Source organism: Erigeron canadensis, chromosome 8, assembly GCF_010389155.1.
Source record: "Erigeron canadensis isolate Cc75 chromosome 8, C_canadensis_v1, whole genome shotgun sequence".
Taxonomy (NCBI): domain Eukaryota; kingdom Viridiplantae; phylum Streptophyta; class Magnoliopsida; order Asterales; family Asteraceae; genus Erigeron; species Erigeron canadensis.
The window spans coordinates 32,981,039-33,040,994 of NC_057768.1; the positions used below are offsets into that span (position 1 = coordinate 32,981,039).

The 59,956-nt window shown below is 34.5% G+C and overlaps 6 protein-coding genes and 1 pseudogene across 6 annotated transcripts; 6 read left to right on the forward strand and 1 right to left on the reverse strand.

The window, feature by feature from the left end:
- The first annotated feature begins 9,359 nt into the window (after positions 1 to 9,359).
- Positions 9,360 to 20,023, forward strand: LOC122609904 (annotated as a pseudogene).
- A 1,395-nt stretch (positions 20,024 to 21,418) lies between these two features.
- On the forward strand, positions 21,419 to 22,012 carry LOC122610659 (LOB domain-containing protein 27-like). The gene has a single exon (XM_043783629.1). The coding sequence runs from the start codon at positions 21,419 to 21,421 to the stop codon at positions 22,010 to 22,012; it is 594 nt and encodes a 197-aa protein (XP_043639564.1).
- A 1,698-nt stretch (positions 22,013 to 23,710) lies between these two features.
- LOC122610660 (HIPL1 protein-like) lies at positions 23,711 to 26,583 on the forward strand. Its single transcript, XM_043783630.1, has 6 exons — positions 23,711 to 23,801; positions 23,888 to 24,393; positions 24,537 to 24,753; positions 25,235 to 25,413; positions 25,725 to 25,966; positions 26,202 to 26,583. Exons 1-6 carry the CDS (start codon positions 23,711 to 23,713, stop codon positions 26,581 to 26,583), a joined length of 1,617 nt encoding a protein of 538 aa, XP_043639565.1.
- Positions 26,584 to 27,356: 773 nt separating this feature from the next.
- On the reverse strand, positions 27,357 to 28,994 carry LOC122610661 (NAC domain-containing protein 1-like). Its single transcript, XM_043783631.1, has 3 exons — positions 28,787 to 28,994; positions 28,311 to 28,564; positions 27,357 to 28,178 (listed from the first exon to the last, which is right to left on the reverse strand). Exons 1-3 carry the CDS (start codon positions 28,992 to 28,994, stop codon positions 27,357 to 27,359), a joined length of 1,284 nt encoding a protein of 427 aa, XP_043639566.1.
- Positions 28,995 to 34,653: 5,659 nt separating this feature from the next.
- On the forward strand, positions 34,654 to 42,562 carry LOC122579070 (DDT domain-containing protein DDR4). The gene is made up of 12 exons (XM_043751159.1): positions 34,654 to 35,358; positions 35,466 to 35,576; positions 37,101 to 37,187; positions 37,267 to 37,304; positions 37,678 to 37,759; positions 38,495 to 38,601; positions 38,952 to 39,102; positions 39,193 to 39,285; positions 39,542 to 39,662; positions 39,746 to 39,788; positions 40,498 to 40,689; positions 41,284 to 42,562. The coding sequence occupies exons 1-12, from the start codon at positions 35,026 to 35,028 to the stop codon at positions 42,128 to 42,130; spliced, it is 2,205 nt and encodes a 734-aa protein (XP_043607094.1). The 5' UTR covers positions 34,654 to 35,025; the 3' UTR covers positions 42,131 to 42,562.
- Positions 42,563 to 45,137: 2,575 nt separating this feature from the next.
- LOC122609781 (transcription factor MYB35-like) lies at positions 45,138 to 46,855 on the forward strand. Its single transcript, XM_043782723.1, has 3 exons — positions 45,138 to 45,273; positions 45,368 to 45,500; positions 46,123 to 46,855. The coding sequence occupies exons 1-3, from the start codon at positions 45,138 to 45,140 to the stop codon at positions 46,853 to 46,855; spliced, it is 1,002 nt and encodes a 333-aa protein (XP_043638658.1).
- Positions 46,856 to 51,021: 4,166 nt separating this feature from the next.
- Positions 51,022 to 52,610, forward strand: LOC122610662. Its single transcript, XM_043783632.1, has 4 exons — positions 51,022 to 51,249; positions 51,855 to 51,945; positions 52,040 to 52,278; positions 52,362 to 52,610. Exons 2-4 carry the CDS (start codon positions 51,861 to 51,863, stop codon positions 52,608 to 52,610), a joined length of 573 nt encoding a protein of 190 aa, XP_043639567.1. The 5' UTR covers positions 51,022 to 51,249; positions 51,855 to 51,860.
- Positions 52,611 to 59,956: the final 7,346 nt, after the last annotated feature.

The window sequence follows — 59,956 nt, forward strand, 5'->3', positions numbered from 1 at the left end:
TACAACATATGTTTTTACAACATTTCACATATGAATGACCAAAAAAACATGTGTTCCAATATTGAAACTACTCAACTCATTTTAAACCCAAAAGTATGAAAATGAAAAGAAAAGAAAACAATTAAGTTAAATTATACTTAGAAAAATATTGAAAATCTTCGCCAAAATCCAAATTACTCCAAATCAAGAAATGACAAATTAAATATTCTTAAAATGATGTAACAAGACTAGTAAAAAAGTTTCGGGACTCGAAAAAACCAAACGAAGACTCGAGAAAAAAGTGTGTCGAAGACAACAAACGGCGGATGCTAAGGCGGATGTCCATCTTAAACTGCGGATGCTTTGGCGGATGTTGTGCAAGCATCCGTATTATTCTGCACACAAAAGCTCCACCATTTCAAATACATTTAACCTCAAACACTTGAACCACAACACCAGAATTTGGAAGAAAACACATAACTCAATATAAGAAGACTTTTTTTTCATCAAACATTTCAATTTACAAACTAATGACCAAACGGGTTAATTTCTAGCGTTTGCCCAAATTGCCATAACAATACCATTTTACGCAAATAGCTAATATATCCAAAGCAACTTCAATCTTCAAGCACTTATCTTTGTTTCACTTCCTGGACAACCTATAAAAAGGGTAACAACTAAAAAGTAAGCAAAGCTTAGTGAATACTATTGCATACGCTTATACACACGAAGGAAGGCAAAACACACAAAGGACTATCACATGTAGCCAATGGCATCTTCATACCATCACTTGCATACTCACCTTTGCGCTAACAACACATACATGGATCCATATACGCTAAACAATAATCTCAAGAGGCCTTATCTCAATACAACTATGGGGTTCTTAGGCCCCGACCTCAAACTAGGCCCTGATGTGACTAAATATATACATATTTCCCACATGATTTTTAGGTCGTTTTATGCCTAATTGTTAGTCATTTGTATGTGCTTTCGATGCTTTATGGTGTGTATGAATGGTTTCAGGTTTATGGCATGCGAGACGGGTGAAAATGACCAAAAACTAAATAAGTATGAAGTGAAGTTCAAGGATCAACCGAGTGAAAGATGGTGGAAAAAAGATGTTAAAGTGAAGAAATCAAGATGGAAGAAGTGTAACTCCCGTTATAATGGTTAACCCCTGTTAAAAGGACCAATTATAACCATTTCAACACTTAACTCCCGTTAGGCCAGACCTTAACTGCCATTAAAAGGAAGGTGGAACTACAAGCTCACGCTAACTGGCGTTAAGGGTTTGATTAACGGCCGTTAGTAGCTGAAGGACTAATGTTGTAACAAAATCTTGACGGGCATTAAGAATAAGCTGACGGGCATTAGTCTGACAGACTAAAGTTGCAAATTTTGGATAGTTAGCCTGTGTAACGGTCATTACACCTCCCTAATGGCCGTTAGTTGCTGAATTCGTATATATACTCTTATTTATTCATTAAGGACGGCTGTTAATCACTTTTTTTTATCACTTTTTGACCTAGATAAACATAAAAACGACTTGGAGACTTTTGGAGGTCAATTTCTTATCATCATTTGTTCAAGAATATCAATTTTTGTTAAACGATTCATTATTGCTTTCGAGATTCATTCAAATCATTGGTACAATATGATATCTTTTAATATTATTTGTGTTTTCTTAGTTACTATGAGTGGCTAAATCTTAATTGTACCCGTTTGGATAGTGAACATGTCATAGGGTTGTCTGATGTTACTTACGATTGTTGAACAAGATTTTTATGTTTAATCAAAGATCCGCATTTAGTTGAGTTTAAATACTGTTTTTATCTTTTATATTTATTGATTGATAATTGTAATTAGAAGTTCGGAAGAAATATATATCATTGTCAATTGGTTTATGAAACGATTTATTGGTCTATAATTAACCTAAAGTCGTTGGAGTTCGGAAGAAACTAGCGATAAAGGTTTTAAACAATTAAATTCATTTTGAGTGTGCAAACACCTATGATAGAGGAATCTGATTAGGTGAATAAGCAGTTCGGAAGAAACCTTTAAAGCTTAAATCGTAAAGATCAACTTAGGTTCTTAATGCTTAATTGTTTTGAGTAGAAATTTAACGCGGAAGCGATAACTATATTTTGAGCAATTAAAGTTTTAAGTATAACGGAAGTTCATCTTGTCTACCTTTTAAGTCGTTCAACAATGCAAGTAATGTTTAGACCCAATGATTGACATGTAAGTTGATCCAAGTAGGTGTTCCTTTTAATTATTCTTGTCATAAAAATCATTTTTACTATCGTTTTAGGACGATCTTTGCCCCGGTCATACCGGATTTCTTTTCGATTAATCTATCGAGATTACTAATTATTTACTAACCTTTGCAACGTGGCAATTCGGCCACAAACCCCCCCCCCCCCTTTAATTTAGATAGCTTTATTGTTAACAATTACTTAATAAGTCCTTGTGTTCAACCTCGGATTTACCGGTTTACTATACTGCATACGAACGGGGTACACTGCCCGTAAGTGTGTTGTAGTCAGTTTTCTAGTAGTTCGTGTTTATAAATTTTATTATTCGATTTAACACATTAGGCCCTAACGCCAAATCTATTACCACACACGGAATCCACTATCATATGGTAATCGACCCAACGTACATATAACCGTATGCTAGAGTACTCACTTCCTTCGCGACAACCAAAATCACGATGACCATCTAACAATCATATTGCTTTCCACCTAGCAATAATTCACAATTTACACATATAAGGTCATCAAGCTCAATTACCTCATACACAAGGCTAACAAGTCATACATTACAATCTTTTCTAGCATCTCAATGCCCAACCCTATTTTTACATAATTCACATTCTCATCATTCTCTAAAGTTGGCTTCTTTCAAAATCTCATTTTACTTCTCAACATCATGGCCATAACTCATTTTTAATACGAAAATCACCATTTTATTATCTCATCACTATGACCATACACACATTACTCAAAAATCATTATTTCTATCTTCTTATAATCACTTCTATATGGTCATACTACATTATTACTCAAAACCATCATTTTTTTGCTTTGGCCATAAAAATCACTAAAACACTTTTATCAAAATATTCATTAATTCATGTATCAATATGCTCGATTACAAGTAAGAATTTTACGAAAAGCATTTCAACATAATCAACTCATTCAAAATTCCCCAATTTATCAATTTCCATGAACCCAAGCTTGAAGTTAAGCAAATACATTTTCAAGAAAAACTCCCAATTTAATTCATAATAAGAACCCTAAATTAATTAATAACAAAAGCTCTTAGACAAAATAACTATTTTTCCCCAAAACTCAATTTCAATTAGATGCATGAACCCTAATTTCTAAGGATATAATCAAACTAGGTTAAAGAAATCTTTACCTTGATAAAAATGGGTGGAATTAAGAGTTGGAGTCACAGAATTCTTCCTTTTTCTTCTAATTTTGGTCACCCACATACATACCCACAAAATCTCCCAACTTGATCACTAGACATAATGGAGATTATTATTATTATATAATTTAGTTATTATTTGAGAGATTAGTCTATTTTAGAGATACATGAGTTCTTGAATTTGAGATTTTTAAAGAATGGAATAAGAGAATGGGAGGAAGAAACTAGGTGAAGAAGGTTGAAATGAATCATCAGGAGGTTAATATCCTCCTGCCACGTTTTCTACAAATAAAAAGAGGTATTATACTCGCTATCCACTAAAGTTCCAATTAATTTGACACTGTAACTCAATTTTTATTAATAGATTATTATTTTAATGGCAAAACTCTAATATAAATTTGTTCATTTTACCTTTTTAAATTTTGGGGTGTTACAAGTATGAAATTTAAGAGTTCTCACGGTTCTTACAAAAAAATGGGTTCTCAAAATAAGGGTCCCTTATATATATAGGGTAACACTCCGCTGAGAACACACTTAAAATAAGAACGGTGAAAACACCTTAAAAACATCATTTTGATGCATTAAAAGTCCATATAACTAACATAGTGCATAACTAATTATCATTATTTAAGTGTTTAACAACACATTCATCCGTCAAAATCAAAATAGTCATGTTTTTTGTTTTGTGCATCCATCTTGGATGCATATTCATCAAAATGATGCATCCAACAGAAAATGTGATTTTTTTCAATTTTGATGAATCAATGTTTTGTTAAACATTTAAATAATGATAATTAATTATGCACTATGTTAGTTTTATAGACTTTTAATGCATCAAAATGATGATTTTAAGGTGTTTTCACCGTTCATATTTTAAAACTGTTCTTATTTGATTGTCCCCTATATATATGTATATATATATTTATATATATATAAAGAGAGAGAGAGATTTTTTAAACTAAATTTGTAAAAGTGCAATTTTGTACTTATATAATTAAGCATAATTATATAAATGATAAAAAACAAAAATAGCTCCATGATTTTCTCCATCAGTTAGCAAACTTCCCTCACTTCACTCACGCATGTATTCATATATTCATCCAATCTCATAGGCTCACAACTAAAAAACACAAAATGTTATATTCCATTCTCGAAACGTGATGAACGGCAGTAATAAAAAAGTAACTAAATGATACAGATTGTAGTTATATGTAAATCCTAGTTAGCATATTTACCCACATTCTAAATTAATAATTATAGGGGGCATCCAATTCTCTCGGTGAAAGTGAAATAGAGAATTACCACGAATCACCAAATGAGACTTCTTGTTGGATACCTGACCATGTATACGAAGAGTTTAAACCTGTGGAAGGTGCTTTGTGGGGTTCTATTGATAAAGCTTTTTCGATGTATGAAAGATGTGCCAAGAAAGCAGGTTTTTGTGTTCGCAAATCATCATCAAAGTATAGAATAGGGCAGGATATGTCTTATAAGTACATTTTGTACACCTTCCTGACTTCGTCGAAATTCAAATTACCAAGTAACGGATTGCAAGGCTTGAATTAGGTTGGCCAAGCTTAAAGGATCAAATTGTTTTCATCTATATGGCTTTGAGGAAAAGCATAACCATCCTCTTATTGACAAGTACAACAAGCATTTGTCTCGTTCACGACGGCAGTTGACATTTCAGGATCAACATTTTGAACAATGTGATCATATATGATCAAACCTATAACCACATATGAACAAACCATGATAACGTTTCAACAAGATAATCACATATGAACAAACTAATCAAATCTGAACGAAGTACCCCTATACGTACATTCTGATCACATTTGAACAACGTTCGCCACAAAGTAATCACATATGAACAATGTAATCAAATATGACAGTAACGTTCTAAGAATGTAGTCACATGCAAACAAAGTACCCCGACTCGGACAAACTATTCACGCATGAACATCTTAATCACATTATGAACAAGGTGATCATATATGATCAAACCTAACCACGTATGAACAAACGGCATTAATGTTCCAACAAGATATTATGAACAAACTAATCACATCTAAACGAAGTGCGCCTACTCGTACATCCTGATCATTTTTGAACAACGTTCATCACAAGGTAATCACATATGAACAAAGTAATCAAACACTTGACGGTAACATTGCAACAAGGTAATCACATATGAACACAGTGATCCAACAATAGAAGCTAATTTTGAAATTTTGAAAGTCTGTTGTTTGTGTGTTCACGAGTTTTAAGGCTCCTGGATTGATTTTGAAAACAATGGAAGCTAATTTTGAGGGATCATTAGATTTTAATTGATATTGTATTTTAATTGCTATATAGATTACGTGCAAATTGTCATCCATACCCTTACACATGTTGCAAACCATTACCTCCGTTGAATATTTTCTGATTAATTACAAGATTGCCATTGATGAATTTAGACCATAGATTTATTAAATCTAATGGCTTAAAATGGTTCTTAAAGTTCCTATAAAATTAAAAGTTCCTATTTTAAAGCCCCCTATAGATATATAATCAATTGTTATATATATATATATATTAATGTATGTATCACTTTTGTAATTCTTGCAAGTGGGTTTAGTAAGAAATATAGCTCTAAGGTATATTGTTTTTTTTTTTTTCTTATATAACTTATTAATTTGAACTTTAAAGATTGAGCATAATGTAAGCTCATCATATGGTTAAATAATTCAATCCTTAAACAAGTATTATATTAATGTCTCTTAATATGGAACATGGTATTATAACTATAGTACATTAACAATATATAAAATATCAACAATTACTTATTATTTATTAATATAAGAAAAAACCTTAATTATATTATATTATAACAATAATTATGATTTTGTCATCTATGAATAGTATCACATGAGAATATCATCCTTAAACTAAATGTTTTTTCTCCATTAATTAGAATGTAATGAAGAATGCAACAATAATATAATATTATTTAACTATGAAAAACATTTTCTTAAAATTTCTTAATAGTTAGTCTAAAACAATATCCTCCTAAAAATTTATATTATTTAGGGATTTATTATATTAAAAAAGAAAGACTGTGATGACAAAAGATTTTCAAAAATTGTATTACCACACATTCTTTTAATTTAATTATAACATCATCATACTTTTTAATTTAAAACTTAAAATTCTTTTTTTTAAAAATATTTATCATTAATATAGATTTCTATTAAATGTCCATATTATTATGTAATATTTTAATCATTTTATTTTTTCGTTATAATAGGTCGAATTGGTGTTTTTTATTCCAAATAACTTTTTTTACCAAGCGAATGTGTTTTAACGTGTGTCCACAACTACAAAACTTTTGTTTCTGTTTAATTTTGTTTATTACATAATAATTTACACAACTTTTTAACTTATTTAACGTTGTTATTATACATTTTAATATGACAACATATTTTAAAGCTACCGGGTATCATTCGGATTATTTGCAAAGCGTCTATCAGTTAACTCGCCGGGTTGAACCCGGATTGATTAGCTTATACGTTGATAATTTGAAAACTAAATTTGCTACATAATCTATCGTGTCAATATCAGGTAATCAAAATCAAGATAAGCTAGTTAATTTTATATCTTAAAACATCTTTTGCTAAATAAGTGTGTTGACGTGCTTTAAATGTTATTCTTACCTAATAATTAAAGTAGTCAAATTTTAATTGTATAGGGTGGTAATATAGGAACTTTTAACCATTTCAATATTTGAATAATCTCATGAATATATGCTATTAGTTTTTTCTTAATGGTAAAATTAGGCTTAGCAATATTAGTTTTTCATACAACAAACTTTGATTCCAGAGATTATCAATAGTTTTGAAAAAAAATCCATGTCTCCAGCCGCCACAACATTTGCTTATATCGAGATTTAAGCACGACATCTTAAAATTTCAAGTTATTGAATTGCCGATTTATTTATTAGTAGTTGGTCTTATAAATATGAACTCTATATAATAGTATTAGTTTACAGACTCATGATTTTATATTTTATATATTTTTTTAAGGTGAATTTTGCTTGAAACTTTGTGTCACGATTCGACAGCGAGAGGTTTAGCATACGTTGTCTTAACCGGGTATGCGTTAGAGAACTCTCTTGGAGTAGAAATGCCTATTTCCGTCCGAAGGCACGACGATTAATAGGGGTAAATCTTGCCTAGTCAAATTTGAACATGGGTATACCCAAGCCAATACCTCATAGAAAGACTGTCTATATCTCAAAGTTGGTTGTAATAAAGATTTGAACATGAGACCTATAGGTCAACATGAGAACTCCAAATCACTATACCAACTCATCATTGATTACAGACTCATGATTAATAAATTGGATCAGAGTCGAAGCTTTGGGGTTCTCCGGTGGTATTTTTTATATGCAAACATAATCAATTAATTATGGTATTTATATAAGGGTTAATCAAACTGTATATAACTAGTTATGTTTAATATTATACATATATATATATATATATTTAATAAGTGTATACATTTAATATTTCAAATAACATTTAATACAAAATAAATTAGTCAAAACATTAGGTTAGTATCTAACAATAATCGCCCAATGATATTCCAATACTTTCAATCAAGACTTGATCTGAGGAGACTTAAATTCAAACCTAAAAAAACAAAGATTTTTCCGTTAATTAGTTGTATTATTTGACAGACTATAAAAGGTTTTTCGTCCTAAAAATAAACCTATGAACCATTGCAAATGATCAACTCTCCCTTCAAATGTTCAAGAAAAATTAAGCTAGTATCTTAATGTGGAAAAGCTAATGGACATGAATTTAAGCTTAAAACACTAAAGACTATTTTTTTCTCCCAATTATCTTACCACTCTTTAAACACACTTAAATGGCATATCTATTAGTCATTTGTTTCCTATCTTTGTATAATTTTATCTCCAGTAATTATTGATCTTCGTGATTCATCCACTAAATAATTTTTTCAATATTTTAATCTTCTATCAAGAATAATTCACTTTTTATCTATTATAATCTCATCATTTGATTATACTATATGTTATTATTATATCATAAAGATGATTAATCATTTTTTTAAATATAATTTTTATTCATAATAATCTATATACTTGATGACTGTTTATCTCAACATTTATCATTTTAATCACAACCAATTATTTCATTTTGATCTTATAGATCATTTCAGACAAAGATGAATGAATTTAACTTTTTAAAAATGTTTTGCGAAATAAAACAATTTAAAACTATCCGTCGTTACCAACTATAAAGTGTGAATCCATTGCATTACACAGGTTTCATATCTATGTACACTAATCTAATATCTCGAACATTAAGGTCGTGTTTGGTTCACAAAATTTGATGGAATTTGATGGAAGAAATTGAATTCCATTCCTTAGTGTGTTTGGTTGGTTAAAGATAGAGGAATCACATTCCGTTGGAATGTTAACATTCCCTCATTTGATGGAATTTCCATTCCTTGGGGATGAGAGAAGGAATCTCATTCCGTCACTTGAATCTTCAAAAATTAAAAACATTCCGTCAAATTCCATTCCTTCAGATTCCAATTCCTATAAAAGATTTAATTCTTTCCAAAAACATTCCGCGAATCAAACGCGCCATAAGAAATGATCAAATGATCAATCGAGAACACTTGAAAAAGAGGCGTGAGGTAAAACGTGACAAAGGAAGGAAGGAAGGGTATATCCGAATCCCACAGATCATCATCGTCATCATCTATCAATAAATAAAGGGTCAATGTCGAAAACCCGAAAACCCACCCACCCCCATTCATCCATCCATTAATCCTAAAATAAAACAAATAATTAAATAAATTCACACAATAAATAAAAATTCCCCTTTTCATTTTTCACACACACAAAAACACCGATCGCTGCGGTGGGATGCCACCACCACCACCACTTACCAACACCAACTTTTTTTTCATTTCAATCACTAACTGACTATGTATTTTCACCTATACATACATACATCTATATCTATATAATTATCTATATATCATCACAATAAATTTTAATACCATTCATTCAATCAATCAACATTGCACATGACGATATACGATTAGCCAAATTTATATAGATACATACAAACACACATATATTTATATCTATATCTATATCTGTGTCTACATATAAATACTCACTTTCAACTTCACTCTCCATGGGCCGGAAAAAGCGAACCGTCGCTACTAGGTCCAGACCGGCGATACCTGCCGTCAATCCACCGGCGTTGCTCTTCGCGGCCGTAAACGGTGACGGTAACGTTGATGTTAACGGTAACGTTGACGATGAGGTTAGTTCATTCTCTACCGAGCTTAATTTGAGTAATATTAGTTTGAATATGAATTCAGAGAATGAGGAACGAGAGATAGAGCAACAATTAGAGATAGTAAATAATGAAGTGATGTTAGGTATGGAATCTGAGAGTTATTCTGCTGTTAAATTAGAGTGTGAGAAAGCTTTGAATGCGATTAGGCGTGGAAATCATACGAAAGCGATTAGGTTAATGAAGGATTTGTGTGTGAAACACGAGAATGATCGTGCTAGTCTAGCGTTGATATGTCGAGTGCAAGGGACTGTGTGTGTTAAGGTTGCTGGGATTATTGATGATCCGAATAGTAAACAGAGGTATTTGAAGAATGCGGTTGAGTCTTCGAAAAAGGCAGCGGTGTTATCGCCGTGTTCGGTTGAGTTTGCGCATTTTTATGCGAATTTGTTGTGTGAGACGGCGACTGAAGGGAAGGAGTATGAGGAGTCGGTGCGTGAGTGTGATCGTGCGTTAGCGATTAAGAATCCGATTGATCCAGGGAAGGAGAGTTTGCAGGAGGAGAGTCAGTTGAAGATTTCTGTACCCGAAGGGAGGATTGAGCATGTGCATAACGAGCTTAGGGCGTTACATCAGAGGGCTAATATTGGTACTATCTCTAGTTGGATGAGAAATTTGAATGGAGATGATAAGATTAGGATTTTTCCTATTAGCAGGCCTCCTGAGGACCCAATGGATGTAAGAACGGTTCAACCTAGAAGGCCGAATGATATTAAGAAAGCTAGCAAAACGGATGAAGAACGAAAGAAGGAGATTGAAGTTAAAGTGGCTGCAGCTAGGCTGTTGCAGCAGAAACAAGAAACACTGACAATAACCCAAGCTGAAGCAGAAAAAGTTCCAGAACCTTCTTCTGCACCTGCTCAGCGAGTAGGTGAAAGAAGGAAGAGTGGCAAGGTTAAGAAAAATGTGTGTGTTTCTGAAAGAAAAGACTCTCTTCTTCCTTATTGGAGGTCGATGGGTACGGATTTGAAGAATAGCTTGTTCAGGATAAGTGTATCAGATATTAAGGCTCATTTTAAATCACTAAAAGATGGGCTGGCATATGAAGTCATTACTGAAGCTTTGGATTTTGGTGTGGGTCATAATGGATGGAGGTACTGGATGTGCTGTCGGTGCAATGAGAAGTTTGCAGATCCTGAATTACACAAGCAGCACTTAGTACATGACCATATGGATAGCCTATCACCTAAGTTTCAGGCGGTGTTGCCTCCGAATGTTGACAGTGAGTGGACTGAAATGCTTATGACCTTTCCTTGGAGACCGTTGGACATCAATGCTGCAGTGAGGATGATTGAACTGCAATCAAATCCTCTGTCCAAAAATTTTAGAGTTAGCTAATGACTGTTTTGGTGACAGTTATTACTCTGAGGATGCGTGGGATTCATCATTTGGTGACAAGGAGTATGAGGATAGTTTCAACAGTATGAGTTTTGGGAGCTTACATCATTCTAAGACTCTTGGTTGTGTCCCAATGGAATGCGATCGGAGTGAAGGCTTCAAGGGATATTTCAATCCTGATAGCTGGCCTGTATCTGATGACATTGAGCGAACAAAGCTACTTGAGAAGATAAAAACTCTGTTTCAGTTGCTTATTAAACATAAATGTCTTGCAGCTAGTCATCTCACCAAGGTTATACAGTTTTGCAGTTGAGGAGTTGCATCCTCAGATTCTTAACTGCGGGGTGGAGCAATCACCCATTTGTATATGCTTTCTTGGCATAACAGAACTTAGGAAGGTGCTCATATTTCTGCAAGAACTTTCTCATTCCTGTGGAGTAGGCAGGCATGCAGAGAAAGGTGATGCCGTAGAAGAAGTGAACAGTGTCAAACACGTGAACGAAATGGCTGAAAAAATAGTTTTTGATGAAGATGGTTCAAGTCTCTTGTTGGATGAGCTTTCTATGCCAGTCAAGTCTAGTTTGACCACTTGCCTAGATAATCCTGCTGGTAATGCAATTGCAGTTGCCAATATTGATGATGATTCTCTATTGTCATGGATATTTTCTGGTCCCACAAGTCGAGAGGAGTTGACATGCTGGACTAAAGCTAGAGAAGAGAAGGTACATAAAGGGTTAGAGGTTCTAGAGATAATTGGTAAGGAATTTTCACATCTCCAGAGTTTATGCGACAGGAAATTGGAGCATATAAGCTATGAGGAAGCTTTGCAGTTAATTGAAGATCTCTGCCTAGAAGAAGGTAAGAGAAGAGAGCATGCTACAGAATTTGGGCGACAAAGCTACGAGTCTGTTTTGAGGAAGCGACGAGAAGAGATTACTCAACATGATAATGAGATAACATGTGTTAATAGATTTGAGGTGGAAGCTTTGACAAATGTTCTAAAAGAAGCAGAGTCTTTGAACGCAAACCAGTTCGGGTTTGAGGAGACTTATGGTGGTGTGAATTCAAGTTCTCATCTGTTGGACTTAGAATCCGGTGAAGATGATTGGAGGGTGAATGACTATCTCCATCAGTTGGATTCTTGCATAGAAGTTGGAATCCAGAAACAAAAAGAACAGTTGTCTGTTGAGGTTGGTTTGATTAACCCAGATATGTACAAAAACTTTATGCTCAGTCTCTATATTTTATCTCACTTTTTCAGAATGCAGGTTAGCAAAATTGATGCACGGATCATGCGGAATCTCTCTGGAATGCAGCAGTTGGAAGCCAAGTTAGGTCCTTTATGTGCTCATGATTTTGGACTCATAATTGTGCCTCTTGTAAAATCTTATTTACGGGTTAGTAGTCAACTTGCTATAAACTCCCTTAGAAGTGAAAATATACTTGCTTACATTCTCTTAATCATTTCGTTAGGCACACCTAGAGAACTTAGCAGAGAAAGATGCTACAGAGAAGTCAGATGCTGCCAGAGAAGCTTTCTTGGCAGAACTTGCCCTTGATTCTAAAAAGGGGACCGCTGATATGCCGAAACATCTGAATGATAAACTAAAGGATAAAAGAAAGAACAAGGATTATAGAAAGCCAAAGGATTCCAAGGTTTGTAATAAATTATACGTTGTAAATCTGTTCTTTTATTAGATTATAGATCGAGAATACAATATATTATGTCAATAATAGTTTTTACATGTGCAGGCTACAAGCACCAGTGACCTACATGTTTTATCCAATGAAAATATGGAAAAGGCATCTGTAATAGATGAACTGGAAGAAAGTGTTGCTGAATCTGGTGTTGCTTTTCATCAACAGGAAGATGAAGCCATGCGTAGAAAGATCGAACTTGAAGCTGAGGAAAGGAAGCTTGAAGAGACGTTGGAATATCAAAGAAGAATTGAGGATGAAGCTAAACAAAGGCATTTTGCAGAGCAACAGAGAAATTGCCCAAGAATGACCCCAATTAGTATGGTTCCGTTAGAAGTTCCCGATACCTATAAGAAACATAACCCCGGTGATCATGTTGATGATGAATGTAAACCTTCTAGGCTGGTGAGTGTCTTAAACTTTTTCCTTTTTTGCATGCAAGTATAAAGGTAGATCTATAGATCATTTTAGGACAACAACAAGAATACCCAATCCCATAGATATGTGGGGATATAGGAGAGGTAGGATGCAGACAATAATTTCCCTAACCATTGACTTATTCCAGAAACACCTTCCGGCTTAAAATAGGAGATTTAAGGTAAAGGAATGAATTTTTATGGCAATATTGAGTTGGCTTTTAACTTTATGTTCTAGGAACCTATGAAGCAAAACAGTGGGCTTTTGAGCCCACCAGAAGTTGGACTCCATGAAAGGACTGGTACATGCCTGTGATTTTTATTTTGCTTATTCATTATCATTATATAACCAAAAACAAACAGGGAAGCAGTACCATTAATCAGGTTACATAATTGCTTCTTTGTGTAGGCTTACTTGATGCAGGAGTGGTGGAGGATGGCACTTCGTTTTCTGAGCGCAGGGCAGGAAGAAGAGGTAGACGGCAAAAGAATGCAACAAAGCTAATTGATGGAAGACAGCAACCTGTGTCATCTGGAAAGGAGACCACTGAATATCCACAAAGTTCATACAGTGAACGGCTCCAAGGTGAATTTGGACAATATAGTTATGCATTCATGTATGTATGTATGTACGTGGTTGTGTCTGTCTCCGGTTTTCAATCTTTGTTGTTTTTCCTCCCCTCTTTAGTAAAAGGTCATGTGGGGATGCCTTAGGCATCTACAATGTTAGCACTGAAGATTTTCACTAAATTTAGTGTATAAAAGAATCTTTTAAAAAATATGCCTGCACTAAGAAATATTTGCACCAATGTGTACACTAAATCTTTACAGTAAATTTGTAGTTAATATTAAACATATAGTTATGTTAATATTATACATATATTTCAATAGTTTAAGTTAACATTATATTCAAGTTTTTATCTGAAATATTAGTTTTAAAAAATATTTTATCATTGATTTTTTTAGAACAGCAAACTCCCATACTCATAGGATGCGACCCAGGACTTACAAACCTCCCCCCCCCCCCCCCCCCCCCCCCCCCCCCCCAAAATATCCACCCACACAAATGCGAAGAGTGGGAATACCCCAAGGTCAAAGACCTTACCAATGGGCCTCCAACCCCATTGGCATTTTACATATCTCTATCATAGTATCATGTAATTTATATAAACCACGTTTTAGTTTATACAGTACAATTTTTTTTAGTTATATCTTAGTTAAAGTATGATAATTATACTAGCCTATTGTTCACGCTAAGCAGTGGGAAAAATAATTTTTGATATATTCATTAGCTTTTTTATGGTGTCTGACTATTTTTAATGATGACATGATGGTCTAACTAAGAAAAATACCTTGATGCACTAACTTATATTGTCATCTAATATATGTGGATTTTTAAGTTCAATTACTTCAAACATATGTTACATACTTACATGTAAATGCATTTTACATAAAGAAGATCAGTTTGTCAAATGATATTGTAAATAAGGTGGCTTGTATTGTAACTTGTTTGATTTTTAAAGTTTATTAGGAGATTGATAATTGTAGATTTGACAACTCGTTAAACAAAATTATATGTGTTTTTATGATTGTAAGTTTATTTGTTTATCATATTAAGAAATTTAACCAAATTGATCTGAATACGAGAGGCCAATTAGAATTATAAGGTCATTAGTATCAATTTTCTAACAGTTTGCCTAAAACAGTTATCAATTTCCTAATATACTTAAGAATTATTACACAATTGGCACCCAGAATCATTTTAATAAACTTTAAAATCAGTATACTAGTTTGTCACTATATAAGCTGGCTGGTATTGCAACTTGTTTGATTTTTGAATAAAGTTCCGGAGGATATTTTTTGTTGAACTGGGCCTAAAATACATGCACTTTGATCACATATACAAAGCGTAATAGGGACTATCTGTTTCCCTACTTTTGTACTTGGATTCTCCCCTCCCTCACCTTTCCCAAGTTTTATTCTCTTTTTTAAGGAGTAGGCGCCACTACAAAGTTAGTGTGTGGATGCCCTGACAGTCACTTCTTGTATAGACAAAGTAAGGATGGTAGAAAGGAGATATAAATGTGAATTTGTGATTCTTTTGTCTAATTTCTATCTTGTTTTTTGCCTAGAATGCATGCATGTTGATCACATATACAAAGCGTAATAGGGACTATCTGTTTCCATGCTTTTTTACTTGGATCCCCCTCCCTCCCTTTTCCCAAGTTTTTTTAATTTTTTTAAAGGATTAGGCACCACTATAAAGTTAGTGTTTGGATGCCCTAACAGTCATTTCTTGTATACATGAAGTGAGGATGGTAGAAAGGAGATATAAATGAAAATTTGTGATTCTTTTGTCTATTTTCTATCTCTTTTTTTGCTATTAAGATCTTAGCTGATGGATTGTGGTTTGGTTGACGCCAGATGTTTCTCCGTCTGGAGATAATGGAACAAGGATATTGATGTTGCAAGCAGAAGATGATGACGAAAAAAGGTTCCAAGCTGACCTATCAAAAGCTGTCCGCCAAAGCCTTGGTATTTATATGCTCACCTTTAATAGGCATTGTCATTATCTGATGATTTTGGATTTTTACAGTTCATAGTTTGACACTTCACTGATTAGATAGCTTTCAAGATGTCGTGACTCATCATCTAAGATTTTCAGCCAGTTTTTATTTGTGATGTCGACATGTCGTATCCGAAGCACTTAGAATGGTTTAAAGAAATGATGTTATAGGTTCTAAGCATATATTTGTTCATCGTGCATATGCCGACACATTTGGTCCATTTTTCTCTGGGGCTTCATGAATGCTGGAACATATACTTTTTATGTGCTTGTCAACACTATTCAGTTATGTTTGTGCAGTATTTACTGAATTTGTAATAACCCCGCTATATTTATTTTGAAATATTCAAGATGCCTTTCATTCACACAACAAAAATTCTTTGGCACCTGGATTGAAGATGCCTGAACATATGCTTATGGAAGAGGAAGACTCTTGCGTTACATCTATCGAAGTTGTTCCAGACAATGTAAAAGGGGCCGATGTATATGGGACTGGCTTGAAGAACGAAGTTGGTGAATACAACTGTTTCTTAAATGTTATCATACAGGTTATTTGTCAAATAATTAAAGTTCAGCTAATCCTTTTTTTTTTTTTGTCGTTTTAAATATAATTTTAGGGTTTTTTCCCCTGTAATCTGCAGTCTTTGTGGCATTTAAGACGGTTCCGGGAGGAATTTTTGAGCACGTCTACTTCAGCTCATCTACATGTTGGTGATCCATGTGTTACATGTGCTTTGTATGATATTTTTAGTGCTTTAAGCCTGGCTTCTACAGACTCGAGAGCTCAAGCTGTTGCCCCTACTTCTCTTCGGATTGCTCTTAGCAACTTGTATCCAGACAGTAATTTCTTTCAAGAGGTAAGTGTAATCACCCTGTCATTGCTCATATCTGTATATTCTGGTATTTTTGGTCAGCTCTTATTGTTCCACGAAGAAGAGTAAATTGCCTAGAATAGTAACAATCTTCATTCCTATTCCCACTTCTAGTAACAAACTGGAGTATTAATAAGGGGGGTTTGGGTAGCATGAGTGAGACGATGTTGAAACCCTGTGCATGATACAATCCAGTTATTAAAGAATGGACTGATCACTTGATCTCGTTCATTTTTTTTCTCTAACAGGCGAAACAAACAAATGGCTAAATTATAGCAATTAGGCGAATAGGCCAGTTTGGTCAAACTTCTGTATTCAAATTCTTATATTCTTATGAACTATGAAGTCATGTCTCATATTTGACAAATAAAATATTTATAAAGGCAATTAAAAAATTGAAGAAGCGACTGTTTGTGGATTTTTCCGTCAAAGCGATAAATCATTATTTTTCCATCAAGACGTGCTTGTTTTGTCACCCTTAGTACTTCCTTAAAGCATCTATTAGGTTGTTACTAAACATATGCTATATTTGACAGGCTCAAATGAACGATGCTTCCGAAGTATTGGGAGTAATATTTGATTGCCTACACCAGTCATTTACATCTGGTTTAAGCGTTTCTGCTACTGAACTAGTTGAAAACAATGCCATGGGTTATTGGGAGTGTCCAAATAAAGCTTGTACAGCACATTCGCTTTTCGGGATGGACATATTTGAACGCATGAACTGCCATAACTGTGGGTTGGAAACTCGGCGTCTTAAGTACACATCTTTCTTTCATCAGATTAATGCCAATGCTCTGCGGACCATGAGGGCACGTTACTTATTCCTATCCGTATGCTTAATTTGTTATGGGTAACATGAGGTGATATCCGTACCACAACTTTTGATTTATTTACCATAAACATATTTTACTGTCTTGTACAATATGCTTTAATAATTGTACTGTGTGGTAAATATATCAACTTTTGTGGTACGAATATCAATTCTCTTAAGTAATATATCCTGATTAGTTTTGCTGTTTACTCATCCAGGTCATGTGTCCAGAAAGTTCTTTTGATGAGCTACTTAACTTTGTCGAAATGAATCACCAATTAGCTTGTGATCCAGAGGATGGTGGCTGTGGGAAGCCCAACTACATTCATCACATTCTTTCTGCTCCACCTCATGTTTTCACTACAGGTTATCCCGGAAATCATGATACTCTATCTCTAGAGATGACGAAGGCGGGAAAAGAAAGAGGGGGGGGGGGGGTTGAGGTTTCATTTCTTGAAAATTTATCAGGACAACTTTTAACACTTTCACACCTACTCGTTTATGCTATTTCTGTAACCTATTTGACGCTTTAGAGATGAAACATAGACCGCAACGACCCATCCATACATGGGTCAAAGTTGCCACCTCTACCATCAATATCACACTGTGCTTGCATTTGCAATCCTTTAACAAGTAACATATATCTGTTCTGTCTGTAGTACTTGGTTGGCAAAACACCTGTGAAAGTGTTGAAGACATCAAGGCAACCTTGGCAGCCCTGTCTCCCGAAATTGATTTAAGTGTTCTTTATCGTGGACTTGATCCAAAGAACAGGCGGCGTCTGGTTTCTGTGGTATGTTTTGCACTTCTAGAACTGGCAATGTCTTAATTATTGATTGCTTATTTTGAAATGGATTTTTTTGGTACCACATGTGGTATTCATTGGACTCAAGAAGAAATTAATTAGAACTTCAAAAGCATTTTGTTATCCAAAGTATGCCACCTTATGTGTGCCTTTGACTTCTATTCCCTTTTTTGTTATCCCAAGAATAATATATTTATCTTGCTCAAAGCAACAAATGAATACTTCCAGTGATTTTTCTGAACCTTCTATAATTATTTGCATACAAGTAGAAGTTAATCTCAACTTGAAAACTACAAAGAGTTAAAAGACATGATATTTCTGCATACCTAAATGTTTAATTGTTCACATTGTTTCTCCTTACCTCTAATTCAAGGTATGCTATTATGGACAACATTATCATTGCTTTGCCTACAGCCATCATCATCAAAGGTGGGTGATGTATGATGATAAAACTGTGAAGGTAATACACACTGCTCTCGTTTCCTTTTTATGATGATTTTTCTAGAGGTGGCAATTTCAAGCAATTACTTGTGAATGGGTCAGCAGTCTGTGTGTCCTTGGCTAGGGGTATGACTGGTTAATGTGGTGGTTCTTATAAATGGGTCGATGTGGGTCTTTTTTAATGCAAGGGGATTAAATTAATAAATTAGCCAAGGAAAACTGTTTTGTGAGGAACCGGTGAAACGGCATGAAAGTGGCCCAAAGTCGAAATCTGGTGCATACAATCTCATGAATTCTTATATTAAAAAATTATTATTGTACGATTGATGCTTTTATTAGTGCGCTCATCATCTATAAGTTTTTGATAAAAAATATACAAAAATATCTGGTATTGCCAAACTTGCCTTGACCAGCTTTGACCACCAAAATTTTGTTTACAACCTGAACCTGCTTTGAACCGGTACCCAACCTGTAGCTGAACCGAGTCAACTGACCATCTCTTCACCTCAACTATATTCTATGGCAAATGGCAGACTGACATTATAATTTGTAGGTGATCGGGAGGTGGGAAGATGTAGTTTCAGTGTGTGAAAAGGGGCATTTGCAACCTCAGGTTCTCTTTTATGAAGCTGTACAGTAGCCCAATACATGGGTATTGCATTTTTAGTTCTCCAGTATGTGATATTAAATGGTGTAGTTCGGCTCAGAAGTTTATATTTGCGGAAGCTGTATTATAAGGAATTTTGTAGGAGAGTTGGTCTTCTGAGAAAGGATTCTACTGTTTTGAAGTTTTGACCCAAAAAAATTGAGTGGTTCAATCAGCAAAAGTCTAATATTGTCCTTGCCGCTTATTATCATCCCCTTTAGTGTTAGTAACTTTTGGAGTAAAAGTGTTTGGATTGAAATTTTAATATCACTTTGATCAAAATCATTTTCCGCAAAAAGCACCTGTTTCAGTTAGGAACATAATATTTGGGTTACATCTGCCCAAGAAAAGCTTATTTGGATTTTGCCGAGTAAATCAGAATCTGGAATATGGTTCTTGACTATCAAGAAAGGTATGTATAGATCAGTGGCTCACAAGTCACAAGATGGTGCACCTTGGTTGTCTACTTTCTACTTTCTGATGTTACAGTCTGCCGATGTGAATTGTCACTTGAACTGTATGGGTTGGTTGAGAAGCAAGTGAGAACAAGAGCCCATGGGCTCATTTTTGTACTGCTAGAAGTCTAGAACTTTGATAATTGAAATATGCTATAGTTTATCTTCGTTATGTTGATTGCTTCTTTAAAGGTGAAGATCTTTAACTGATATTGGATTAGCAACTTGATGCCATATTGAAACGTGCTATAGTTTCTCGTTGTTATGTTGTTTGCTTCTTTAAAGGTGCCAATATTTTTAACTGATAATGGATTAGCAAACTTGATGCTGTTTTGATGTTTTGGGGTGTTCCTAGTTTTCAGTCATATAATTACATGCTCAGTGATCAGTATATTAACAAATTCCTAGTTTTGGTTTTACAATGATGTTTCAGCCTTCAGTCTCAGCATGGGTACTGCTAGACAGCTTTATGCCCAAGTTTGCTCCTGTTTTTAGGGTATAAATGTGGCTAGCACTTTTAAACACGCATAAGTTAATATCTCAAAGTAGACAACAAATTATTTAAAAGATATCATTAAATCAAAAAGTTTTGTGTAGCGTAAGTCAGATTAATAAACCTAAGATTTATAATTCATTAACTACGAGAATGTTATAAAATACATTATTTGGTGAGAAATGAGACTCTTATGTATACTGTATTTATAGAAAATCAAAGAAGTTGATACTGATGTTCATCAAACCTAACATCTCGTTGATTTTTGTTCAATCCAATGTACTTGTACAAAATAAGACCGAACCTTGCTAAATCGGACTTCGAATCAGGGTGGTCAGTGGTCACCATTAACAGCATTTGTCATGGACTTACGGTTTTATTTTAGCTTGTCTTGAATATATTTTTCTCGTTCAAATTAACCATTCATATATGTTAAGTGCTTCAAATATGAATACAGGATTCAGGAATATATATTCTTTCTCTACTCCATTCGATATACACGATTACAGATAAATTAAAAATAATAACTACACAATAAGTTATATTGTCATAAATATATATATAAAAAAAACATCACTAGTCAAACAGTTGTAGATAACTTGTATTACAAAAGGGAAAGAATTAAAATAAGAGTGAACATGTTAGTTGTTACTTGGTATCTACTTTAAGCTTTCATCACATGAAAAGCATATATGGGTTTGAATCAAAATGAGAACAATTTATGATCATGTCATAGTATCACCTGGCATCTATTCGTTAGGTATGGATAAATATGAATTTGGATGATTGCAGGGGACTTCACTTCCTTTCTACTTGTATTATACACCCAAATATGTGGGTACATTTTCTCTAAGAATTAACAGTCTATAACTTTCTTATACTGGAAATTTAGTTATTACATTGTACAAATTCAGTTCAATAAATAATATCCCCCAACAAGATACAAAGATTGCTTTAAAGTTTATGTATGAATAATTGTCACTCTCCTTAATTTTTATTGTGTACATGGTCTTCTACTCTTCTTGTCTTTCAACCAAAATACACACATTTCTTTGTTTCTTTTAACCATACAAGATGACACTCAAGGGTGCTAACACTACCCAAGCTTGTGCCGCATGCAAGTATCAGCGTAAGCGGTGCACTCCCGATTGTGCATTTGCACCACACTTCCGCCCTGAACACCCCTTACTTTTCAAAAATGCACACAAGCTCTTTGGAGTAAGGAACATCTTAAGAATACTCGAAAAAATAAACCCATGCCATAAAACCGAGGCCATGCAGTCCATAATATTTGAGGCTAACATGCGTGACCAGTTCCCAGTTCATGGTTGCGTCACTGTAATCTATGATCTTAAAAGCCAAATAACGCAAGCTGAGGAGGAGCTGCGTAACGTCCTCACTCAGCTTGCTTTTTATAAACAACACCATGAGCGGCAACATTTAACCTCTATGTCACATGTAGTGTCTCGTGGTTCACTACAACTTGGCAAGGCTGCAGTGCAACCTGAAAACACACTACCCACCCCGCGACACCAGGGCTCTACTACATTGCCGATATCATCCTACAACAAAACTGATGTATGCGTTAATGCCTTTTGGCTTCAAGCATCGGCTATTCAACACGAACACAGTGAAATTTATTCCTTCTTTGAGAATATCCAAGAATGACAAACATAAATAAACTTTATATAAGAGAATTAACCAAGGTACGCATGTATCAAAAAACTTATAAAAGTTTTCGGTGCATGTTTTATGTTCATAAAGTTAAAAGTTATGTTTAGCAATGATATGATATCTCAACTGTATGTAGTTTTGCATTACCTAAAGGCATTTTGGCAATTGGTATTTTGGCCCTGTGGTTATAATTCAGTTTCCATTAAACCACTTTTATACCATCACAAATTCACGCTACAATTTTCTGTGTTGTTAGAAAAACTATAAAAATTGTGAATTTGTTTACACTTTAAATTATGTATAGTATTTAAACATCTATAGCATTGAAAAAAATAATAGTGATAACCATTATTATGTTTAAACATAAAGTACTTCCAAACATAGGTACATACGTACTAGCATCATGGGTGTGGCAAATCATCCCTATATAATAGTGGTTTTCCTAATCATCCATTGACTTTCCTGTATTTGTTTGCTCGAAATCTTATCAAGCCTTTTGTTCTTTTGATATGTCATTTAAGGTACTTGTGGAAGAATGGCAATTATAGAACACGAATAATCCTCGTGACAGTTATGGTTTAAAGCAACGCAGGTGATAATGTGTGCGGTGTAGGTGTTGTGAACTTGTGATTATATATTGATGCATCCTCTTGGATTAAGCTCATCGATCATTGAAGTAGTCATCAACTTGCTGATCACAAGGCATCCGTTTTACATGAATCTCAACAGTTTCATTGGTTTTATTTGTTAGTTTTACTGAAGTGCTTTTTGGTGTGTAATGGTTGTTTGATATCATAATTTGTATGTTACATGTTGATTTATTGTATTGTTTGGACTTTGAGAGATTTGTAGTCTTTAAATGTGAGTTTTATGTCACTCAAGTTATAAAAAGGTAACATTTGTGCCTTTTTTGAAACTGCAGTACATGTTTATGTTTGTAGCGTTGGGTTCTCACAAGAACTGCAGTATCTTGATATTGTACATTCATGATATAATGTAACATTTACAAAATCGTTGCTACTTTCAAAATTCTATGCAATTTGACCTTATCTATGCATCTATATGTGTAGTATGACAGTCGATTTCCTAATTCAGAATGCTTTAAAAAATCGTAGAAATAGTCTGATATTACGGGGAGATAAAAACAAACATTCTTGTATTGTTGATTTAAAAAGTAGAGAAAACATGGAAGTGTTGGGAAATTAGGAGCCAAGATCATAGTTGCACCCAAATCCACAAATACATCAGACATATCTGGTGTTATTTAATATGTCAACATTCATTGAATAATCCTAATTAATCAATTGTATGCACTGGAAATTATGTGAGAGTATACTTGAGATTGCTGTTTTTGTACATCTTAATGTTTGTGCTTAGTGGACTTGAGATTGATGAACACACAGTAATTTTTTAAACATCCAAAATATAGAAGGTTAGCTGCTATTTGAAAAAGTCAACTCGACCGGTGTGAATAATGCTTGTTTGGATATGTGACCCAACCCAGAGCTATCCTCCCATAATAGAGAGCGATCTCTGCGACCCACACTGTAACCATAAAATCATTAAGTAGCAACCTTACTGCAATCAAAATCCAAAGTTCATTTAAAAATCCATATTACGTTGTGTTGTGGTATGATATGATACGGAAAGTTAGACATAAGTACTACTGGGATAATGCATAGTCCAAATGTCATGACTAGAATCACTGAGATTATCTTCATATTCATTCTCTTGCCGCTTCTTCAGCTTTCTTCACCGTCTCCTTCTATTTGCACCAACTCAAGTCTGAATTTATCTCTATTTTATGTGTTTGTGTTCATGACATTTGTTCCATCTATTCTATGACATTTCTTGTTTTTGTGGATGCAGGACAGTTGAAACTCTCTTTCGATAATGTGACCAAGGACACAAATGCATCTCAACCTCCAAAAGGGCTATGTCTGGAAAAACTTGGAAATAGTACCTATGTCTACATGGTTCCACATCCAGATGGCTCAAATCGAGTTTTTGTTTGTAACCAAAAAGGTAAGATATGGTTAGCCATGGTTCCTGAGGTGGGTTCATCACAAACCTTGATGATAGATGAATCTGACCCGTATGTTGATTTAAGTGATCAAGTGCAATTTGCAACAGAAATGGGTCTAATGAGTATGGCTTTCCATCCAAACTTTACAAGTAATGGAAGATTCTTTGTTGCTTTTAACTGTGATAAGTTTCAGCAGCCTGGATGTGAAGGCAGATGTTCATGTAATACTGATGTTGGTTGTGATCCTTCCAAGTCTGAATCTCTTCAAGAAACTTATCCTTGCCAGTTTCACCTTGTAATTGCCGAGTTCACTGCCAATGGCACCGCGGCTTCTTCAAAACTTTCATGGGTAACTAAAGTTTAAATGGCTTTCAAATTATTGTAACTTTGTTATAAATGATTATCAAATTGCTGTCAGTCTCAAATTTGATTATGATCGTTTGAACCAAAAGTTGATGGACATCAACTATGTGTTCTTGATTATGTATATAGAAAGGACATGCTAATTCTGTTGAAGTGAGGAGGATATTCACGATGGGGCTCCCGTTTGAAGCATATCATGCTGGTCAAATTCTATTTGGCCCCGCTGATGGTTACCTGTATTTCATGATCGGAGATGCTTCACATGTTAATGATCCATACAATTTTGCACAAAACAAGAAGTCATTGCTTGGAAAGATATTGAGGCTTGATGTCGACACCATACCGAGTAAGCATCTTGGCAAGAATTTAGAGGTTGTAAAATGGCCGGTTGGGTAAAGGGTTGAAACAGGTTCTTATCATCCTGAGGTTTGAATGGGTCAAGTACTGGAAACATTTTTGGTTTTTGTTTCTTATATTTTTTATGGTAATTACTTTTAATTACATGATCACAGAAAAAAAAATTATTACTAAATTTGATTAAAATGATCAGGAGGTTCTATGCTTAAAAAGTCATTTCTGGTGGTTGGACCAATATGACCCCTTCCCACTCAAGCTATTTATTAATCCATCTACCATTTTAGCCTAAGTTTACCCATTCCTAAGTAAAGTCAAAGGGTTAAAGCTTCCACCTCTATAAGAACTCATGTTAAAGTTCCGATCAACTAAAATATTTAAAATTTTAAAAAATTGTTAAATTACCGGTGATGCCAATGCAGGCAGTAACATATTATTTATGCAATGTGATGAACATGATTACATGAATTTAGGTGCAGAAGAAGTAAGTAAACTATACTTATGGGGAAACTATTCTATACCAAAAGACAATCCATACATTAATGATGTTGAATATCGACCCGAAATCTGGGCCTTGGGTTTTAGTAATCCTTGGCGCTGCAGTTTTGACTCAGAAAGGTCTTCTCGTTTCATATGCATTGATATCGGAAAGGTACATTTATTTTAACCATTCAAAAAATAAAAGAAAGCCATAAAGAAGGGTTTAGTAATGGGCTGATCCAGCCTGGCCTTTTTTGACCAATACTTACAGAGTACCCATTTTTGACCATTATCCAAACCACTCATTTTGCCAAATCAATCTGTAAGGGATGGTGTTATACTGCATTTTCACAAGAATGATCAGTGGATAACGGAAATCCAAGTTTGATAGTATTATACCAGTCGAAAAAAGTAAGCATATACTTGAATACCTGCTTATAAAGAGTTTCTCTACATCTTATTAGCTTAATTTTACATTTGTAGGATCAATATGAAGAGATTAATCTAATCAAGAAAGGTGGAAACTATGGATGGCGTGTTTACGAGGGGCCTTATCTCACACATCCATCATATGCACCTGGAGGGTACACTCAACCAACCTCTATCACTCCCATATTTCCTATTGCAGGATACAATCATGATAATGGTGATGCAAGCAAAGGTCCCGCCTCAGTGATAGGTGGTTATTTTTATCGTGCTGATGCTGATCCATGCTTGTATGGCTGGTTAGTATTTTTTAAGAAATTTGATTGTTGAAAAGAGAAGAACTATATTGGTTTTCTGGTGAATTCATATCAGCTATGGTTACTTAATCATTTGGCATAACTTCATATCAGCAGGCTCTTTAAATTTAAATAATTTGGGACAGTTAGATACCCATAAATCGCACTTTAGATGCATAACCTTATTTCATGAAAGTGATGAGAATATAACCATATATATGAACATGTACATTTGCAGGTATATATACACTGATTTGTACAATTATGCCATATGGGCAACTATAGAAACCACTGAAAACAGTGAGAACTTTACTAGTTTCAAGGTCCCTTTTGGTTGTGCCCGTGACTCACCAATGGAATGTAGGTTTAAGCCTGGGGTTCACAATGTTCCTGACCTGGGCTATGTGGTGTCATTAAGTGAAGATAACAACAAGGATTTGTACTTATTGGCAAGCAGTGGTGTGTATAGAGTTGCAGCTCCAAGCCGTTGTGGGTACCATTGCTCTAAGGAAAAGTATTCAAATTCGACTAGAGTTTTCTCATCTGGAACCTTATTGAAGGCTGCAGATTTAGCCACATGTTTCATCGTATTTATATTTATGGTAGTTTTTTCCCTTTGATTTCTGTATGGAAACCGCATATTTATATAACTCACCCAGTGTGTTTGTAATAGCTCTACTCATCACGGATGATTTTGGTCAACGTACGACATCAAGTGATGTTATGGTTTGTCATTAGAATTTTGGGCTGCAGACTGCAGAGTAGATCTGAATTACACCAACTATACATGACACCAATTATGCAGCATGATTATATATCTCGATATCATGACAATCAACAGTCACTAGCATACTACAAATACTATAAATAATGGCGAACTTTGAATCATATATAAACAACGTACGGTCAACTAGCAATGTGCTAGAAGATCAATAGTACAATCAATAATCACCCATATCTAGATATAAACTAACTACACTATTTAGATACTTCCCGAGACTTTAACTGCTAAGTTTGGCAAAGGGATGAAAAAAGTTATGCCGCTTACGGTTTACACCAAGACATAAGAAAAACCCCCACGGGCGGAGGCCAAGCCACCGGTTTTCACTCCGTGGTGTTTTTGATGCAAACCCAAACAAGCCCTGGGGACCCTACTTTTACTCAACAAATAAGCAAGCTACTACAAACATCCAACAACAGTTACATAAGAAGAAGCAATTAAGAATCCTAGTGACTAGTTCAAAAAATCATCCAGAGAAAGACTTGTATATGATCAGCAACATCTTCGGTCGTCAAATTGTACGTGCCATTAATTAATGTCTTCTTCAGCAGCATCAGAAAGTGTCATTGTCTTCATTATTTGAGCTTCATATATATATACCAGCATGATCGATCATCTTGAGCAGTAAGTAAGCATTTTCATGAATTTAGCAACCTCAACTTCATCATAATTATCTTCTTCTTCATCAGCAGCTGGCATGGAATCGTATTGCTGCTTATGACCAATATTCTGATGATCTTCATCATCTTGGCTGTAAAGAAGGGCCTCTATCTCATCGAACCCGTCGTTATCTTCTTCTTGATGAGTAGGCTGCACCAGTACTTCCTCCATGGATACTGATGATGAGTCGATGATGTTATAGTAATTAGAATCATTATCAATTGTAGGGTCATCATAATAATCCTTGTAGTAAAGTTGGGCCAATAACTCATCCATCACTACATCACCAACTGCTTGATGATCCGCAGTAGTCAGCACACTTGTAGTAGCATCATCAATTAATTGTAGAGGTGCAGGCGGGTTGTTGTTCTCTTGCAGCAGGCAATTATTATTATTATTATGATCATACGGCGGCTGCACCACCTCCTCCTCCTCGTCCAGCATGATTAATGAGTTGATGTTATTTTTATCATAATCTTTGTGATGTGGTGCCAATAACTCATCGACGTCACCATCAACAACTTGTTGAGGTTGATTGTTGTGGTTTTCTTGCAGCGGGCAATTGTTCCCTCCTCCTTGCGATGATGATGATCTTCTTCTTCTTTTTATAGCAGCAGCAGGTTGATCTTCATGTGACTGCTGCTGCTCCTCTTGATCAGCTACTTGTTGCACTACTGATGCATAATCATTCCTTTGATCTTCTTGAATAGTAGTCCGCAGCCGCTTCTTTTTACTTTCCTTCTTATAGATCTTATACAGAGCACAATCGTTCATCTACATACATACAGAATTAAAGTTAAGTAGTCGATCATGTGAGTATTTAGAAATAATGAATGGATGATATAACTAATTAATTAAGCATACATATATACGTACTATAACTAATTAGTAACCATACATACATACCTTGTTGTCATCAGTGATGGTGTACTCGTGCATCAGCCAGTCCGTCTTCTTAACGTGGTGTTCAAAATAAGCCAGACTTCTTTTAAATCCAACGACTCCTCCATCGGAATCTTCCGCCAGTACTTGTGTGTAGCACTGTGAGGCTCTCCAGGTTCCCTCATCCTTGGTTTGTCGGTTAGGCCTTTTCCCGTTTGCATACTTGGGTTGTCTTCGTGTCAGAAAGTACCACTTGTCTTCACACCCCGCGTATTTTGCTGCAGTTACACATACAATATATATATGATCAATCATCAACACATACACATTCATTAATACATTATCTAGCTATACATACATATAGACATATATATACTATAATGATCAAAAACCATATAAAGTGATTGATCATTAACTAATGATCAATCATCATGCATCTATATATAAACTAACTAATCATCATTAACTACGATCGAGTAGCTAGCTAATAGCGTGCGTACCAGCAAGTTCTTTTGGATGGTAATCGTAGATGTTGACGTCGTAGAACCGGGCGAACCTTGGGTGAATCTGTCTCTCAATCTTGGGTTTCAAGTAGTAAACGATGAGTTCCGAATCTGTTGGACAAAAACGATAGCCGGGTCCCAACGAACTCGCGTAATCAGCAGCAGCAACACCATGTCCTCCTCCTCCTTGATGCTTTCCGTCCATTCTTGATCGATCAAATCTTGGAAGCAAGCGCTAGTTGCGTTTGACGTCCGTCCGTACGAACTTTTTGTAATAATAAACCTAATTAATTTTATAACAAAGTTGACGAAATTCGTAATACGTAGAGTATTACCCTAATTAATTGCACGTGAATATTTATAAGCCAAATGTTGTAATTTATGCGCATGTGTCTAATTTTCGGGCCCACTATCAAAAATCCTACCGCCTCGATTCGGGCCCGCTAAACATTAGTTGTATATTCGTAACTTTAAGGCCCACTATCAAAATCCTACCACCTCGACTCAGGCCCATTATATTTTTTTTTTTTTAAAAGAAAGCAATACAATTAAAAATACAAGTTTATTCAAGAAAAAAGGTACAACTTATTATACCAGAGGTTTTGTTCAACTACCACAGCACTTGGTGGAAAGACTTATAAGTTATAACACGACTTTACAAAAAATTGAGATTTGGAACGGTTATTGCTATTTTTTGGAACGTTTTTTCATCCGTATTGAAAAATGGTGTTCCAAAAAATAAAATGGATTTTAGAACGGTTTGAAAACCGTTTCAAATAATGGAACTTTTGTCACGGTTGGCTATAAACAGTTTCATAAATGATCAGAAAGTCAGATATAGAACAAAGGTTTGGAACGGTTGTAATTTCCAAAAAACCGTTTCACTTGACATTTACTTTTCGTATATATTTTTTATTTTTAATAAAAAATTTTTTTTTGGAACAACGTTATTTTTAATAAATTTAATTCTAAATATATTTATGATATATCCAGATTCATACTACATAATAAAATATCCACAAGATCAACAAATTCAAATGAAGCTCAATTATCATTTTCTTGGAAAATAACTTATATACATACATCATCTCTGACACATCAAGGTTTATACATAAACACTAAAGATTCATACATCTTCGTATAACAATATATTATATCATCATAACCATAATGGCCATAATAGGTCTTCAAAATCTTCATCAAAAATCCAAGAGGTACTTGCTTCAGAATCTATTTGACCATTTGCTTCAACCACTTAATGTACACTAATTCATTTCAAAATTGATTGTTAGCCCACATAACTTATGCCTGCAACATGCAACAAAACCAAACACAAGTTATAAGCACGCGAACATATATCAGAAAGAGAAAGCAAGTCTAGAATGCATAAGTAACTATGCATTTATGCAATAAAACACGTCAAAGAAGTAGCTGTGATAAGTTTTAGCAATTATTTCACACTAGTCATAAGAAGAGCTTACAACATCTATGTATGAACACAGGATATATAGCAAAAGTCGATGACATAACCATAAATAATATGGAATGAGCTACTCCACATATTCAAAATAAGGCATATAGTAAGTAGATAGCACCAACAAGGGAATAAAGATGCTTACCTTCAGCATTCCTTTTAATAAACCATACTTGTCAGGTTCAAATGACAAACAAGAGAACGTAAGAAAGTATAGGATAACTTACAAGATTCAAACAATCAATTAACTTCAATGGAGTTGGTAAAAATTGAAGCCATGTAAACAATCTAGAGCTTGATAACTAACAAGTAACAATGTGCACTCTTATATAAAATAAACTTCTATAAATCCTTACCAAGTTAGAGAAAGTTACTGCCTGTTCTTTATAATATAGGCTGAAACACGAATAACTTTATTTGCAAAAAAAAAGGGTAAACAACTAAAAACATAAGCAAATGCTTAGTGAATAAACTTGTATACAAATATATACGCACACAAAAAACTATCGCATGTAGCCAATGATATAGTCATACCATCACTTGCATACTCAATTTTGCGTTAACAAACACATACATAGATCCATATATGCTAAACAATAATCAAAGAGGTTATTTGGCCTCATCCCAATACAACTATGGGATTCTTAGACCCCGTCCTAATACAACTATGGAGTTCTTAGGCCCCGCCCTCAAAATTAGGCCCTAACGCCAAATCGATTACCATACACGGAATCCACCATTATATGATAATCGACCCAACACACATATAAAAGTATGCAAATTTCCTCACCTCCTTTGCGACAACCAACAATCAAATATAGCCACAACAGTTGCAAAGCTTTCAACCTAGCAAATAATCACAATATTCTTTTAAGAATATATTCACAATCTTGGCTAACTCAAATTAGCCATACTAACAATTCACTAGCATTTCTAATCCATCAATTCTAAAAAATGCTATTGAGTTGGTTCATGTCATACAAAATCTCATTTCACATTTCCCACCATATTGTCATGCCCTCATTTTCTTGCTCTATCAATTTTCATAATATTGACCATAATTAGTTACTACCATTTCTCTAAGAAAATCATGAACCCAACTCAATAACAATTAAAGCACAAAACTGAAAATTGGGAAAATCATAAACAATCTTGCATGGCCCTTTAATGACCAACAACAAAGGATTTTAAAGCAAAAATGACCATTTCTCAAAATCCCTAATTCTTTCCATCTCAAGAACCCTAATTCTTGAAACTAAAAAATTTAAACTAAGTCAAAGGAGATTTTTACCTTAAACGACAAATACTAAGATGGAAAATCTCCAATATCTCCTTCTTTTCTCTTGTGTGTTTCAACCCACACATATATACACCTACAAATTCTCCCAAATGAATTCTTCAATTGAAAACTAAAGTTATTATTATGTAGTTAGATGATTTGATTAATTTACTTGAATAATGGAACTTCTTGATTGAATCTTTTAGATGGAAGAATAGAATGAGATTATGGATTTAGAAATAAAAAGAATTAGTGTGAAGGATGAGTCAAAAGAAAAGGTAGCTAGACATCCTCTCATCAAGCCACGTTTTTTACTCAATTAAGCGGGTATAATACCCAATATTCACTAAAGTTCAACTAAATTAACCCCATAACTCAAATTTAAAAATTAGAAAATTATTTTAATGTCAAAACTACAAAAGAGATTAATTTATCTATCTTAAAAATCTTGGGGTGTTACAATATTGATAAAGTTCGGGTTGTTATGGAGATTGGGGTCGTTCATATCGGTTTGCGGTGTTGTATTTATCCTAGGTGGTTGACGATAGTTTAGGTTGTTGTAGTATGGATACATTTTTTTCTATAAAAGTTGTGAAAAGTTAATAAAATTTAGAGAGAAAAAAAAGAATGAGAAGTTGAAAGAAAGAAAGAATAAAGTAAAAGTTATAGAAAATGGTTAAATAAAATAATAAAAGGAAAAAAAACTAAAATTTTTTTTTGGGTCAATACTAGCCGTTCTCAACAGTTAAATGTTTTGAAATTCGAAAACTTCTATCCCGCCCGGCTTTAGACATTGACTGAATTTATTTTGCATAGAACGCCACCCATGGCGGTGTACGTGGTGTCTTCGAGGCATTCCATGGCGCTCCCAAGACGAGGAACGCGTTGCTCCGTATAGTCTAATAAAACTTAAGATAGGAATAAATATTCTTATATAATGTGTTTTATTTTTGAATAAATACATGATAATATACATATAAAAAGTTGATGTATTTTATCATAGTTTAATTTTTAAATTTTAGTATAACTATGATGCATAAGGATGACCTAACTTCATCAATCATTTATTGCATTACTTTTATAAGTTTCATATTATTTAGTTTTGTATTAATGTTTTAAATTTTCTCAATAAATCTAATATAATTGGAATTGTACTAGATGTTATGATCAATATGTTAAAAAAAAAATATGTCTTCCGGTTTTAGGCGTTATGTGTACCCAAAAAACAGATACCGGTATTATACCTGTATCAATTCAGTTTTTCCGTTGGGATATTTTTTTTAACTCACAAATTCTTTTAATAATAATAAAAGCTACCGAGAAGCTAATGATACATATAAAAGAATATGTTGTTTCTAAGAATAATAGAACATTAGATGCTAAAAGTGTACCTTTTGACCATTTCAAACAGGGTTTTGTTGATCTATTAGAGAGTGATAAGAAGCTAATGGTTTTGAACTTTTAGTGAGTGATGAAAGTTTGTGCAAGATGCTATCAATAATGGTTTTTCATAACACCCAACAATAGGCTAAGGTAACTATTTTGAGTAGTTTGCTATTTTTTGGGTCAAGGCAGAGAGTTTTGGGTACCTCGAATTGGTTTTTGATACAAGAATATTTTGTGAGTGATAGTTTGCACTCGATAAGAATGAACGTCCATAGGGAGTCCGCGAATATGCAACGGGGAAAGAGTTTGTTGTTGTACACATAGAACAAAAAGGATGAGAGTAAAATATTTTTTTTTTTAGGTGTAATATTCCAACACACCCTCTACCTTTAAAACTAGGGTGGTCCTTTTTTCATTTCTTTTTATTTTTTATTTTTTTATACGCTGTCAGAATGTTAGTTGGTCGAATGTGTTCAAAATTGTATTTCCTTCTTTCATCACTATTTTTTCTTCCGAAAGTTGATATTAATGTAAATGAATAAATACGGAGTATATTTTTCGTTAATTCAAATAACCATGTATCCAGATTAAATGTCTCTTGAATTGTGTGTTGATATCTTTTCAAGACAATTTGTAAAACCTTAAAAATAAACAAAAGAAATTAACCCAACTCATCATCGGATGCCTCTAATGAAAACCCAAATCCAGGTCTTGACTGGGTTGACTCGGTAGACTCGTTTTCTGTGACTGAGTTCTTTTTTTGGAAATGAGTTATTCCATTTACTTTTTTTTTATTGGAGTTAATTGTATTTGGATAATTTGTTCATCCTTAGGCATCAACCAAAATGATGATATCATTAAAGCACGACATTGAGTTTATACCTTCGATGATATAATTATACACCTCTATTAAGAGGAATAAAATCATGAATAGTGAACCAGGCTAGCAGGTAGCTGCGCAGTTGTCTGCTAGCTTGTTTATTTATTTTTTTGTAAAAAACATATATATTTAATATGTCAAACTTCTTAGCAGGTTTATCATATTGTTTTTATTTAAGATTTTTTTAGATTTCGTTTATCTTTATATTTGATTTGGCTCTAATATATTAATATGATGGTTTTATTTGCTTTGTCTTTTAGATTTTTAAAAAAATAAATATATGTATTTAATATGACAAAATTTTAAACAGGGTTATTTTAGTGCTTTTTATGAGTTTTTTTTTTACATTTTATTTTTTATGTCTCGCCCTGTATTACCTTCCGGATTTTACTACGTTGCAAAGATTTTTTGTTTTTTCTTGCGCAACTCAGTTTTGCCTTTCTTTTAAAACTAAATAAAACATATATGTTTATGTAAACTTTTAAACTGGTTTATTATATTTAATTATATTTGATATAGGAAACGTAGACATATATTTATGTTCTTTTATATATATTTTTAGCTGTCAGTTAACATTAACATGCATGTTTAGTTTTTTTATGGTATATCGCAAACATTCGAACGTAATTATGATCATTGAAGCCGGTCTGAAACGCGGGCTTATAGACCCTCTAGTTGGTACAATATGGTATTGTATTGAGTTTAATAGTTTATACTTCGATGATAATCGGTTTAGTAATACGAGTAACCGGTTTTAATACGGTATCGAAAACCATCGTAATTTCTCAAAGTCACATTTAAGTAACCACCAAAACGACATCGTTCTTAAGCAATCAATCTCCTCTGTTCACTTTTGTCAAACAGGAAAACTGGTTTTCCCCTATACACACACCCCTTTCTTTCTGCCCTAAAATCTTCAATTCTGAACACCACTTCACTCTCATTTTTCCTCCCAATTTCCAACCTCTTTCTTGATTTCTTCTCTCCCACCCACGAATTTTTAAAAAAATTAAAGTCAAGATTTTTATGTTTGTATATGTAAATTTCTTCCATAATCTGTATAAAGTTACAAACTTTCTTAAAAATAACCCCAAATAAACACAACCCACGATCTCATATGTATAGATTCTATATATAATTACAATCTTTTTTTTTTCTTACTCTTTTGTTAGAAAATAAAAATTCCCAGAAAATAAAATTTCAAGATCCGGTCCACTATGTCGGACCAGGAAACAAACACCAACCTTGCTGTAGTGAAACGACAACGGCCGTCACGTGCATGTACAGCACGCTCCGCCGTTCGGATATACGAAGCTGCTGTGGCTGAAGCTGCGGTCGTGGCGGCTGTCAGGAAACAGAAGCCTCGCCGGCGAAAACGACCGGAAGTGGCGGAAGAAGAAGATGAAGAAGAAGAACAACCGCCGCCGTCGCCGCCTAATCCGTACAGTGACGTCATTACACCGTTGGTTGCTGAACCTGAACCATCACAGTTGCCACGTTGGCGTATTAGGTCTATGTGGGAGTTGGCCTCTATTCTTAACTTTTTAAATGTAAGAAAATTTGATTAAATCCCAAAAAAGTTTGAATTTTTTTTTTTGTTAGAATGAGATTTTGGTGGAATGTGAAGTGGGTTTATGTAGGTTTTATGTTTTTGCAGGTTTTCAGGCCATTATTGAATATAAAAGTCGAGTTTTCGGTGGAGGAGCTCGAGACAGCTTTGATTACGCCGAATAATACGTTGGGTGAAATACATATTCCTTTGTTGAAGGTTGGTACTATGTGTGATTGCATTCGAAAATTATAAGCTAGATGACTGTGTAATGTTTTGTTCTTTGCAATTGTTTTGCCTGTTTTTTCCCCTATTTTGAGCTTGGGTGATCCGACTCGCTTTAAAGAAGTATATTTTGAGGAGGAAAAAGATTGAATTTTTGTATAGACAAATGACATTGTAGCATTTTGTTTCTTGGTCTATCTTTGTATAGTTTGCTGGGAATCTTTGAGTTAGAAGAGTGTTTTTAAGGCATAGTGTGATAAGTAGTTAGTAACTAGCAAGAATTAGTCATGAAACTGGGTATGATATTTTGATTATTGACACTGATGTTAATTTGGTCAAGTATTATTTGCTTTGCTAAACTAATTATATGGTTTTGATGATATGGTGCAGTGATGTATACTATCTAATTATAAGTGCATCCTAGTTTGGTTTAGTGAGTGAATCAGTAGTCATAACATGTATGGGTTTACTATAAGTGGCCGTTTTTGGAACTAAGTTTGAGGAGACCAGTCTTGTGTGGGAACTAAGCCGGGAGGAGCAAAAAGGCGAAGGCCTGAATGAAGCAAGTAAGATAGTGATATGGTGTATACCTGTATGATCTTATTATTTGTGTGTATACACTTGAGGTGGAAAGGTGTCAAATAAAGTATTATCTTATATACTTATATGATAATGGGAAGCTCATTTAGTTATTTGGAGAAAGGCAGTCTAGAACTCAATTTTTTAAACCCAGATATGCCCCAACATCATAGAAAAGATTTGGGTACGGCACAACCTATACAAATTCGTACAAAAAAATAGAATTTTGTTTTTAAGGATTGCATGTACATACTCATTGTTACAAGTTTAGACGGGCCATCCTAAATAGCCATATTGCTACCCCTAGATAGGGTTAGGACAAGTGTGCAGACCATTAGTTCACCTTCTTCCTAGAACAAGTATGATTTGCTGCTCTAGGCTTTAGACTACTTGCCAGCAGGAGACGTGTTATGTTACATAAAAAATTCATCAAGTATAATATCTCCTGGAATCAAATGAGAACTTAGAAATTTCTGTAAACAATTAATGAAAGTCAAAGAGCTACTCATGCGACCTATTTATCTCTGCCTTCGAATAAATAGTTATTAGGTGAAGCTGTAACAACTATAGAACCTTATAGAACTATTAGATGCTTTTGTTAACCCTGCCAATCAAAACTAGTAAAAGACACATATTTAAAGCCAAAATATCTGGTGAATTTGTGAGAGAAGGAGGATACGGGTGACCTTTACTTCTTCACTGCAGTTTTGACTGTTTTCGTAATTTGGTTACACTTGGTAAAAGTGATGGCAGAAAAATTTGTACGATTAAGTATCCGTATCTTTGATGTATCCTTTTATGTGCTTTTTTTACACAGTATGTCTCACCATTCGCCATTTATTGTATTATCTATTTGATGATTTGACTCATTTTTACCATACCATTGCATATTAAACATTCACCATTTATATATATGTCTATCTGATGTTTTTTGTTTAGGCAATACCTCCGATTGCTCGGATGGCTCTAGGACAAAATACTTGGGTTACTGTTCTATGCCGGAAGCTAAGAGATTGGTGGCACTGGGTACTTTTTAAGTTATCTTGTGCATTTTAATTTTTTGTACATTGCTAATCACTGAATTGGATTTGGAACTTCTTTGTAGGTATCAGAAGGGGAATTACCTATAGTTGCATCACAAGGGTAAGTCTTACTTATCGTCAAGACAAAATTGGCAGAGAAGGTCGGTTGGGTTAGGTAACTGGTCAAAAGAGATAAATTTGGTACAGGCTGAAATACGTCGGACCCTTGTCTGGAATTGAAGAAAGTCATCAAAATAAATGTCTATTTTAACAATCACACCTCTCTCGGGAGAAAATGATTTACTGTAAAAGGATTTATGCACTTAATAAAACACTTACACGCTACTTGCAATCTATTTGGCTGGGTAGAGATAAAAGGTAGAACCTAGTTAGACCATCCGAAAGTAAATTGGTCTGAATTGCTAACTCTTTCATTTTGGAAGCTCCACTTTGCCTTCGGCCCATCAGTAATTTACCAACTTTTGTTTTCTCAGGGCCGAAATTGATATATACAACACACTTGATCCGGGTGTTCGTGTGGTCATACTTAAAGCCTTATGTGACATTCGTGTTGAGGTAACTCGTATTCTATAGATTGATTGGCTTTTCAAGATTCAAATAGCTGTTCTTGGTCTTGTGCCACAAATAAAACATTAGTCTTGCAAAAATGAAAAATACATGCGACTTTGCACAAGGATGAGCTGTTCTGCATAAGCAGTATTATCTACGTATGTTTACGAGTGCAAGTACCCGCGTGTTGCGGCGGTAAAATGATGAAGGTGATAGGTCATAGAGTATGATAGGTCATAGGAGGTGATATGTCATAGAGTGTCATAGTCAAATGCCTTAGCCGTATGGGCTCCGCCCCCGGATTTAAAAATTCGCCGAAAGTATATCGAATGACATCTCTAATGAAAGAGCATGAAGTTTTAAGAACACCCATATAATTTTTATAATTTATCGATGTACGGTTTTTGAGATAAAAGTTTTTGAAAGAATTAGTGGAATAAAATGATTTATGGAGGAGAAAGAACGTTGTACATTGTTGAAATTGAATGTTTAAAGTTGAAAAGTGGATTTGCTTTATAATATAGTATAGATAAGTTTTTCAAAATCGCCTATTTATGTAAACTGTAGTATATTTTCATATAAGCTGAGTTTTTTTAGGTAGCCAGTCACAGTTTTCCTTGTTATTTTGTCAGTGACTTAATCTGGTGGCAATTCTCATGATATTTTTTCGAGTCTAAGCTATGTTAGTATATTCAAACTTCAGTAACCATTGATGAACTAAATATGGCTGGAATTTTGCAGCAAGATGATATTCGAAGCTATATAGATGACTCTATAAAACATGGTGTTCCTCTCTCTGCATTTCGTAAAGAACGTACAGGTGGCGATTCTCATGGAATTTCTTTCTGGTAATAGACCCATCTTTCCATGGTATATGTTTCAGATGGATCTCAATCATCCATCTATATAGGATTCATTGACTTCTTAAACCATCGTTCTTGACTTTCATTGCCAATAAACCTTTGTACATTGTAAGATGAGTGGTCTGAGAAAGCAAAATTCGTATACAATGGTTCGTCTTGCATTTTTACATCATCATAATTTGTTAAAGATTGTTCTTTTTTTTTTCCTTCCTAAGAACGATGATTAATTTTCAATTAATAGCATAGGATAGATAGGAGTTATATGTTTTTAAATAAACTGAACATATTGTTATCCATTCATGTGTACTTATTATGTATAATTTGTTGGTGAGAAGGTATGAAGATGATCCTATTATCGGGCAGAGGTTGTATCGTGAGATTAGAAAAGTCGAGGTGAAGAAGGGAAAGGGTAAAAATGTACATTCCGTTCCATCTTACCAATGGGAAACGGTTTCCACTAATTTGGACGAGTTTCAAGACGTTTCTGTAAGCTCTATGACTGATTTTCTTGCTCCTCTTGTGTGCTTCGTTTTTTTCTCTAACCAAGATGGCCTCTTCTTTTAATCTGGTCACCAGGACAAGCTTATTTGTAGCAAAAATAGAACCGAGTCTTCACTTGGGAAGAAACTAAAAATTGATGTGCTTCCAGAGATTGAGAAAGTCCATAAGGTACTTTCTAACTTTTGTGAATTGTAGTATTGATAATAAACTAACAATTCGGTTTTAAATACTGCACTAAAAGTATGGTATCAGGCAACCTTCAACCCTTTAAATCTGTTTTTTATAAGTTATTAGTAACGTTAACCCATTAGAATTAATACATAACAAGTCAACCTATTCATAGGTATTTGGATCGAAAATACCACTAATTAGTTTCTTTGAATTGAAGTCGCTAAATATTTATTGCTGGTTTTTATCGGGGCAGAGGAGAGAGAAACTGCTAAAAAAGCAACACAGAGAAGCGCTTCTTCTTGATGGTATGATCCTCGATGGACTTGGTCTGGGCCGATCTCTTCGCGGTAGAAAACAAGTGTCTTACACTTTTGGTAAGATCAAGGTTTTATTATTTTACTTGTAATGGTTTGATCTCATCGTATTGATCCACTGGGTTGTTCTATATATTTTTCAGATGATTATGACCGATCAATCAACGAGGCGATTAAGATAACAAAGTACTCTTTCTTGACCTTCACTGTTTGAAATCATTTACATTTATGTTTATCACATCCTTGTAGTTGCAAAAAATGATATACGAGCCCCACATTCCCTGGGCTAATCCAAATATCTCTCAAGTAGAGGTGACACTTTGGACACTTTACATATTAATGGATTAAGATAAACTTTGTAATGTATCATTGTATTATTGTGTGTTAGGATAGGAGATTACATAGGGTATATATAATAGAAACATTTACAATTGACACCCTTTAATATAACATAGTATAAACTCTAGTCTAATAGATTTTGGCCTTCCTTTATCCAAAAGGGTGAAAATAAAAGAAGTTATGTGTAAAGGGGACAGGGCAAATGGATCAAAGTATCAAACAGGTTAAAAGTCTCCTAAAGTTGACTCTTAATGCATACAATACAACCTCCTTAGTGTTTTTTATGTTAAGATTTTGATTAGTATGTAATGAAAGTGTTTTTGAAATAATAACTAACCGATTAATTTAGTTAAATGATTTTCAAAAAATCTACAGAAAGTTTTTTGGTCAGTCCAAAAAATCTAAAGTTTTTGGACAGAAAGTACCAATTTCTCTAGAATTCTTTTTGACCCGTTTTCCAACCCGTCCATCTTGCCACTTCTAAAATTCGGACTCAACTTTGGACAATTTTACCCACATCTCTATTAGTTAATTTCTCAATCTTTTTATATTTCAGAGGGAAGCAACCTTCACTAGAACCAAGTGTAAGAAGAGAAGGCTTGAGACATGATGCATCTGCAAATGGTAGATGGGGTGTTTCCACGCCCTCAAATAATTCTCATAATGGCGGGTTCAGTCCGCCATCTCCTGATTCACTCGATTATAATGAAGTTGATGAGGATCATAAATCCGAACAGTTGGATCGCAGGTACTCACTGTTCTTTTAACTTTATTCTTTGCTCGTTCATTGCACAGGTGGAACTTCTGGCCCATTTACTTATGATGGGTTGATTTTGGTTATGTATATTTTAATCAGTTGAAATGGGTAAAAACGGTTAGCCGGAAAAGTAACTGCTCAACCATGTTTAAAGTAACCAAAGTGCAGTCTCAGTGTACACATCCTTTAAAATATTTTAATAAAATTAGACTGCTGAGACGAGTATAAAACTTGAAGGCTTGAAGCCATGTAATCACATGTTATAATGTTTTAAATCACATGTGATTCAAATATTTGAAAATATTATGCACATATGGTTTGAATCAATATAGACCATCTAGTCCAGGTTGGTCCTCTGGGTCTCCATGGGTTTTAGGGGTCTCAAATGAACCCACCGCTCGTTTTGTAATCATTTGTAATGTTTTTTATTTATTCATACAAATGGAGAATATGTTTTGGTCTTTTGGATCAACCTGGCCTATGCTGTTTACATCCGCACCAAGTTATTACCCATTTTGACCAGCTATTTGACCTTTCCATTTTTCTGCCTCTTGTTTATTACTAAAATTGTCATTTTACATTTAGCGATCGAAGGAGGCAGCGGTCTCGACGTTACTCTGCACAAGAGTTTGTGGAAGCAGCTTCAGACTACGAGGCGGGCAATGATAGTGATTATGAATATGATGATGATGAAATTGTTGGTGAAGCGGTGTATGATGAAGAATATCTAAAGAAACGAAAAGAGAGGAAAAAAACGTCAAGCAGTTCTGAAGGAGACGAGGAGTATAATTTTGATGACAATAACACCGAAGATGAGGATGAAGGTGAAGAGTCGTTAAGTGCAAGTGAAGAAAGTGACGCAGGCCCGCGAAAATTCAAAAAATTGCCGGGCCGGACCAGGCGTCAAACAAAGCTAAGATCAGTCAATGAAGTCAAATCTGGTCCCAGACGCAGTAGACGAGCCGCTCGGAGCCGTATAGATTATAAACAGTATGAGTTTTCAGATTCAGAACCTGAATCAGCAAAACTCGAGACGTCTAATAGTTCAGATAAACAGTCGGAACCAAGTGAGAAATCAGGATTTTCAATGGGAAGCAGTGATGACACTGATGCAGAGAATAATGAGGATGATAACGTGATTTATGATGATAATGATGATGATATTGATAATGATGTTGATACTGGTATGGATAATGATAATGATAATGACATTGATAATGAAGAGATTAAGATCGACCAATCCATTATTGAAGAGCACCCAAAGATTGAAGAGGAAGAACAAAATGTATCAGCCATGAAGTTAGATAGCCCGGTACAAGATGAGTTTGAAAACGGTGCACGGAAAACAAGGTTTCTTGACCTAAACGAGCTTGCGCCAGGTTCGGGCTTTGAAGATGGTCCGATGAAGGACGACGATACAGATAACTTCTAGAACCATGTAGATTGGGTCAGGTGGGTCATTTTTTAAGCATGCCGCCTTCATATATGAATCGGAGAATCATTTTTTAGCGGTGTAATATTTAGAGAGACAGGAGGCTGTCACTTAAGATGTCGAAGCACTGTTTTTTTAATCAATCTGTCAAGAATCTTGGCTGGCTGGATATGTTGATATTATCAACATTTAGAAGCCAAATTGTATGTTGTACTTAGAAATCATTAGCCTCCTCCGGAAAGATACTACTAATTTCTTACATTTATGTATTTCAGCAGTAACATAGTATGTAAAAATCGTGAATCTCATTTCAGTCGGTGAAATAAGTGAGTGAGGATTTCGGTTTGTCAGATGTGTTGATAGTATCAACATTTGTTGTACCTTGAAAACATCATCTTTTTTCAGAAAGGTTATGCAAAGATTTTGAGCCAATTTTGTTCGTCCTCAACAACAGTTGGGTAACAAGAAAGGAGTAATTGCTCACCACATTACGTCTGGGGTAATGGGGTGGCTATGAAGCTGTACGATACTTGGACTATTTTCTGGTGTTGAATTGCTCTACTCGCTCTCTTTCTCATGCCTTTTATTCCTGAATAGCTGTTTGAAACACTTTTAACCAAGAAGTTCGTCGAATATGATCGTAATGAGTAGACCTAGAACATGAAAATCCTGATAGTTTTCTTAAGTTATCGACCCTGACACAATACTGAAATGGTTTGATTTTGTTTTCCTTTCAACCAATTGGTCAGTCAATATGTTGGTTAAAAACGAAACAAGTTAACAGTTGTGAAAGATGATTGAAAAGTTAATGACATCATACGTTGCGACATATATACTTTGTCAAGTGTTTGTAATTATTATGAGAATATATAAAAATCATCTGCGAATGATTAAAAATCGCCCAAATTGACAGTCTTTGAGTTTAATTAGCCTTATATATGTGCCAATGAGTTGATTGCTCATTGGTAACTAAAGTCTTAAATCTTGGGAAATCCACTAGGTTCGAATCACTTCTTACATTTGTGGGAATGAATTATTAAAGGGGGATTTTGAGAGTTCTGGTTTCGTCTCATGCATGTGTAACTCGAGTTTCACATACTGCCCAATTGGATGTCATTGTGGCGTCTTAAATGCTAACGACTAACTCGCTGTTAAAAAATATAAATATATATGTGCAACTTTTTTAAAAAACAAAGAAATGAAAAAGAACTTAAACTGACAAATAAAGTTAATGATATTAGTATGGCCAGATTTAAACTAAAAACATAATGTATGTTTTTTTTAATATAATTTAACTATCATTAGATTATCGTATTTATAACACATTTTTTTTATTTCACTGAATGATAGTTGTTTCACACTCAACTTAAATTTATGAAACTATCTTCACTTCCGTATGATATATTCACTTCATTCAATATTTTTTATTCAATCATTAGTTTGTTCTGAAGATTTTATTGGTAAAATGTTGTTTTAAATCTTCTAGGTAGTGTATCTCCTTTCAATTTCAATTCAACAAGACATGTTGTTAAACCCCTCAAGCAATGTGTTACCTTGCGACCCTTGTTTTTAGCCTTTCACAAAATTAACAAAGAATTTACTTACGTAGTTTTAGACATTCTTCTTGGCTCAAAACTTTACAAATTCAATCATCTAAGTTGCGCTTAACATCTCTCTCTCTCTATATATATTTTATAATATATTCGTAACCACCACCAATATGGTCATTAAGCGTCATATTATCCCGCGAGAGGTTTAAGCTCAAACTTCTCAAATAAACATCATCTTGAAAGTGGTCTAGTGGTTTGTGTAAAACAATGTTTTTGCGTGATAAGATTTTATAACATGTGTACAATGAGAATGTTAGTTGATCCTACCTTATTTTTCTATAACACTTGAAAATGCAACTAATACACATGAATCAGATTAAAATCAAAATGCTTAATCACTAAGTCACATTGGTGGTGTTTACTTTGACTAAAAGGGTACCCGCGCGTTACATAGACATCTCTTTAAAGCGGCATTTAAATGATCAGTTGTCAGTTGAGTGAAGAGGGCGGCTGTGTGGGTGAGTGTGTGATGGTGAAAACTGTAGATGATGTTTTTGTTTTTTATTGGGTATGTGAGATAACGCTAAGTTAGGGGATAAATGTATTTTGGTACATTTAATGGATTAATGGGTAGTGATAGTTATTAGAGTAATGACATATTTGATAATTCAAAGGCTTAAAAGTTTAAAGAAATAAAATGACATTTGCTTTATTAAGGAATATAGATTAGTGAATGTGAGCTGTAAAATGGTGTTTATGCAAGGAAATCCAACCCTTAATCACCCAGGTAACTTTTATTATTTCGCACTATTAGTTTTATTTACCAACTATAGATTAGCTTTGAATCGAGATGTTTGGTTATAAATTTGCTTTAAACTCAAATATCGTTGAATTCTAAACATAAAATAACAGATAAAATTTTTTTTTAATCAAACCCCATATATCATGCAAAAATGGTGGACGTAAGAGCACATTGGGTTTTCCAATTAATTAGTTGAATCATGTCTTTAATCAAACTAGTGATCTCTTTGTAACTAATCAAATCGCATTCAAAACTCACTTCTTCCATTTTTAATCCCAACCAAATTCAATAGTTTAAGTTTAAAATTACTTTAATCTAATGTTTAACTAGATAATCCACGCAATATGAGCCTATTTTGGATCGACTCTTTGCTCGAAATAGTTGAGCTACTATTTGTTCATTTATTTATTTCTATGAGACAATTTATCTGCATTTCATCATTACTTTCAAATATTTTAAAGTAGATGTAATTTTATCATGATATTTTAGTTAATTAGAGCATGCTTTCCTCGCCTTTTCTTCGTCCCATGGATTAAACCTTCTTTTAAGTTCATCATCTTTAAACATTTCTAATACGGAGTACTAAAATAATTAACCCATAATGCAATCCTCTTTCTTTTTTGGGTGATTTTTTATTTAACAAACAAGTGATAGCATGGTAAGACCTCCGTGTTGCGAGAAGATTAATATGGGAACAGGATCATTGAACGCAGACGAGGATGCACAAATGCTTACGTTTGTAAACAAACAAACGACAAGTAATTGGCAAGTTGGGGCTCCAAGAAAACCAGGTAATGATTAGTTTGTAATCCAACGAACTTTGCAACTATGCAACAAAATGGTCTTTTGATGTGAATGTTTGTGTATTTTTTGTGAAATGGAAAGGATTAAGAAGATGTGGGAAGAGTTGTAGAATAAGAAAAACAAATGTTACGAAGAATGACAATATTAGGCATGAAAGCTTTACGCCGCAAGAAGAGGAGATGATCATCAAGCTTCACTCTGCTATAGGCAGCAGGTGCACATTTTCATATTGAGTTATTGTGTAGATAGAATTTGCATTTACTTAGGCACTATATGTTTTTTAGTAAGAGGTTGTCTTATGAATCTGAATACCATATCTGAATGATAACTAAGTGGCGGTTCAAATGTCTGAAAGATGGTTATCTTGATATACTCGTATCAGATTAGTCTGTTTTACTGTAGAAATCAAGCCAAAACTTACTCAATGTTAACCAATGACCATAGAGATTTACATGGTCATGAGACACACTTAACATAGTTTTTGAACTTTTATCTTTACTAAAACAAAAGCTAATTGAAGTATATATATATGATATGGAGCATATAATTTCTTTCTTAATTCTATCCCAAGCCCGTCCCTCTATTAAGGGCTTTTCGTAGGCAGGAAAATTCAGACTTTTAAAAGAGGTACTTGATATCTCTTTCACTCTTTGAGTAGAAATTTGCTTTGATATGGTTCAAGTCAGAACATCTCTATTGTTTCCTAAACAATATGAAAGTACATTATCATAATCTTATCTTTGATGATATCATTTGCTAATTAAGCTTCATTGGATTACTAAGTTAGTGGCACAAAAAGGAGACTTTTGATGTTTAATGGGGTTTTTCTTCTCTAGGTGGCCTATAATTGCACAACAACTTCCAGGAAGGACAGATAATGATGTGAAGAATTATTGGAATACCAATCTAAAGAAGAAGCTATCAGCAATGGGAATTGATCCTGTCACTCATAGGCCTTTCTCTCAAATGCTCGCCGACTATGGCACCATTAGCGGACTCACAAGAACCCAAACTAGAATGGGCTCACTAAGTAGAGACAACAAAAACACATTCTTCATGTCAAACCAAGAAATCCAACAAGTCCCAACCGAAACATTATTTCCTAGCTTCAACAGCAATAATGTCAAAATGGAACCATCAGAAATGACTAAAAATGATTCATCACTTGATCTTCTAACTCAACTTCAAGCCATCACACATGGCAAAGACTCGTCACCAAACAATGACCTCTCCCTTACACAATTCCATGTTTCTAGTGCATCGTCGTCGTCGTCTTCCTCTAGTACTTGTTCAATCTTGAATGAAATGACGCCACAACAAACGTTCAATTGGCGTGACTTTTTAATTGAGAATACACAAGATGGAAATGTCATTGATGAAAAGCTAAACTTTGAAACACTTGGAGGGATTGAGATAGTCAAGGTTAACACCCCTTTAATGATGAATAATGGTGTTAAAGAAACTATAGAAGAAGCTTGCGATGGATCATTTTTGGAAGCCATGCTAGATGGAGAAAATGACATGCTCTTGGACTTTCCAGGGCTTTTGGGTGACCCATCTTATTACTAGAAATTAATTTGACTTTTAGTTTGACTTTTGGAGTTACAGAATAATGGGTTGTTTCCAAGATATAGGGTCTCTTTAATTTATAAAGTCCTTTATATAAAACAATATATATAGTGAGTAAGTTGGTTTATTAGTAAGATTTATTTTATGATGAATCCTTCTCAACTGTTTTTAAATCCAAAAATAACAAGCCCATGGTGCACTTGATATAGTGAAATTTGTATATATTACTATGAATATGTATGAATTTAATTTAAAAATTAGCATCCAAACTGAACCAACTCGTTTGCTCCCATAGTTATATACAATACATATACATCGTTTCAATTATTTTGTCAATATATATAAGGTCAAAATCTTGGGTGCAGTATTGGCTTGTTATAACGATGAACTAGTTAGTTATTATTTCAAAAACACTTTCATATTGAGCTAAACTTAATTGGGCTGATATCGACGATGGAGCCCATTTTATCTTATAGTCGTGGGTCCAATCGATGGTGTTGAAGGGTTGTCAATATCACCATATGGGCAATTCTAGTGATGTTGGTTACATGACACGTACAAATGTAGAACTGAATAAATAAATTCTTAGCAAACATAAAATAACAAACTTCCAATCACATTTCAATAAAAAAGAGAAGTCATAAAGAGGAAAGTTGGGTGATATATTCGAAGTGGATATCGCTACGAAAATCAAGTATGAAGCGCTTTTTAAAAACAAAAATGTTCACGTTGAACATTGATCGTTCAAAATAAAAAAAAATGCTCACGTTGAGAGAACATCAAAAGTTTGATTATAACGTATTTGTTAAAAGATTTTTATTTTTATTTTTTGGAAGGCATTTTTTAAATTATTTCACTTATTAGTTATTATAATATATTTATGTCTTACAGGTGACAGGTGAGCATAACAAACTATTCAACTAATTGTATGGGCCAAATGTTAATGCGACTAGTGGCCCATTGGTAAGGTATTTGACATTTGGGGATCCATCTGACTTTGAGTCTTACTTTTCACATTTGTGGGGTGGATTAATAAAGATTTTTCGAGAGTCTTAAGTTTCATCCCAGACATGCTTGTAATTTAGGAGTAGGAGTAGATTAGAATGTCGTTTAAAAAAAAAAATGTACGAGACCAAATATATGGTAAACACTAGCCCTTTAATCTTTCATGTCAATTTGTTAGTTATGATAACATTATGATTGTATTTTGTAATGTGATTTGTCCTAAGTTGATGTATATCCTCTATTCTAAAGTTTATTATGTGTTAAGTGTGTTTTTTTTATCATTGCGCATAAGCGTTTTAATTTATAATCTTCAAGATATGAGTAATTAAGATATGAATATCAGATAGGGTATCAAACTCGAATATACATCAGAAATAATTTGCGAATGCTTCTTCATGAAGCCGTATTTCCATTTATGAATTAAAAGTGAGCCAAATTAACATGCACGTTTTGGTCCCTAAAAATTTTATGATGGAATATAGATGAGCTAACTAATTGTTTGGTCAACTTCTTTTTCTCAGTTCAAATCTGCTAGATTATACGTACATGATGATAAAAGTATATATATATATATAAAAAACTATATGATACCTATCACTACCCATTAAACATACACAAACACAAATTTACACATCTTACAAAGTTACATCTATTACACACCGAAATTAACCTCACATTTACACACCTGACGCAGACAGAATTAAGATAAATAATTGATTCTGTTAATTCTTAGAATATTCAGAAATAATCTTTCTAAAATTCATTGATTTAAAAGAAAATACTGAAAATTAAAAAATTCACGCTAAAACACACAAATATGTGATTAGGGAAAAATGAAATTTTAATATATCGTAAATTGATAATTTCCCCTTGTCCAGACTCCAGAGACATATAAATAGAGCTGCAAAATTCAAATGGGCCTAAAACTATAAGTGGGCCGTAAGTTATAAAAAAAATCAAAAAAACTTTAAAAAACATATAAAAAGGTCCATAACTCCCAGAAAACAGCGTTTTTGGGCCCGAAGACTGACCCAAAACGCCTTTGACCGTTTGCAACTTGATGCTTCTCTTTCCAACGATCGTTTCGACTGGTCATACATCAAAATCGGAGCTCTGTAGCAAAAGTTATGGCCATTTTAATGAAGGCCTCTTTTGTCTGGTCTTTCTAAGTATAAAAGGGCTTGATCTTCAATACTTAGGTCTAGACTTGTATCATTGACACTTGACTACATTTTTTTTTTCCTTAACTATAAAATCGGGAAACAATCAAGATTAACGTTAATTTACTTATTGTTCGTTAAATGAATGATGACTTTCTTATTAAAGTAGTTTAGACTATCGAACCTTAAAACTTCAAATATCATATGATTTGGCACAATCAAAGCCAACGGTATTAGAAACTGTGCGTTTCTATTTTTGTCAACTTTTGATAAGGCCTTTTCAACATCTTTTGTGAACCCCAATAAATTCTTGACACAATAAACACCAAATAAAAGTCTAATGCACCACTCACCATTGTCTTCATTCACTATACAAAGAATTGTTTTATTCCATGTGCGATGTTATGCCAATGCTGATAGTGAAATCACAATTGCCGCATATACACATTATATCGAAGTCCATGCATTTTGGAACGTGTCAAATAAACAACATAACGCTAGAATTTGGTTGAAATCTCGAGAAAATAAACAGAACGTACATAAGTAGTTTATGTATATATCTTATTATTGTATCATACAGTCTAAAGATATATATATATATATATATATATATATATATATATATATATATATATATATATCTTAACAAAAATCGAGTTTTGTAAGTAACTTGTCCTTCTCTTATAGTTGTGTGATGTAAATTTAGATACATGATTTGTTTAATTTGTTACGTAGTTATTGTAATTTATTGAAATTGGTCTAGGCATTTCATAAATATGTTCAAACATATGATGGGATATTTACCTAAAATGGAATTAGCCATTGATTATGACAATTAATTAAGTTGTTTTATATCTTGCGTTTGGAATTTGGACTAAGAAACCTTTACTTAGACATGACCATCGTGATAAGAAAATTGTTGAGTTGGTAATGATATTTGGGTATATCATAACTTATACTCCCTCCGTCCCAATTTAAATGTCACGTAGACTAACTTTGACCGTAAATAACTTTATTTGTACTATATAGTAGTTGATGAAACTTATATGAACGAAAAGTACATTAAAAACTCAATACATTTATATATTTTATATCAAGTGTTACATGACACAAACAAAGTTATTTACGGTCAAAGTTAGTCAACGTGACATTTAAATTGGGACGGAGGGAGTAATAATCAACTATGGTTGTACAAGTATCCTAATGTCATTTTTTGAGTATGTTTTTCGTAAGTGTTCTGCATCGGCCTCTAGATTAGAGTGCCTCGATTTGATATGACCTTTGTGACAACGATATCTAGAATTGATGAATCATATTTGGTTATCACATCATATCGTAACAACTTATAATATTTGAGGCAAGTCAACCAATCATTATTTTACTAGTATCATATTGTACTTTTGTTTGGATGTCAAGTCAAATCAACTCCATCCTTATTGGGAGTTACCAAAATCTTTTTTAACATCCCTTTTCCTCCTAATGTGAAGTCTACTCAACTCACACAAATTATGATGAAAAGAAATTGCAACATTAAACTCTATGATTGACTTGGGACATATTAAATGAACATTAATTATATCTCTTGTTATATGACTTGGCAATGTGACTAATTAACGAAGCGCGTAACCCGACCAGGGAAAAAGTAGTAACCCGACCACCCACTATTAGCGGCGACGTCGCCGCAAATAGTGGGTCCCCATCTGTCAGTCAACGGCTTTAACTGGCCGAATCACGTCGTTGTGGAGCCCACTATTAGCGGCGACGTCGCCGCAAATAGTGGGTCCCCCCACTACAGATCCATCATCGATATAAACAAGGCAGCCCTCTTTGTTCTTCTTCTTCGTTCGTCTTCCCCATTTTACTCCTCCGTAAAAACTTTTAATTTCTCCAAAAAATCCATTCTTCTCCATTACTATAACTCACAAATCCGACCATCTATCCCCTCATCATCATTATCAACGTTCTTTTTTACACCACCTACGTTTTCCGGCCTCCCCGGAGTCCATTTTCAGGCGTATTTTTTAGCGGCGACATTTTTCCGGCGATTATATTTTCCGGCGTACCAGTTTTGCGGGGAACCTATTTTCCACCATTGATATACGGGAAAACAGATTTGAAACTTTTCCGGTTTATTCCGGCGATATTGTTTTCCGGCGACTAATATTTTTTCCGGCCAGCCATCCGTTATTTGTTCTACTCTTTTTTCCGGTTAACCATTTTTTAGACGAGGTAACACTCATTTACCTTTTTATATATAATAATGTTATCAAATTTTTATTTCTTATAGAAATTATTAGTTATAGAATTGTTGTATTTTTTTGTTAGAAAATATATGTTGAAAAAAAAAGTTAGAAAAAATATGTGTTATAAAATATTAGTTATATAACTGTTATAGTTTAATGTTATATAAAATATATGTTAGGAACAAGTGTTAGTAAATATATGTTAGAAAGTATTAGTTATAGAAATGTTATAGTTTTATAGTTAGGAAAGATTACTTATGTTATTATAGTTAGGAATGATATGATTTTTAGAAATTCATAAATATTTAAGAAAACATTTGTAGTTATAATTATTGTTTATTATAGTTCAAAGTATGATTCTTAGTTAGAAAACACTTTTTAGTATGATTGTAATTGTTAATATAGTTGTTATTAGGTTAGTATTAATGTTATAAACGAAGGTTTGAAAAAAAGTTGCAAAAAAGTGGTCATTTTAGGTATAATAATTTTGGAAAACAAATTTGTGTCCAAAATATGTTAATTTAGGTCGCACCCTTTTTATGACTTTTATGTTTGTTTATGTTATTTTATAAATTGGGACGGCTGATGTAGGTTAAAATGGCTGCACTTCACGGCGGAGATGGTGGCAACGACCCTCCAAACTGGGGGTGGAATCCCGAATGGGGTTGTAGGCGTACGGGTGGTAAGTATATATTAATGTACGATGCATATAAATATATGGTACATATGTGTATATATATATATATATATATATGTAATTTAATATTGTTTTGCAGGTATTAGCACAGGGAGAGCTGCTGCTGCTAACAACGATCTAGAGCGCGAGTTTCAGAATTCGGGACGCCGAATCTCGCTTATGTTGAATAACGATCTAAGTAGGTGGCAGGCAATCGGGGACCACGCCAAGTGGTACAAGAGCTATTTGGGAACCTATGTCGCTACCGTCCCACATAATTACGAGTCGTGGGATCAGGTGCCCCAGCCCATCAAGGATGGACTTACTGACTGGCTTATGGTATAAAACTAATTTTTTTTACTTTTTAAATACTTTATTTAAAAAAAATAGTAGATGCTAACTATTACTTGGTACTATTGCAGAGACGGTTCTACTTAGAACCATATCTAGGTCACCCAGAAAATCACCCGTTACGAGAGGCCGTGACCAGGATGATACGTCAGGATGCCCTGAAGATCTACAGGGATAAAAAAGCAAAATTCAAGAAGACTTGGTTCACTGACAGGGGTGGGTCCCAGAGGCTGGCAAAACTGGAGGGTCAACCTCCGTATGGGATGCCTCCACAGGCGTGGAGTTATCTACTGGGTTACTGGACCAGCGAGCCCGGATGATTGCTGCCCAAAGAAACACGACAAACAGGCAGCAACAAAATACTTTTATCAGTACTCACGGTCGGCAGTCATACGCTCATGCGTTACGCTGTAAGTTATACGTAATTATTTATATCCACGTACTTAAACATATATCTATACAGAGATACACATACAAATATATAACTTTGATTAATGTATATACAGGAAGATAATGACGGGCGACGTGAGGAGCCGCCCGAGTTTTATTTGCGGGCCCACACGAGACGAGATGGGATGGTGCAGGACGCAGTTATGCCCATTTATGTAAGATCTTGCACAAATCCTGGAGAAAGAATTTTTTTTGGTATATTTATATTAAGTATAACTAATTTTTAGTAATTATTAACTTAATTTTCATGTGCTACAGGAGCGGCTTCTTGATACCCACCAAAGACTTTCCCAAGTGCCCAATACACCGCCTACGCAGACATATGTGGACGCTTTAGGGACACGATCGGGACATACTCGTGTGGTTGGACGTGTAGTTAGGGGAACACGTGGACTGAATGTCCCCCTCCCAGAGGATATAGAGCAACCATTCCCAGCCCAGCAGTCACCGTCCTTTAACATCAATGATATGTTCGCCCAGGGTAGCCCTTGGACCCAGTCATCATTCGAAGCCGGACCTAGCACGTCATCATCCCATGCTGGGCCTAGCACGTCACGGGCCCCCACACAGCGGTTGGGTAGTGATAGTGATAGTGATAGTGATGATGAAAGTGATTAGTTTTCCTTTTTTTTATTGTTTGTATTCATCATTCAACTGAAGTGTGATTTCCTTTTGTAATCTTGATTTCTGTGATATAATCATTTGTTATTTTTTATGTTTTTATACATTTTTTGATAAAAAAATGATTGGAATCAACTTTAGAAGAGTATTATAGAGTCAATGTATGTACAACAGAAAAATATGAAAAATTATTGATTGAAACTTGTTTTGGAACAACTTAAATAAATAAAAAATATATACAATAAAAAAAGTATACATACAAACAACCTATATAAAACATTGAAAGAATTTAATCATTTATTATAATAGGAGGGCCTGGTGGTACTCTTGGCATGTTTGCGTACAACCAATTTTGATGCGCATCTTCTTGATTTGCGTACGTTAATGCTAGTCGAAGTGCAGGATCGGTTGCGTGAAATTCCCATTCCGGATTCTTGTAGGCCATTGGGTAGTCGCCTGCTAATTTCACTGCAACAAAATGGGTTTCGTTGTTTATCAGAGCAATACTTATCGGTTGTTTGAATAACAGCTGATCTAAGCCGTGATGCATCGGAAATACTGTGCGGGGGTCACGTAGGCTAACGCAGTTGACTATTATACCCAGCTTATTAGTCAGGAGGATATGGAACCACACTTTACTCATCCAATGATGTGTGGGCCGGCTTCGTCCATAATAAGATGTTCGCAGTGCCGACAACATTCGGTTGCCCTCTGTTTGCCCAAACATTTGCATGTACCCATCGAGGTCAGATTCAAACTCCGCGAGCATCTGCGTACGAACCCACTCTGCACCCATCTCCTCATCTAGCCCCAAAGCTACAGCGGTAGCTCGAAATCCACAGTTACCGTCTCCTTTGACATTTTGTGCGCCTACAACGTACGGCCTTAAGTACGATGGTATCTCACCTAGTACCCAATCGTAATTTTTGGAAAGACTGGCGTTATACGGTTCCGCAACATACCCAACCCAACTGGCCGATGACTGTGCCTCTGACTCCGGATCCGAAACCTGCGCCTGCCTTGATTCATATATGGGTGCATTTCTAGATTGTGTAGGTGGTGGCCCGAAGATGTCATCTACTAAGTTGGAATATGGTTGGTCATAGTTGAGCCAATGGTCTTGGGACGTATCGCCGAATCCATATAATTTTTGTGTCACATATGGTGTATCCCCGACCCCGTAGGATTGGGACGGGTCCCCCCACGTATATATATCATCAAGACCTGGATATGGGTGCAGGTTTCCGAAAATGTCAGGATTATCTTTGACACATTCTGATTTAGGGTGGAATTGATCGTCGAACAATTTTCAGTTTTCGGGATAACGACAGGACTGGGACGGCTCGTACGTACTGTGTCTGGCGGGATGCGCAGGTGGGGGTTTATTCAAATCTGGCACCTTATAATCCCCAGGTCGACTGGACTTGGATTTTCGTAGCCCAGGTGGGTTGGTGTTGAGATCCGGCACCTAGACCATTAGTAAGAATCAGTTTCCTTAACTGAGATAGTTATATATACTGTATTTATTGAATAAGACAAATATTTTTTTAGATGTATTATGTATACCTTTGGCGGCTTTTGTTTCGAGCCGACTGGTCTTCCGCGTGTGGTCTTTTGAACAAGAGGATCTTTCACTTGTGTCTTACCAGGCTTAAACATGTCTTTAATTTTTGACAACCAATGTTTCTTTTGAGCCTTGGGTTGCTGATCCAAGAAATTCGTAAGACCATCAACGACTTTATGGACATCGTCTTCTTCGTCTTCATCGTCTACGCATGTCCACGGTGTTAAGTCAAGCTTTTTCCAAAAAGGGTCTATGACATGAGGCTGTATACGAGTCCCTGCATTTTTTTATATAAATAAGTGTACGAAATTATGTCCTTTTGATGAAAAAATACAAGTAATAAATCGTACTAACCGGGCTGCATGTACTCGGCAATCTTGCAGGCACATGGTAGCCCGCAACTGGACTGAACCTTGCACCCACATTTGTTAACATGTCTTTTAAGGACTTTGTCTAAGCGTACAATTTCATCAGCCATGATTTCCAAAGCTTTAAGTGAAACCTTTCCCAACAGGTCCTTCATACAGTTGTAATTATGTTTCCCCTTCCGGGTCCCATTGCTATACCCCAGTTGGCCCCTTATTTCTGCCTCTTGACTGATCAAGACAGAATCAACACATTGGAGGATTCTAGTAAATGTGCATTTCCCCCTCAATTCTTCCTTCAGTAAATGGTGCTCGGCCTCCACTCTGTTTGTGGTGTGGTTTTGGTAGTTGAGGTGTTCATCGACCCAACAGGACACAAACTGCTCTCGGTATGGGGACAACCAATTATCGGTCAGGTACTTGTAGACGCCTGGAAAACCCGCAAGTTTTTCCTTTAACTCCTTCTCATTTGACTTAAACTCGTCAAAAGTCTGAGACTAATAGACTTTTTTCCACCAAACGTTAAGCCTGTCAATGCTAACATCTTTTTTCATCCGCAATGCCGGTTCGCAGTGCTTGATTATGTTTTGCCATATATGGTACCTACACAGCAGATGTTTCGCTTCCGGCATAACAACCTTCAAAGCTCTCATCAGCGCCAGCTCCCTGTCAGTAAGAACGACACGAACGGCAAAGCTATCAGCAAGGGTGGACCGAAGACATCGTAAAACCCATTGATAATTTGCCTCCCGCTCGTTTACGATAAACGCATACGCTAAACTGAAGGTCTTCCCCGTTGAAGTCACGCCGACGATCTCAACTAGCGGCATGTTGTAGATATTAGTTTTGTACGTGGAGTCTATTTCAATAACCCAGGGAAATGCGCGCCATAGGGTCATTGATGTTGGATGAATGAAAAACAGGTTCTCCAAGCGTCCATTTTTGTTATTTGTGGTGAACTGGTAAAAGTACCTTTTCTCTTGCAACAGTGAAAACATAACCTGCGATTAATGACCAGGATAGAGTAAATAAGTCAATTCCAACAACGTAGTACAATAAAATATTTAATGTTTGTACCTGCATTGGAGTACGCCCTGCTTGCCCTGACCTTCTTCTCGCTTTTAGGAAGTTCGTAATGTCTCCTTTGCGAGTCAAGTTTCCGGGAAATTCAAGTTTGAGGTTTACCAGGATCTGATGTGGGTATAAACCGCGATCCGATTGGGTCCCCACAAATTCCTTTTCTTCATCCGTCATCCGTCTGGCGTATGCATTCCCTTGCAGATTGGTAGTTGGATCATGATTGTGTCTCCAATCTTTAACAGTTAACCTCCAACCACCATCACGCCCAGGGCGGCCTATTAAAGTGAAGGGACAACCTATCTTACTGGACCGTTTGGGTGGGCCAATTAACCTTGCATCGCGCGCTCCACCGTGGTGACATATAAGTGTCACTTTATTCACCACCTCTTTTGAGTTTTTGTTCGTCCGCCGTATAACTAGAACATAACCCAAATCCATTGCTGTTCTTTGAGCCCACTCCGTTAATTCTTCAAAGGAACCGAACACCTCATCAGTTTCAAAGTCCCCAGCTTCGCATTCATATTCACCGTCTGCATCAGGTTGCTCAAACACATTATCCGGCACTTCAATACGTACGTTTTCTGGGTCTGCCCAAATATCCTCCAAACTATCCATCTGAAACAATTCAAGTAAACATCAACCTCATTAACTATTAATGGTGTCCATACTATATATATATATATATATATATATACATCTATACTCAATATATATATATAAACAAAACGATTGAAAAAGAAAGATACACAATACCATCAACTACAAATACTGTTAAAATATATATCTTGAAACACTTAAAACAATACGCTTGAAAAAATACGCTTGAAACAATACGCTATCTATACTCAAGAAATTTTTTTCAGAAACTTATATTGTTTCAATATAGTTCCGTAACATATATACTATCTAAAAATGATGGGCTACCATCTGTGTCGACCTCGGGAATGAAAATTTGCCATAACGAACCATTCTTTGATAGGATATCAATGGTTCGTTATGGCAAATTTTCATTCCCGAGGTTGACACAGTATGGCAACGACTGACTAAGCTGTGGTTGATGAAAAAGAGGTGCCACGTCATCGGTATTAGCGGCGACGTCGCCGCTAATGCCAATGACGTGGCACCTCTTTTTCATCAACCACAGCTTAGTCAGTCAGCATGTCAGCCCGGTCGGGGGTCCCACTATTAGCGGCGACGTCGCCGCTAATAACCTGGTGGGGTTGACCGTTGACCTGGTGGTGTTACCCAATGCCCTAATTAAACGTTGAAACTTGATATGCATTAGGATTATAAAATGTACAAGTTGCATTTCAATTTTAGATGATGAATTACAAAGGATGGCATTAAATGAAAATTAGGATTGTGTCAATGTTTTAATAGTTATTCATTTCATGAAAAGAATAAGATAGACTATGATAGGCACTATAATAGAATGGGCAAGTGCCATTTTGGGCATGATTGAGCTTGGGCTTTATAATGACCTCATTTGTTCAACTTGAAGTAATAAGGGTGAGACGGAAAGGTAGGCAAAGAATGGTCCATATCTTATCATCTTTCTTTTTGGGAGCTTAGGTTTGTTATGACTTCTCTAATTTACGAACGAATATGGCAGTTTAGGGCCCTTCTTCCTTACTTGTACCAAATTTTGTACTTCTTTCCCTATTTTTCTTGCAATGTGCTTTATAGTTTGTTGTGATTCACGTATTAAATGTATATTTATATGCACTAGTATGGCTTTAACATTAATAGTTGATGGGGTACCTTCTTAGGCTCCTTTACCAAATATATACGAGATTACTCATTTACTCATTGAGGTGTATAATATATTACTATCGTTTTATATATATATATATACACTAGGATTTTTTTACCCGCACGATGTGCGACTGCTTTAAAAAGGTGCTCAATAAAGTGAGACTTGAGTTAAATTTGCTTAAAAAAACATTTAATGAAACGCTTAATAATATGTGAACAAATGAGTTAATGGAATTGATCAATAATGATCGTAAAAAAAAAACATATGGATGAACAATCTATTTAGTTTCACTTAATTAAATTAGCAATAACGTAATCATTATCCAATCATTAAACTAATTGTTATATACACTTGTTTTGAACTAACTCTTCATCTACCATCATAATATTTTTCTCATCATTACAATGAAAAATTGTATTATTAAAAAACAAAAGAAAAAAGAGATTATATTAACCATTATCATAAAATTCAAAAAAAGATAAAAGAATTAAACCAAAAATTGTACATAATTTTCATAGTGATATGAACGAAAGAATTAACATAACTCTTTTAGAAAGTTATGACATTATACAAAGCTCTTAACTCATATAAGATGAATATAATTTAGTGGTGATAAAAAAGCTTATAAACTTTAAATATTGTCACTAATAATTAATGCGATAAGAGTTCCAACTAACCAACGGTCTGAGCAAACTTTCATATAATCACCATAAAAAAAGCGAAAGGAACTTCATATAAATGTTGAATAAAAAAGATAATGAAATATCATTAGGTATAGACGTGATTTTTTATACTAAAGGGAAGATATCATTTTATCTAATGAGAAGATCTTATATTCTTACAATATATATATATTTATTTATTTATTTTAACATATATACGTTCATTTGTTTTATAAATATATAGTTTATTTAAAGTAAAATATGGAGTTGACACATATGATAAAATCTTTTGTGGCAATTTTTCAAATTAGTTTTAAATTGCAAGAGGGTTTTAAAATGATTGGTTAACTATTGTTTTATAAGAGTTATAGATACTAGATTTCTTTACCCGCACGATGTGCGGTGGTTTTAAACTGTTTGTATATATATCCAACCCATTTTAGGTATTGGACCTTTTTGACTTATTTTTTGTGTTGAGTTAAATTTTGAGGTATGATAATTTTGTCCAATTGTACTTGAAACTATCATCTTTGGCAGTTCGATTCATTTTTCCAACACGAAACAAATCGTTCTAAAAGTCTTTTTTTTTTCTAAAATAAATTTAAAACAATTGAGTTATCTAAATCCTTACAATCCTCAAACAAGTAATTATCGATGTGAATTGGATCAATTCATTGAAAATAAATAATCTTTTTCTGTAAAAACCTACATAAATTAAAAACAAGTAAATTAAATGTAATAAAATTTATATTAATGGTGTTCCCATATGAGTACTACTTTAAAACAAAAGAAAGAACCATGTAAAATATACTCGTAGAATAAAGGGCGATGAACTTGGAATAGTAGGGAGCTTGATATTATTTTTTTAAAATTTACAACTATAAAAAGTATAAATATAGATGGATATTTGTAAATGAACAAAAATAAATAATTTATGAACTAATAGATATTTAGAATTCTAAATATGAAGGCTGCCTATATATTTTATTAGTTTTAGCCTTTTAGGTAAGGTATAGATTTTATTAATTTTGGTTCTTTGATATATATTATTGCCGAACATAAGTTTAAATTATGAGATTATAACTTATTTTTTAATAAAAAAATATGAAGATGTCACGTAGGTCAAAATCCTATGTGGCAATGTTTAAGGCTAGCTTTAGGTTGGAAG

Excerpts from the sequence above, each read along its gene's own strand:
- LOC122579070 (XM_043751159.1), top strand. The coding sequence starts at position 35,026 with ATGTCGGACCAGGAAACAAACACCAACCTTGCTGTAGTGAAACGACAA. Across the intron at positions 37,188-37,266 it reads TAAGAGATTGGTGGCACTGG|GTATCAGAAGGGGAATTACC; the intron begins GTACTTTTTAAG and ends ACTTCTTTGTAG. Across the intron at positions 40,690-41,283 it reads TCCGAACAGTTGGATCGCAG|CGATCGAAGGAGGCAGCGGT; the intron begins GTACTCACTGTT and ends TTTTACATTTAG.
- LOC122610661 (XM_043783631.1), bottom strand. The coding sequence starts at position 28,994 with ATGGACGGAAAGCATCAAGGAGGAGGAGGACATGGTGTTGCTGCTGCT. Across the intron at positions 28,565-28,786 it reads CCATCCAAAAGAACTTGCTG|CAAAATACGCGGGGTGTGAA; the intron begins GTACGCACGCTA and ends GTGTAACTGCAG. Across the intron at positions 28,179-28,310 it reads CCATCACTGATGACAACAAG|ATGAACGATTGTGCTCTGTA; the intron begins GTATGTATGTAT and ends GTATGTATGTAG.
- LOC122610662 (XM_043783632.1), top strand. The coding sequence starts at position 51,861 with ATGGCTGCACTTCACGGCGGAGATGGTGGCAACGACCCTCCAAACTGG. Across the intron at positions 51,946-52,039 it reads GGGTTGTAGGCGTACGGGTG|GTATTAGCACAGGGAGAGCT; the intron begins GTAAGTATATAT and ends ATTGTTTTGCAG. Across the intron at positions 52,279-52,361 it reads GACTTACTGACTGGCTTATG|AGACGGTTCTACTTAGAACC; the intron begins GTATAAAACTAA and ends GTACTATTGCAG.
- LOC122610660 (XM_043783630.1), top strand. The coding sequence starts at position 23,711 with ATGACTAGAATCACTGAGATTATCTTCATATTCATTCTCTTGCCGCTT. Across the intron at positions 24,754-25,234 it reads TGATGTCGACACCATACCGA|GTGCAGAAGAAGTAAGTAAA; the intron begins GTAAGCATCTTG and ends ACATGAATTTAG. Across the intron at positions 25,414-25,724 it reads TATGCATTGATATCGGAAAG|GATCAATATGAAGAGATTAA; the intron begins GTACATTTATTT and ends TTACATTTGTAG.
- LOC122610659 (XM_043783629.1), top strand. The coding sequence starts at position 21,419 with ATGACACTCAAGGGTGCTAACACTACCCAAGCTTGTGCCGCATGCAAG.
- LOC122609781 (XM_043782723.1), top strand. The coding sequence starts at position 45,138 with ATGGTAAGACCTCCGTGTTGCGAGAAGATTAATATGGGAACAGGATCA. Across the intron at positions 45,274-45,367 it reads TGGGGCTCCAAGAAAACCAG|GATTAAGAAGATGTGGGAAG; the intron begins GTAATGATTAGT and ends TGAAATGGAAAG. Across the intron at positions 45,501-46,122 it reads CACTCTGCTATAGGCAGCAG|GTGGCCTATAATTGCACAAC; the intron begins GTGCACATTTTC and ends TTTCTTCTCTAG.